The sequence below is a fragment of the Dasypus novemcinctus genome, chromosome 21 (genome assembly GCF_030445035.2).
Source record: "Dasypus novemcinctus isolate mDasNov1 chromosome 21, mDasNov1.1.hap2, whole genome shotgun sequence".
Lineage (NCBI taxonomy): Eukaryota > Metazoa > Chordata > Mammalia > Cingulata > Dasypodidae > Dasypus > Dasypus novemcinctus.
Window position 1 is genome coordinate 3,433,486 of NC_080693.1, and position 72,089 is coordinate 3,505,574.

General features: G+C 41.0%; 1 long non-coding RNA gene across 3 annotated transcripts; it reads left to right on the plus strand.

Moving 5' to 3' along the window:
* The first annotated feature begins 24,856 nt into the window (after positions 1-24,856).
* On the plus strand, positions 24,857-34,336 carry LOC111761807 (uncharacterized). 3 transcript variants are annotated; one of them, XR_002795065.3, is made up of 4 exons: positions 24,857-25,109; positions 26,959-27,056; positions 27,530-27,617; positions 33,817-34,336. It is a non-coding gene; the product is annotated as an uncharacterized lncRNA (long non-coding RNA). The 3 variants fall into 3 exon arrangements; XR_002795063.3 differs by lacking the exon at positions 33,817-34,336 and adding an exon at positions 33,202-33,250; XR_002795064.3 differs by lacking the exon at positions 33,817-34,336 and adding an exon at positions 27,867-28,271.
* The last annotated feature ends 37,753 nt before the right edge of the window (positions 34,337-72,089 follow it).

The window sequence follows — 72,089 nt, forward strand, 5'->3', positions numbered from 1 at the left end:
GGACTTTTATACACCATTATCACCATTAGACAGAACATATTAACAGAGAATCAATCAAGAAACAAAGACTTTGAATAATATATTAGAGGATCTGGACCTAATAGATATATACAGAACACTATACCCAAGTACATTCTTCTCAAGAACACATGGATCATTCTCCAACTCAGACAACTTGTTGGCCACAGAGAATGTCTCAATGAATTCAGACAACCTGAAATCATACAAAACAACTTCTCTGACCACAATGGAATGAACCTGGAAATCTGCAAGGACCAGAGAGCCAGATCATGCACAAAGATATGGAAGTTAAGCAACACACTCTTAGATATACAGTGAGCCAAGGAGGAAATCTCTAAAGAAATCAGTAACTACCTTACAAATAATGAAAATGACAACATAACATATCAAAATTTATGGGATGCAGTAAAAGATGTACCTAGTGGGAAATTCTAGCCATAAATTCATATATCAAAAAAGGAGAAAGAGTTAAATGAAAGACCTAAATTCACAGTTGGAGGAATTAGTGGAAAAAAAAACATAACAAACTAACCCGAAAGGAAGAAGAAAGAAAGAAATAACAAAGATCAGAGCAGAACTAAATGAACTAAAAAAGAAAGCTCTAGAAAAAATAAAACAAAGAGGTAGTTCTTTGAGAAGATCAATAAATTTGACAAATCTTTAGCTAGACTAACAAAGGAAAAAAGAGAGAAGATGTAAACACAGAAAATAAGAAATGAGAAAGGGGATATCACCACTGACCTCACAGAAATAAAGAGTATCCTAAGAGGATACTTTGAAAAACTATATGCCAACAAGGACAATTTGGAGGAAGTAGACAAATTCCTAGAAACATATAAGCAGCCTACATTGACCAAAGAAGAAATTGATGATCTCAACTAACCAATCACAAATAAAGAGATAGAATCAGTCATTAAAAACCTCCCACCAAGAAGACCCCAGGGCGAGATGACTTCACAGGTGAATTCTACCAAACAGTCTGGAAAGAATTAACCCAAACTTGCTTAAACTCTTCCAAAAAATTGAAGTAGAAGGAACATTGCCTAACTGATTCTATGATGCCAACATTACCCTGATACCAAAGCCAAACAAAGACACCACAAGAAAAGAACATTACAGTCTAATCTCTCTAATGACCCTAGATGCTAAATCCTCAACAAAATATTTGCTAATTGTATTCAACAACACATAAAATGACATATAGATACACCATGACCAAGTGGGTTTCATCCCTGGTATGCAAGGATGGTTCAACATAAGAAAACAAATCAATATAATACACTACATACACAGATCGAAAGAAAAAAAAAATCACATGATCATATCTATACATGCAGAAAAAGCATTTGAGAAAATACAGCACCCTTTCCTGATAAAAACTCTTCAAAAGGTAGGAATACAAGGAAACTTTCTGAACGTGATAAAGGGCATATATGAAAAACCCACTGCTAGCATCACATACAATGGTGAAATCCTAAAACTTTCCCTCTAAGATCAGGAACAAGACAAGGAGGCCCACTATCACCCCTTCTGTTTAACATTGTGTTAGAAGTACTTGCTCGAGCACTGAGGCAAGAAACAGATATAAAAGGCATCCAATTTGGAAAGAAAGAAGTCAAAATTTCATTATTTGCAGATGACATGATCCTATACATAGAAAGCCCTGAGAAATTTACAACAAAGCTTTTAGAACTTATAAATGTGTTCAGTAAAGTCGCAGGTTATAAGATCAATGCACAAAAATTGGGAGCACTTCTGTACACCAATAATGTCCACAAGCTGAGGAGGAATTCAAGGAGAAAAAAACATTTACAATAGTAAATAAAAAACCAAACACCTAGGAATAAATTTAACTAAAGATGTAAAAGACTTATACACAGAAAACTACACCAAACTGTTAAAGGAAATTAAAGAAGGCTTAAGTAAATGGAAGAATACTCCCTATTCATGGATAGGAAGACTAAATATCATTAAGATGTCTATCCTACACAAACTGACCTACATATTTTAATGCTATCCCAATAAAATCACAGCATTTTTTAAATGAACTGGAAAGAGTAAGTATGAAATTTCTTTGAAGGGAAAGGTTCCCCAAATAGCCAAAGACATATTGAAAGGGAAAATGAAATCATAGGAATCACACTACCTGATGTTAAAACATACTGCATGCTTGATGAATGTGATTCTCCTGTTTGGAGTTGTAGGCACTCTTGGTTCCCTGTGGTGGTGGTTGAGCATCTTCACCTCCCTGTTAGCTGACCTGGGTAAGCCCAGCAAACCAAAGAGTAGGAGTTTCAACACTGCTGAGGCTCAGAGCCCAGCTGGAACATGGCCAGTCCAGAGATTCAAGTTCTCCAGGACATGCATATAGGTATATAGACATGTTCGGATGTTTGTTGGGTATTGACGTAATGGGTAGTTTCACACAACAACTGAGGGAGTGCTGAGTTTCCATCCTGGGGAGCTCTGTTGCATTCCCCAATGGCACAGGAACAATCCTCCAAGTGGAAGGGCAAAGATCAGTGAAGAAGGATGATCCAAAGATGGGCTTTCGATACTAATAAGTATGCTTATGTGTCTGTGCACTTGAAATTTCAACTTGGCCTAGAGCTGCAGGGTGCCTAAGAGTTACCTTCTGAGAACCTCCATGTTGCTCAAATGTGGCCACTCTCTAAGCCAAACTCAGCATACAAATGCATTACCTTCCCCCCAGCATGGGACATGACTCCAGGAGATGAGCCTCCCTAGGGATTACTACCAAGCACCAGCTGATGATGCAACTGGAAAAAAGACCTTGAATAAAAGGGGGAATGGTAAAGACAGATGAATTTATGTGGCTAAGAGTCAGGAGGTCATCAGAGGGCTTACCCTTATGCACATCTCACAGGATCTCAGAGAAAGCCAAAGTAGATATAACTCCAAATAGTGGTGCTCCTAAAGGCTTTGGAGACACCCACATCCTACAGTCATGGCTGATGGCTCTGGAGTTCAGTGCCTTGCCAGTGTGCCCTACTTTGGAATTTGTGCTCCTGCGTGTGATGGAGTTGGACTCAGACGTGACTTCTCTATACATGCGTCTTCTGTTACTTTTACTGAACCTGTGGTTGGCACTGGAGATGGTATATGCCCAGGAGACTTGAATCTCTGGATTTCCCTTTGCCACCTGGGCCCTAAGCCTCAGCAGAGTTGCAAAACAGTTTGTTGGATATACCCAGGTCAGCTAACAAGGAGGTGAGGATGGTCAACCACCATACCAAGTGCAAGCAGGAAAATCCCATCCACCGGCCATGTGGGATTAAGTCCCCTCTCAATTTAGAGATGGAGTGGGCATTGCCATCCCTAGGTTCTCAGGATGGAAGAATTAAATTTGGATTAGAGTGGACTTACTGGTATTCAACTATAGAATTATTGTGACTCTAGCAATGCAAGAAATTAAATCACTGATGTGGAGACAGTGACCATGGGAGTTGCTGAAGGCAGGGAGATGGAAATAGAGTGTGGTATGGGGTTAGTTCTGGGACTGGAGTTGTTCTGAATGATAATGCAGGAACAGATGCAGGACATTACTTATTGCCTGAATGGACTGGGCGAGACGGTACAGTACAATGTAAATCTATGCTGTGTAGCAGTGCTCTAAAATGTATTCATCAAATGTAATCAATGTACCACACTAATGAAAGAAGTTGCTGATGTGGGAGGAGTGGGGAATGTGGGGATTGGGATATATGGAAACCTCATATTTTTCTGGCAACATATTGTGTGATTTATGTATCTTTAAAAAAAGATAATTTTTAAAATTGATCCTCTTAAGAAAAGGAAAAAGCAGAAGCTGAAGATAATATATTTAAACTGGTACAGAAGTTTGATTTTAATTAGCCATGTTCTGAATTTTAGATTGTAGAAGTTTTGCAGACATTTTCCTTCACTTTGCAATTGAGACCAGAAACACTTGAAGATCTGGGCCTGCAGAGGCAGTGGGAAATTTACTCCTTGATCAGAAGTGCTTGCCTCTGAGTAGAAGTCTTTCTTTGAGATGAGTCACAGAGGGGCAATGTTTTACTCAACATTTCCACTTATAGGGAAACAGCATGTCTTTGTTTTTAAACTTTGTTTCCCATATTGTTTTCAATATTTTCTTTATAACTTAGAAATTGTGAGAAGCTGTATTTCATTTTTAAAAATAAGTGAAGATAAATCTGATTTAACATGTATGTAATGTCAGTTCTCTAAGAGGTTAAGTGTCATCCTCTTATTTTTTTCAGTGTAACATTGTGTGTGATCTATGTATCTTTTTAAAAAAGAAAGATAATAGAAAATATACTTAAAAATAATATGATAGAGATAAGCACATTTTATTTTCAGTATCTTTCCCCCACTGGCCACTCACTGATGAGCAGTTGGGCTGTCAGTTGCTTGTGGGTTCCAGGCAGAATGTTGGGGAGTTCTCTGGGGTTAGTTGTGGATACAGGGTTACTGGGCAGAGTCCTGTGGTGGCATCAGTGCCACGGAGGGCCTGTAGGCTCTGTGGAGCTTGTCTTTTGGATGATCCTAGGGAAGCTTTGAGAGGTGGTGATGGAGCACAATGGCACTACTCCATACCTCACATTCCACAGCCTCCTGGAGGACTCGGGGGCATTTCAATCCTTCTTCAGCCTTCTGGTGTGTCTCCTCCTGTTCAGACTTGAGCAGTCTGTTAGAAGCCGACTTTTTATAAAACATGAAAAACAGCTTGCGGACACACTAGCTACACTGATGGTCAAGAAATGTCAACTTCTTGATAAGATGAGTGCTGCTAACAGGAGGTATGCAGAGACTACGTCATATTTAGAGGAAGCTAAGCTACAGAAAGTGATTTTAAAAATGCCCAGCCTCATTCACACCTACAGAAAGGCTAAGGGAACAACAGCGATGTTGATAGAGGAATTAACTTCAGTAGTCCAAGAACTACAGGAAGAGAGATTCAGATGTTCCAAACAAGAAGAAGAGATGAAGAAGTTGCTGAAAACACTGAAGGCACAAGAAGATGTCCTGAGGACCACCAGAGCACCAGGAGCTTTTCCATACTCAGTGTGTTTGGGATCCCTTCCCTTCCCTGATGCTCCCTCCTCCAGCAGTGGGCCTGGGTCGGTCTTCAAGCAGCACTGAGCTTCTGCCCCCCTCAGGCCTGCAGAGCCACCAGGCAGGAATGACGCTCTCCAATTCTTCCATCGGAGAGTTTTTGAGGGCAGTGGATCAATGGAACTTCCTCCATGGACTGGAGTTTCTCTATTTACCTCCTAGACACACAAGTGATTTCTTCCACAGTCAATTCCTCCTTCAGTCATGCAGAGTTTGGGCTTGAGGGGTACAGGAAATATGGGACTTTCTCTTGACAGAAACTCAACATGAGAGAAGCTACTCTACTGATGAGATTGTTAATATACAAGAGACTGCTTAAGAGACTTCTGTATATGTTATGTATGTTCATTTATTTCTTTATTAATCTGTTCATATATTTACATTATAATTTTTGTGTTGATCTTATGAGTAAAAAAACTTTATTTTTCTCATCTACATAATATCTACTACATACATAAGTTGAACATATATGTAGTTCAGTAATGACTCTTTTAACAATATAAACTTACAAGAGTATTTAACAAAAAATCTAAGTTATAAGTAAATGTAAATTTTACTTAATTTTTTAATAGATGTAAAATAAAAATAAAAGCATTTTCTTCTTTGGGAAGAAGATATACAATATACTTACAAAGAACATTATATAATAGTATATTTGAAAAGAATAAAGAATAAAAATTTAAAAGTGATATCTTCACTTGGAGAGGTTTTTATTCCCATGTGAGAGTGCTGCAGTATGAGTCTCTGAGCAGGAAGAAAGCCCTCTTGGACAATATCAAAAAATCTCCACTCCCCATCCCAAACTATCTCTCACTCCTGCTTTCCATTTAAATGACACACCTCAAAGGAACGCTGAGGGAGCAGCATGGATCTCCTTTCCCAGAGAAACAGCTGGCATCCCTAAGGTGATAATTCTAGTCATGTATAGCCATGCTATGGGAGACAGTGAGCAAAAACTGGAGGCTTATAATGACTACTGAAGAAAGCAGCAAGTGACACTCAGCATTTGAGGCATCCACATGACATAAATGAACCAATAGTTTTCTCTATTTCTCCCCAAAATAGAGAAACCTGGGGTTGTTGTGGGGCTGGATCAGTGATGATAGGAAAATCCTTGTCACTGTGGAGCTCATAATTTAGGAAACCTTAAGGGTGATAGAGAAGCATAAGTAGGGAAGCTGGGGAGTGAATTTTTGGGAGAAAAGGGGGCTCATGAAGTGGATGACAGGCAAGCTCTGAGAAGCGGGTATCTGAGTAGTGAGGGAAACTGGCAGAAGCATTGAAGGATGAGGGGCATAATGAATAATGCTGCTATGAACATTGGTGTGTCTCTCTGTTTCACTGCTCTAAGGGCTTTTCAGCATATACTCAGTAGTTGTAGTGCAGGCTCACATGGCAAATCTATATTCCACTTCTTTAGGAATTGCCAAACAGTCCACCACAGGGGCTGGGCCACTCTGCATTCCCACCAACAGTGAATAAGTGTCCCTACCTCTCACACCCTCTCCAATTCATGTAGTTGTCTGTCTTTTTAGTACTGGCCAATCCAATAGGTGTGAACTGATATCTCATTATAGCTTTGATTGGCAGTTTCCTAATCATTAATAATATTGAACTTTTTTCTTTTTCTTTGTTTTGTCATTTGTGTTTCTTCTTTGGGCAAATGTCTATTCAGATCTTTTGCCCATCTTTTAATCATTTGTCTTTTTATTGTTGAGTTGTGACATCACTTTAAATATCATGGCTATTGAACCTGTATTAGACATGTAATTTCCAAATATTTCCTCCCACTGAGTCAGCTGCCTTTTCACTCTTTTGACAAAGTCTCGTAAGGTGCAAAAGTGTTTAATTTTGAGGAGGCCTCATTTATCTGTTTTTCTTCTGTTGCTTGCGTTTTGGGTGTAAGGTCCAAGAAACCGCAACCTACCACAAGATCTTTAAGGTGTTTCCCTGCATTTTCTTCTAGTAGTTTTATGGTCCTGGCTTATCTATTTGGGTCTTTGACCAATTTTGAGTTGATTCTTGCATAGTGAGTGAGATAGGGGCCCTTTTTCATTTTTTTGGTTATATATATCCAGTTCTCTCAGCACCATTTGTTGGAAAAATTGTTTTACCCCATGAACATGAACTTGGTAGGTTTGTCAAGAATCATTTGACCATGGGAAGAACATGTGGCTCAAGTGATAAGGCCTCTGCCTACCATATGGGAGGACCTGGGTTTGATTCCTGGGCCTTCTGGTGAAAAAGAAAAGAACGCATGTGTTCATGGCAAGCCAGTGGCCACGTGGTGAGCCGAGTGCCCACATGGTGAGCCAAGTGCCCTCCTGGTGAGCTGAGTGCCTCACAGTGAGTGTCTATGTGAGTACCTGCACAGTGAGCTGAGTGCCCACATTGTGAGCTGAGTGCCCACACAAGTGCCTGAATAGTGAGCCAAGTGCCCACGTGGTGAGCTGAGTGCCCCCATGGTGAGCCAAGTGCCCATGTGAGTGCCCATGTGGTGAGCCAGTGCCCATGCAGTGACCATTGCCCACACAGTGAGCCAAGTGTCTGTGTGAGTGCCTGCATGAGTGCCCGTGTACTGAGCCAGTCCCTGTGTGGTGAGCTGAGCGCCCATGTGGTGAACCAGTGCCCACACAAGTGAGTCACACAGCAAGGTGACAACACAGCAGAAGAGAGGAAGGGGAGAGTCAATGTGAAGTGCAGCAAAGACCAGGAAGTGAGGTGGCGCAATTGACAGGGAACCTCTCTCCACATCAGGGGTCCCCAGAATCGAATCCTAGTGAATCATAGAAGAGAAAGATGAGAAGAGAAGACAAAAGGAGACACAGATACAGAAGATCACACAGCAAATGGACACAGACAGCAAAAACAGCAGGGGGGAGGGGGAGGAGAAAAGAAAAAAAAAAAAAGAACCAGTTGACCATAGAGATGAGGTTTATTTCTGTACCCTCAATTCTATTCCACTGATATATATTTCTATCTTTATGCCAGTACCATGGTGTTTTGACCACTCTACCTTTCTAATATGTTTCAGACTCAGCAGTGAAATGCCTCCCATGTTGCTCTTCTTTTTCAGGATGCTTTCGGCTATCCGGGTGCACTTCCCCTATGAAATGAATTTGAGTAATTGCCTTTTCTTTCTGTAACATAGGCAGTTGGAATTTTGATTGGTGTTTCACTGAATCTATAAATCATTTTGGGTAGGATTGACATCTTCATGATATTTTCTTCCTATCCATGATCACAAAATGTCTCTCCATTCCTTTAGGTCTTCACTGATTTCTTTTAGCATTGTTTTGTAGTTTCCTGTATATAGGCCCTGTACTTTCTCAAAATGTCCCTTTAGTAGGGGGAAAGCCAGGAGAACATAATTTTAAAAGATGAAAATTTTGACTTGCTCAAATCTTTTAGTCAATACAGTGGCACCATGGTCCCTGTGGAACAAGATCAAGATAACGTGATCATTGTTCTCTTCCCACATGAAGCAAGATGTGTTAGTGATGCCATAGGCCCTTCTTTTGGAGTCCAATAAGTAATCTAGGGCTATGCATCATCGAACACCCTGACCTCCAAACGGCAATGGGATTCAGGCAAGACATCCAGTCCCTGGGTATTCTGTTTAATCTATTGGGATAATTCTTAGACATGACCACCTCTTTTTCTTTTAATTTCAATGTAATATTTTGTACATCTATTACTCATTCTGTCCCAAAATCAGTAATGCTAGGGTCTTAGTATCAGAGGAACTATTCTGACAGCTCATTTGTGGCACTGGAGAGCTGTGGCCAGTGTGGATTGTGGGGGCAAGTGCTTGAGGGTTCTGCATCTGAGTAAATACCTATTGTAATTTTCAGCAAACCCAAGTATAGGAAATATTGTCCAGAGTAGGGGTTGGGTAAGACATTCATGGGGGAAGCCTTTTCATCCCCTTATAAGCCAGCCTGGCTCTCTCTGCTGCCCATATTCTCTCTGTACCTATAAAATTCAGTTTGGATGGTTTAGTGTTAAGGGATGATGTAAACTTATAATTGTGAAATTGGAAAGATAAATGATTTTACTAACCATCTAGATTTGCTTGAGCTTCCATTTTATCCAGGGAGTTATAAAGAAGAAACAGATTAACTCAAGTGAGCAGACCTACCAATAATCCTTTCAGTGCTGACAAAACCCCCAGCCCCAGCATGAGGAGAAGAAATGTAACAGTCAAGTTGACACCAGCAAGGCCTGCTAATCTTCACCAGAGAGCCTCGACCTTACTTCAGTATCCTGCTGGGTGATTATCAAACTGGGCCCCAAGGACACCCTGTTCAAAGAGCCCCACAGCCTTGTAATGGACGGAAAGCATGGAAAGCATGGACAGCACATAGTAAGAGCAAATCATGTCCCCTTATCTCTCCCCATTCCCCCACACCTTCCCTTTTTCTTGAGCAGCCACGTAAGCTGCTCCCACAACTCAAACTTTTGAGTAGAGAGTTTAATGCTTTTCTGCATTAATACAACTTTAGCTCAATAACTAGCTCTGCACTCACTGTATAAATCTTTCATTTTTAGCACAATATAAGCAAGCTTATATATCATGTCTTATATTGGGCATCAAATAAATTTCTTAAGGGATAATCCCACAAACTGCCTAAAAGCCATGGTCTTTTTTCATGAAGTTACTGCTGAATGAGATGGAACATTGCAATAACGGGTGTAAAAATGGAATGGTAAATGATTTTACTAACTATCTTGATTTGCTTGCACTTTCATTTTATCCCAGGACATATAAAGAAGAAATGGAGGCTAACTGAGGTAAACTGACATACCAACAATCCTTGGCAGGGGTGATAAAGCCCCTTGGCACAGCGTGAGAGGAGAAACCATGACAAAGGATTCAAGCTGACACCTGCAAGGCTGACTTCCCCAGATGGCTACAATCCTACATCCACATCCTGCTTGCTGATGAACAAACTGGCCTCAAGGACACCCTGCCCAAACAGCCCCCGTGTCCACGTATCTCACAGAACACAGGTACTAACCACAAATAGTGTCCCCTTTATCTCTTACCATTCCCCTACAACTCTCCTTTGTCTCAGGCAGCCATATAAACTGCTCCCCCTGCTCAACCCTTTGAGCAGAAACCTCTTTTTTGGTGCTGCCCCTGCATTAATGCAACTTTAGCTCAATAAACTTCCCCTGCACTCCCTTTTTAAGTCTCTGTGTTTTATTTTACCATAACATGGGAAAAAGATACCCTTGGGAGGAACAACCAAGAGAGAAACATCTTTTCACAAAAATTGGTACATTGTAAGACATTTGTGGCTATCTGGGCCCCCTCCCCTACACTTCCAAATAAATTTGATTATGGATTTTTTTATTTCTGCAAAAAATGCTGTTGGGGTTTTTATTGGGATTGTGGTGAATCTGTAAATCAGTTTGGGTAGAATTGATATCTTAATGATAGTCTTCCAATCCATGAACATGGAATGCCCTGTCATTTATTTACGTCCTCTTCGGTTTCTTTTAGTAATGTTTTGTAGTTTTCTGAGTACATGTCCTTTATGTACTTGGTTAAATTTTTTCCTAAATATTTGGATGTTTTAGTTGCTTTTATAAATGAAATTTTTTTCCTGATTTTCTCCTCAGATTGCACATTGGTAGTGTATAGAAATGCTCTTGACTCTCACATATTAACATTGTATCCCACCACTTTGCTGAACTCATCCAATAATTCTAGTAGTTTTGTTGCAGATTTTCATCCCTCTCTTTGTGCATACAAGGCACACAAAAATATGTGAATATTTATTTATATACAATACAAACACCTATATACATACACCCATAATATAAATATATATGTAATTTCCCTACATAGTTGTTCAGTGCCAGTTCCACTGTAAAATGGGTTTTAAAGTGTAATTTTCAAGAACAGTCCTGTTCAAGAACAGTCCTGAGCCTGTTGAGGAGGACCACAGAGTTGGTCACTGGGTCCACCTCACAAGTGGCTCAGCTCTGAGAGGAGCAGGGGCATTTTAATGTTAATTCATGTACATTCACTGTATCCTGTACATTATGGTGTAGGCAGCTCCTCCTGTTGTGGAAAACACAAGTATTTTTGGAATAACCTGCCCCCCTTCATCGTTGTCCCATTCTAAGCACTCCTGACATTTGCGGGCCTAGAATCCTAGCTGGCATCCTGCTCTCCCTTTCCTCTGACCTAGGGACCTGCAGACACCATGGTTTTCTACCGTCTCTCTGGCTTCTTTCTGGGGCCTGCAGGCTCCCAGGGATCAGAATACATTCTCCACACCTCTCAAATCCCCACCTCCTTCCTCAGCCTCATATCTCAAAGTCAGAGTGGAAAGATACAGAGTAAAAGAATACACATGCAGAAAATGCATTTGCAGTAGTACACAGAGTAAAGTGGAGACAAGAGAGAAAAGCAGACACAAAGAAATATAGCGGTAGGATGTCTGGGAATATGGTGGACCAGAAAGACATGGGACTCTCTTCTCTCCCAGAAGGATAGCTAGAGGACTGGCTGAAATGGCCTGGAAAAATCTTCTAGAGTTTAGGACACCAGGCAAAGGCTAGACACCACCCAGAGGAGACAGGGACAAGGAAAAGAATCGGGATGGCAAAACTGGGAGTTAAAACCAGCAGCTGCTCCTGCGGGCACCCTGCCCTCACTAAAGACACTTTAGAATTCTCACACCTCAGGGGCTGCTCCAGACAAAGGAGGCTCCAGGGGTCCACCTCCCCAGGAAAGGGGAGAGAGAGGGACACAGCCTAAGGCTGACTCAGCTTTTGACCCGCAAATTTGGACTGTTGGGCCCAAAAAACTTACCAGACTGGGTGCGGCTGCACCATTCTTTGCCTTGGGAGCCAACTAGGGACTAAAGAGATCTGGGACTAAAGAGATGTGACCTTCTCAATCTCCCTCTCTACTAAACGGGTCTGGCTGTGGAGGACTCACCACCCCTTAAAGGGCAGAGAGAGGGACACAGCCTAAGATGAACAACCTTGGACCCACAAATCTGGTCTGCTCTGTCCCACAAGCCCTTGCAGGCCAGGTGTGGCTGTGCCATTGTTTGCCTTGAGAGCAAGCTCAGGACAAAAGAGATCCTGGACTAAAGGAGCCGACCCTCCCAATCTCCTCTACTAACTGGGAATGGTGTTGAGGACACAGAGGGGAGTGGAAATATTTCCTGCCCTGGAAAAGTAAGGGGGCTTCCAGCAAAGGCTGGAGAGATGTCTCTGAGAAAGTTTGAGTTACAAGGCTCTTAGCCATCAGGCAGGAACCTCTAAACACAGTGGTCCAAGTGAACAGCAAACACTCTTTGACCTGGCTTTGAACTGCCAGGACTGCAAAGATTGCCATCTCCTGGTAGATAAAGTAAGTGCATGTGAAAATCATTGCCAAAGTCAATATTCCCTCAAATAAAGAGCAGGGCTCCTGAGGGCTCTGGAGACATCCAGACACTGCAGGCAGGGCAGACAGCTCAGGAGCTTGGTGTCCTGCACTGGGCACTACTTTGGAATTTATGCTCCCCAGTGTGACAGTTGGAATCCATTGTGGTTTCCTACACATGGCTCTTCTGCCCCTTCTATTTGAACCTATAATTAGTACTTGAATTGATAGGTGTGTGTCCAAGTGTTACTGGATTTTATCTAGGTTCTTGGCTATGCTGCAGAAATAAATTTCAAGAGCACGCCAGATGAGTTAGGTCAATAATTTATTCAGGTAGGGAGGGAAGAAAAATGGAGAAAATAACAGAGCTGTGGTCCCAGGTAGAGCAGAAAGGAGTGAAAAGGGATAAAGGGGGCCGATTTACAAGCTACAATTACCCATTACAGATTATAACCCCCAGGTTTACTTGCATGGCCACATGGCAGAGGAAAAATGGCGAGATCACCTTGCAGAGGGCAGGAACGTGCCCAGAGGCAAGAGAGCAGAGCGCAAGCTCTCAGGCTTCCTGGTCTGCTTTATGAACTATTAACTAACCCACCCCTTTGCTAATGGCAGGGGAGGGGTTTCAGCTGTTTGCTGTTTGATCACCCCACCCATCAACCCCTTAGTGAGGACCCAATGATAAAGTCCCTAGGGAACATCAAGGGCTTTTCCTTGCATCCAGAAGAAGTCTTTGTTCTGGAGAGCAGAATCCTGGGGGTGGGGGCCTTCCAGCAACCACAGTGGGGGTTATTATGTCCATGTGGACTCTCTGCAAGATTCCAGATCTGTCTATTAATTCCCTATCTTACTAGCCTGCTTCACAAGAGACTTAAAACTCTGGGCTCTCCATTTTCCAGTTGTACCCTGAAACTCAACAGCATTACAACGCCTACACTCCAGTTCATTGGACTCAACCAGGACAACTAACAAGATGATGACTGACAACAACCATCTCAAGGAACAGAGAAAGCCTGCAACTGTAAGCAAGATAGCCCCATGGGATCTAAGCCCCCTCTCAACTAGAGGCAGAGTGGGCATTACCTTCCCAGAATCGTCGGGATTTGGAAATGAAAGATGGACTAGAGTAGACTTACTTTTATTCTACTGTAGTCTTATTTTCATCCTAATAATGGAAGAATTCTTGTCATTGACGTGGAGGCAGTGATCACTGGAGGTTCTGAGGGGAGGGAAAGGGAAAAATAGGTGTAATATGGGGGCATTATCAGACCTGGGGAATTGTCCTGAATGACATTGTAATGACAGTTACAGGCCATGGTATGGCCATTTGGAACAACTTCCAAAACTGTGTGGGAGAGAGGGTGAATTACAATGTAAACTATAATCCATGCTTAACGGCAATGCTCCAAGATGTGTTCATCAATTTTGGCAAATGTACCACACTAATGAAAAATGTTGATGTGGGAAAATATGGGTGGGCTAGGGAGTGGGGCATATGAGAATCCCCTGTATTTTTTATGTAAAATTTATGTAATCTAAGTTTCTTTTAAAAAAGTAAAAAAGTACAATTTTTAAAAAGTAAATAAATAAGAAAGGCTTTTTCTGACTTTTATATCCTTTCTCCCCAAGTCCCTAGGAAGGGAGTCCGCAACCCATTACTGGGTCCAGCGACCAGTTTTGAGCAGTTAACATTAGGGACAATCCTAATGATCCAGGTTGAACTGAGAATCACAGAGCAGCAGTAACACACAACCTCTAGCCACTAAATCTCTATGAAAGACAAAGAAATTAAGCATCTGTGTAAACTACCATCAAAACCAGAAGTTGTATTAGTTGGGATTCTCTATGAAAATAGAATAAATAAGAGGTATCTGTCAATAGTAAGAGATTTTATCAGTCTCTCACGCAACTGTGGGGATGCACAAGTCCAGGTTCCACAGGCAGGCTGTAACCAGGGGCTCCAACGAAAGTCCAATGAAGGTCCTTGATGAGTTCTGGGAGATGCTGTCTGCCCAAAGATGAGCTGGGAAATTCTCTCTCAATGTTGGAATCACTTCACCTTTTGAGGCATTCAACTGGTTGGATAAAGCATCACTCATTGCTGATGGCAGTCTCCCTGATTGATGTAATTGTAATCAGCTATCTATGATTTACCACTGTAGTAAAGTCAGTGGTAACTAAAGTCCATAAATGCCCTTGTATTACAGTTACCCAGTGCTTGCTTGACCAAACAACTGGGCACAATTACCTGGCCCAGTTAACACATTAGTCTAACCATCACAAATGTCTAGACATCAGCAATAAATTATGAGCAATACTAAGAAAATGGAACTCTCATGAAAGAATGAACTTGTATGTCCAAGAAGCACACTGTGCCTCAATCAAAATAAACCTGCATAGACCTGCTCCAAGAAACATACTACTCAGAATGTAAAACATTAAACATAAAAAGAAAATTCTGAGAGCAGCAAGGGAGAAGCAAACCTTCACAGACAAGGGATGCCCAATAAAACTTAACTGTGGATATCTCAGCAGAAAGCATAGAGGTTAGAAGACAGTGGTATGATACAATTAGGATATTGAAAGAGAATACCTGCCAGCTGACAATGCTTTATCCAGCAAAATTGTCTCTAGCAGTTTGATACAGTTTTGAATTCAAAAAACAGATAATGGATTATGTTTGTACACTGGTCTGCACCTGGGCATGATTACATTATGATTAGGGCTTTGATTGTGCCATATCAGTAGGGTTTTGAGTCCCTGCCCTTGGTAGGTGTAGAACTACAGATAAAAGGCATGGCAAAGGACAGAGTTGGAGCTTTTTGATGCTGGAAGTTTTTGACGTTGAAGTTCTGAAGTTGGAGTTTGCTGCTGAAGTCTTAAGCTGGAGTCCGGGGAAGTAAGCACACAGAGGAAAGGGAAGCAAGCCTTGGGAAGAGAGGAACCCTGAGCCCAGAGAGAAGCAAGCCATGGGAAGAGAAAAACCCTATGCCTGGAGAGAAGCAAGACCCAGGAAGAGAGGAACCCAGAAAGCCTGAACCCTCACAGACATCACCAGTCATCTTGCACCAACACATGAAGATAGACTCTGGTGAGGGAATTAACTTAACCTTTATGACCTGACATCTGTAAGTTCCTACCCCAAATATATACCCCTTAGGAGAGCCAAAAGACTTCTGGTATTTTGCATCAGCACCTCTTTGGCTGACTAATACATTGTCCTTCAAATATTGAAGTGAGTATAAAATATTCACAAACAAACAGAAACTAAGAAAGTTGGTAAAAAAGAATCCACTTTGCAGCAAATATTAAAGGAAGCCCTAGAGACTGAAAGAAAAAGACAGGAGAGAGGGGCATGGAGGAGACTATAGAAGAAAGAATAGTAGAAAGGATATCCAAAAGATTAAAAAGTTAGATGAAAATATAATGTGACATATGAAAACCAAAGAATAAAATGGTGGAAATAAATAATGCATTTACAGTAATATCATTGAATGTGAATGGATTAAATTCCCCAATCAAAATATACAGGCTGACTGAATAAATAAAAATACATGAGCCATCCATATTCTGCTTACAAGAGACTCACCTTAGACCCATGGATACAAACTGGCTGAAAGTAAAAGGTTGGAAGAAGATAGGCTTTGCAAACTGTAACCAAAAAAGAGCAGGTGCAGGTACACTAATGTCAGATAAAACAGACTTTAAATGCAAAAATGTTATGAGATACAGAAGTCCAGTATATATTACTAAAAGGGACAATCCATCAGGAAGATAGAGCAGTCACAAATATCCATGCACCAAACCAGGGTGACCAAAAATACATGAGAATCTGGAAAAGAGAAATAGAAATCTTTATAGTAATCTTTGGAGACTTCAACACACCACTCACATCATTAGATAGAAAAACTAGACAGAAGATGAGTAAGGAAACAGAGACCTTGAACAATAAGATAAACATGTTAGACCTAACAGACATATACAGAATGTTGCATCCAAACTCTGGGTTTTGCATTCTTCTCAAGGGTCCATAGATCATTTTCCAGGATAGACCACATGTTAGGGCCAATGCAGCTCTCAGTAAGTGTAAAAAGATTGAATTTATACAAAGCAACTTCTCCTATCATAATGGAATGAAACTAGAAATCAATGATAGGCAGGAAATTGATAAATTCAGAAATGTGTGGAGGTTAAACACCACACCACCAAATAATCAGTGGGTCAAAGAAGAAATGGCAAGTGAAATCAGCAAATATTTTGAGACAAATGAAAACATGAACACAGATACAAAACTTATGGAATGCAGCAAAGGGAATCTTGAGAGGGAAATTTATAGCACTGACATCCATAGTAAAAAAGAGGAAAGAACTAAACTCAAAGATTTAACTGAATGACCAGATGAGGCTCAAGCAGTTGAGCTCCAGGCTCCCACATGGGAAGTCTTGGATTCAGTTCTCAGTGCCTCCTGAAAAAACATAATGAAACAAAACAAAACAACAAGCAAAACCAATAAAAAACCAACTATAGGAAACTGATATGGCTCAGTGATTGTGCATCAGCTTCCCTCATACAAGGTCATGGATTCACTCCCTGGCCCTCTGTAATTCAAAAAGAAAAAAAGATTTAACTGAAAAACTGGGAAGCAAGGAAAAGAACAGCAAACCCATCCCAAAGCAAGCAGAGGGAAAGAAATAATAAAGATTAGAGGAGAAATAAATGAAATTGAGGACAAAAAAAAATGAATAAAATCAAAATCAAAACTTTGGGGGAGCAGATGTGGCTCAAGAAGTTGACTGCCTGCTTTGCACATGGGGGGGTCCAAGTTTCGGTTCCCAGTACCTCCTAAAAACAAACAAAATACAACAAGCAAACAAACAAAAAAACCAACTCAGGGGAGCTGATGTGGCTCAATGGTTTAGCTCCAGCTTCCCACATATGAGGTACTGTGTTCAATCCTTGGTCCCAGTACCTAAAAAAAAAAACAAAAAAAAAACACAAAACAACAACAACATAAAAAAAAAAAACACCAAAAGGCGGTTCTTAGAGAAAATCAATATAATTGGCAAAACCCCATTTAGAAAAAAAGACAGGAGATGCAAATAAATACAATGTGAAATGAAAGGGAAGGTTATGACTGACCCCACAGAAATATAAAGGATCATAAGAGGCTATTATGAGGAACTGTATGCCAACAAACTAGGCAACTTAGATGAAATGGACACATTCCAGGAAATGCACAACCTACACTGATGCTACAAGAAATACAAAAAATTAAACCAATCACATTTATGTATATATGTATGTATGTATTTAAATTTATCCCCCTTCCCTGATGTTTCTCTTTGTCTGCTCATTGTTTGCTCACCTTCTTCAGGAGGCACCGGGAACCAAACCAGGGATTTCCCACATGGGAGATGAATGCCCACACGCTTCCCATGGGCTGTGGTATCTGCTGACCTGTGTCATCTGCTGGTTTAGAAGCCTGCTCATTGCAGCAAGGTGCAACATCTAGTTCTTGTAACTGCAGGTGTGGGGTCCAGCTCTCATTGCAGCAGGTGTGGGCATCTAGCTCTTGTTCAGTGGGTGAGGGCATCTGATTGTCTTTTTTAAGAGGCACCAGGACCCAAACCCAGGACCTCCCATGTGGTAGGGGGATGCTCAACTGGTTCAGCCACATCTGCTTCCCACCAATCACATTTAAAGAGATTGAATCAGTCATCAATAATATCCCAACAAGGAAAACTCTAGGGCCAGATGGCTTCACATGTGAATTCTACCAAGTATTTCAAAAAGAATCAACACCAATCCTGTTTAAGGTTTTCCAAAACACTGCAGAGGAGAGAAAATTACCCAACACATCTTATGACACCATCACCCTAATAGCAAAGCCACATAAACACACTATAAGAAAGGAAAACTACAGAACAATCACTCTAATGATCATAGTTGCAAAAATTATCAAGAAAATAGCTGTAAATCAAATCCAACAGTATATCAAAAGACATACAGCACGACCAAGTGGGATTTATTCCTGGAATGAGAGACTGGTTCAACATAAGAAAATCAATCAACATAATACACCATGTTAATGAATGGAAGGAAAACCCCACAAGAACATCTCAATCAATGCAGATAGGGCATTTGACAAAATCCAGTATCCTTTCTTGATAAAAAGACTTCAAAAGATAGGAATAGGAGGAAAATGCCTCAATATGGTAAAAGACATATATGACAACCCACAGCCATCATTGTACTCAATGGGAAAAGTTTGAAAGCTTTCCCTCTAAGATCAGGAACAAGACAAGGATGCCCACTGTTGCCATTGTTATTGAACACTGTATTAGAAGTTCAGGTAAAGCAAAGAGACAAGAAAAAAATTAAAGGCATCTGTATTATTTTTGGAATTCATAACCATATCAAACCACTACACTCCACACTCTGAATTCCAAAAACACATTACAATATTCAAATAAACCTTAAATCAACAACAATGCCAGTACTAAATCATATCACAATCAATTTTAAGAAATACAGTTTGTCTTGGGGCAAAGTCCTGTCTGCTATAGACCCCTGAAACTTACAAAAATATTTATCAATTTCCAATACACAAATGGACAGACAATGGATAAACATTTTCCTTATAAGAAGGAGAAATTGGGGGTGAAACATGCCTCACGGGTCCTCTACAGTTCAGTAAACCTGCAGGGCATCCTCCATTCCATTTCAGCCTGAGAGTCATTCTTAAGATGATGGTCTCTACTCCTTGGTGCCTTATGGGAACCCACCCTTTCCACAGGCTTGCCCAAAGGCCATTTTCTTGATTCCACCATCATCAAGCATCTGGGTGTCAACCAAGCTCCAGAGCTCTCCCTCCCAGAGTGTTGGGGTGATTGCCACATCTTATCCAATCTTTGGGTTAGAGTCTTAACCCCCCTAGTACAGTGATGTGAAGACAACATTCTCCCTAACATTTGACATACAGGCTCAACCCTCTGAGAGCAATGAGTTGACCACCTCATCTTCCCTAACCTTTGGGAGACAGGTACACCCTTCATAGATCTATGGGGTGCCGACCTTAACCATCCTAATTCTTGGGGAATGTGCTCCACCCTCTTTGTACCCTGGGGCTGCAAAACTCTCCCACAATATCAGGCAGAAACATCCACCCTCTTCAATGCTGGGGCAAACTCACCCTCTCTGTATACACGGGTGGGGTTCCTCTCTTGGCCCAAGGTGATGTCTTAATTCCAGATCTCAGCTTCCATGGTTTTCCTCTTAAAGGTGTTTCTCCTTCATTCTCTCATTTCTATGTCCCTTTTAGTCCAAACTGACAGTGGTTTTGTTCATACAGTTCTCTCAAAAACCTTGTTGCTTTAGCATGCAAGAAGCAGGGGTCCAAGTCATCAGACAGTAAGACTTTTGAGATAACTGCATCTTCAATCCTGATTTACAAGTTCTAAGTTTAGTTAAGTCCTCCAATGGGGCATTTTCATCTGGGAGCTTGTTTTTCAGAGGATTGGAATTTCCAGAATCACTTTCTGTTTTCTTTGTGCCCAAAAGTTTGGTCCTCAGCATATCTCTGTCATCTAGCATTTTGCTATAAGCGGCAAGCAGAAGCCAAGATGCATTCTCTGGGTTTGCTTTGAAAATTTCTTCAGCTAAATGCCCAGGCTCATCATTTTCAAATTCTTCCTTCCATGAAACACAAGGAGTTAATCTTGCTAAGTTCCCTGCAACTTTAAAACATGGATTGCCTTTCCTCCAGTTTCCAGTAATAGTTTCATCATTTACTTTGAAGGCATCATAAAAAGTTTCTTTAGCAGCCACATTCCTATCAACACTCTCTTCAAAGCACTGTAGGCCTTTTCTTCCAAGCCATCTCACAATTCCTCCAAGAAATGCCCCTTACTTATTTATAAAACTGTTCCAGCATTTCAGTAATTACAAAAGCACTTCCTTACTCCTTGGTACAAATTATATTTAGTCAGCCAAAGGAGTGCTGAAGCAAAATACCAGAAATTGGTTGGCTTTCATAAAGGACATTTATTTGGGGTAGGAGCTTACAGGTACCAAGCCATAAGGCATAAGTTACTTCCCTCACCAAAATCTATTTCCATGCATTGGAGCAAGATGGCTGCTGATGTCTGCAAGGGTTCAGGCTCCCTGGGTTCCTCTGGGCTCAGTTCCCCTGTTTTCTCCACAAGGTCAGCTGTAGCTATCAGGTGAATGGCTCTGTCTCTCTCCCTGGGGTTTCTTCCATGTCTAAGGAGCCATCCCTATTCCTTTGTGTTCCTCTCCTGGCTCAAGGTTCCTCTCTTCCTGGGGCTTACTTCTCTTTCCTGTGTACTTACTTCTGTGTATTTGACTTCAGCATCAAACCCCAACATCAAATTTCCAACATCAGAAACCCCCAACTCTGTCCTTTGCCATGCCTTCTATCTCTCAGTCCCCACCCACCAAGGGGTGGGGACTAATGCTCTAACGATGTGGCCCAATCAAAGCCCTTATCATAACTTAATCATGCCCAGGTATAGATCAAATTACAAACATAATCTAATATCAATTTTGGGGATTCATAACCATATCAAACTGCTACAGCACCCAAATAGGAAAAGAGCAAGTAAAACTCTCACTCTCTGCAGATTTCACAATCCTATATTTAGAAAATTCTGAAAGGTCTAGGAAAAGCTACTTGAGCAAATAAATGAGTTCAGCAAAGTGGCAGGATACAAGATCACTGTAAAAATTCTGTAAGGTTTTTGTACTCTAGCATTGAAAAATCTGAGAAGGAAATTAGGGAAAAAATTCCATTTATGAAAGTAACAAAATGACTCAAATATCTAGGAATCAATTTGCCCAAAGAAGTACAGAACCTATTTGGACACAACTACAAAACAATGCTAAAAAAAATCAATGAAGACCTCAACAAATGGAAAGACATTCTGTGTTCATGGATTGGAGGACTAAATATCTGATGATGTCAACCCTACCCAAACAGATTTATAGATTCAGTGCAATGCCAATCAAAATTCTAACAGTCTACTTTTCTAAAATAGAAAAGGCAATTGCCAAACTCATTTGAAAAGGAAAGTGCACCATGCTAAAGTGCACCATGCTAAAGTGTATGGTTTGCTAAAGCAAAACCATGCTAAAAAAGAAGAACAACATGGGAGGAATTTCACTGCCCGACCTTGAAACATATTACAAAGCTACAGTGGTCAAAACAGCACAGTACTGACTACAGACATTAAGATAGACCAGTTGATCAGTAGAATAGAATTGAGTCCCAAAATAAACCTTCACCTCTACAGTCAACTGATTTTTTTAAAGATTTATTTTATTTCTCTCCCATTCCCCTCCCCCCCCATTGTCTGCTCTCTTGTGTCCATTCACTGTGTGTTCTTCTGCGTCCACTTGCATTCTCAGCATCACCGCCAATCTGTGTCTTTTTCTGTTGCCTCATCTTGCTGCATCAGCTCTCCGTGTGTGCGGCAGCACTCCTGGGTGGGTTGCACCTTTTTTGCAAGGGGAGCCCCACACACAAGGAGTACACCCCACATGGACAGCTGCTCCATGCAAAAAAAGTGTAGCCTACCCAGGAGTGGCATCACACACACAAAGAGCTGACACAGCAAGATGGTGCAACAAAAAGAGACACAGACTCCCAGTGCTGCTGACAAGAATACAAGCAGACACAGAAGCACACACAGCACATGGATACGAAGAGCATACAACGGGATGGGGAAGGAGAGAGGAATAAATTTTAAAAAAAAAACTGAAATAAATAAATAAATAGGAAAGGCAAGACCATAAAATTTCTAGGAGAAAATATACAAAAACATCTTAAAGACATTGTGGTATGTGGTGGTTTCTTGGACCTTACACTGAAAACATATACAACAACAAGAACAAAAATAAATAAATGAGACCTCCCCATAACTAAACACTTTTGCATCAAATAGGACTTTGTCAAAAGGTTGAAATAGCAGCCAACTCAATGGGAGAAATTATTTTGAAATCACTATCTGAGAAGTGTTTAATATCCATGATATACGAAGAGAAGTTACAACTCAATAAAAAAAGCCAAACGACCCAATTTAAAAACAGGCAAAAGATTTGAATAGACATTTGTGCAAAGAAGAAATAAAAATGGCAAAAAAACATGTAAAAAATATTCAACATAACAAATGATTAGGGAATTGCAAATTAAAACTACAATGAGGAAGTGGTTTTGGCCCAACGGATAGGGCGTCGACATACCACATGGGAGGTCTAAAGTTCAAATCTAGGGCCTCCTGACCCATGTGATGAGCTGGCACACTAGCAGCACTGATGCACACAAGGAGTGCCGTGCCACGCAGGGGTGTTCCCCATGTAGGGAAGCCCCATGCCCAAGGAGTGCACCCATAAGAAGAGCCGCCCAGTGCATAAAAAGTGCAGCCTGCCCAGGAACGGCACCGCACACATGGAGAGCTGATGCAGCAAGATGATGCAACAAAAAGAGACACAGTTTCTGGGTGCCCCTGACAAGAATCCGCACAGACACAGAAGAACTCACAGTAAATGGACACAGAGAGCAGACAATTGGGGGGTGCGGGAGTGGTTGGGGAAGGGAAGAGAAATTAAAAAAAAAAAACTACAATGAGATATCATTTCACACTTATGAGAATTGCCACTATTAAAAAGACAGACAAATATAAGTGTTGGAGAGGATGTGAACAGATGGAAACAGTTATTCACTGTTGGTGGGAATGCAGAATATACAGCCACTGTGGAGGACTGTTTGGCAATTCCTAAAAGAATTTGCATAAAGATTTGCCACATGACCCTGCAATATCACCACTGAGTATATACCTGTAGAAGGACTGAAAGTAGCGATGCAAACAAACATCTGCACACCATGTTCCAAGCAGCATTATTCAGGATTGCAAAAAGATGGAAACGACCCAGGTGTACATCAACCAATGAATGGATAAACAAACTGTGGTGGATGCACATGATGGAATATCACGCAGCTGTAAGAAGAAGAAGTGTAGTCATATAGCATATGACAACATGGGTGAACATCAAGGACATTATGCTGAGTGAAGCAAGCCAGACACAAAAGGACAAATACTGTACAATTTCATTACTATGAACTACATATATTGTGGAACATATTTTAAGATTCCTCTTAAATAGACTAATAGAAAGAAACTCAAAGATGCAATTAGGTTAGTGGTTAATTGGGGCTAGGGAAGGCATACTAAGGTGTGAGGAGTTTTTCTCCTTGGAGTAATGAAATAAATCTAAAATTTTTTATGATGATGATTGCACAATATTGTGATTCTACTAAAAGTCATTGATTATACACTTTAGATAGATCATATGGTTCGTGAATATATCTCAATAAAACTGCTTAATAAATAAATAATTGTTGAAGAACAGCCAGAAATTGCAGCTAGGTACAGGAAAAGAAAAAGAAACTGAGAAGTGAAGAATTTTCTTGTTTGCTTTTTTATTATTATTGAAATAATGAAAAAGCTCTAATAATGATTGGAGTGATGAATGCAGAAGGAAAAAATAATATGAAAGGATTTTTACTTCAACATATGGCGACTTACCTGCTGAGACAGGTTTTATGTTGGATATTCCCCAGGAAACTTCTGAGTTCAGAAGGAAGGTAGTAAACCCCGGGCAGGCCCAGCTGGGCTTCTGTGCACCCACATCTCCCTGCACCCTGGGCTGGTTGCACTGTTCTGGGCCTGCCAAGCCTCCAGGTGGCAGTGAGCTCCTGGACCAGCAAACTGTGGCCATCTCCTGACTGGACAGGCCAGGGGTTGGTGCCATGGAGGCAGGAGGACTCTGCTAAGCGGAGTGATGTGGGAAGTCACATGCAGGCTTTGTGCTGCACCGGGAGCTTTCTCCTGCGATCCCTCACGGGTCGGGGATAAAGCCTGGGTCCAGGACTGCTGTGGACCCGGGTGCCTGGGCTTGGGCTGGAGGCTCCTGGATCCTGCTCCTTCTGCGGGCCCTTCCCCCTGAAGCTTCAGGGTCACTGCGCTGAGGAGTCCACTTCACCAGGCTCCGCAGACTGGCCCTGAACGCTCCCAACACCGTCTTAGAGATGAAGGCGCGGGGCAGGCAGGTGAGGGCCACGTTTCCACCACCCAGCTGGGCCGGCGCTTCCTGTGCTGTGGCCCGCCGGCCTGCAGGGGGCGCGCTGCCGCCTTTCCTGAGGAAACCCCGGAAACGCCCCCACGTTCCTGCGGGAGGAACACCCGCGCCGGGAGGTGGAAGGCCTAGTTCCTGCGCGGCCGCGGGGAGCTGCCAGGACGGGGCTACTCGGCGGTGGGCGTGGCGGTGCTTCCAGCGCTTTCTTCCCTAACGTGAGCGGAGGACTTGGGTTCCTGCGCCACCCCCGTTAGTTCATCGTCTCCTCAGGGGACGCGCAGGAGGCGTGTTCGCCCAGAGCCCCCGCTCACTGAGGCCGCCAGCTCGAGCCGGGCGTGCTGTCGGGCGTGTGCGGGTTCAGGACGCTTGCTGGAGACAATCCTGACGGAGCTTCAGAGAGGAAGGACGTCTACAGCCTGAAAGGGTAGGAGAGTACTGCAGCTTCCAGTGGAGAGGTCGGGGGCGGGCGTAGCCCAGCCCTGGGCTGAGGGAAGGGGCGCTCCTCGTGCGCGGCGCCCTCGGTGGTCACAGAGGGGCGGCTGTTCCTGCACCCCTGACAAGAGTTGAAGGAAATGTTGACAGACTTACAAGTAGGGGCAGTGCAGCTCCCAGCATTACCTTTAAGCGTTAGTAACCCACATACCAACATTTATAATAATTTTATATTTCTGACTTTAATCAAAGCAAACTTTTGAGTAAATTTTTTATTTAAGGTACCAAGGCTGGGGAGTGAATTCGGGACCTTGTGTGTGGGAAGCTGGCAGTACACCACCGAGCCACTCTGGTTCCTCAATGGTGGTTTTTTGTTTGGTTTTAAGGAGGCACCGGAACCGAACTGGGACCTCACATGTAGGAGGCGAAGCGGGCGCTCAACCCCTGGGCCCATATGAGCTCCCTAAGTTCATTAATGTTACTTTTAATTTATCTTGTTTTCAAGGACAAAACTGCCATATTGCACAATTTCTCATGAAAACGTCAGAATTTTCTATTACTTCAAGTTTAGCTTGCTGACATGTCCTTTTTTGCAGTGTGACTGTTACTGTTTAAAAAATACCTAGAGGTGATACCTGCACACCATGAGAATGTAGTCAATGTCCCGGGATTATACCCTTTAAATTGGTTAGTTGTTTGTTATGAAGATTTTACAAGATACTTCGCCTTCCAGTTGTAGTAAGTTGCACTAAGTAAAATTTATGCATCAACAGAATTCAGTTTTTGAAGTTCAAGACCCAATTGTGGTTTTCAATACCTACTATTGCATACTGCTGAAAAGTACCTAAATTGAAATATGTCCAGGACTTAAATTATCACTTTATTTAAGAGCTGCGTCAGAAACTGTTGTTTTGTAAGTCATATGTATTCAGCGAAGGTAAATTTCTCCTGTAGAAAATACAAAATCTGACTTTAATTTTGTATATTTCCATGGTAAGGTGAAATCAGTATGCCTACAATCTCATTTTGTACATGCGTATCTTTTGTAGGCATGTAACTGTAACAATATCTGTGTTTTTTAAATTGCCAAACAGTGTATTCATGTGGTAGAACAAGATACAGACAACTAATAGAAATTTGAAAATCTCAATATACTCCATTTAAGAAATTACTGTTGTTGCTTTGAAAAGGTACTTCACTTTTCTTCTCAAATTTACTTGAAATGCACACAGATAATTACTTCTTGAATAGACAGGTTTCACACCACAGTTTGCAATTAATGTTGAAAAAAATACTTGATAATTTAAATCACAATGAATGAGTGACTTTATTTTATTTATTCAGTCATTCAGTAATATAGGTGACATACAGACCTATGCAATGATTTTATAATTATTGCTGTGTAATTCTACCCTGTGGTAAAACTGAAGCCAGGAATCTGATATATGACTTGTTCAGTTGTGGTACATTTCCATATGATTTGACCAACACTAAAATATTATAATGCCAAGAGCCTAAGGAGAAAAGTACAAAATGGCCCTTAACACCAATGCCAGTATATGGTTACAACTAAGGATATTACTAATTCTTGTGCTCCTTAATCACTTTTGTTTAGAACATAAATCAAAGCCATTAACTTGAACTTGAGATATATACGCAATACATATACAACCTTATGAAAAATACTTTTCGTAAGAAACATCACACTTTTAAAATATTGGAAACTGAGTGTGCTGATTTGTATCTTGACTTAGAACAAGAGAACATGCAATTAGGGAGGTTTTTACTGATAGTAAAGTTCTTCAAGTTAGTGGCCTTCCTTTCTCTTATACTTACCACAGGCTACCCAGTGTCCTGAGAGGATTCATTATGAGAAAAGTGTCAGTCACAGTTTTAAGTCCTTACTTTGAAAGGAATTAAGGAGAAAACAAATTGGAAGGTAAGATTTCATCTTTGTTTTTGTATTGAAAAAGTTTCAATGAGTTTATTATAAATGTATCTAAGCCATTAATTTTTGCAGCCTTCTAGTAAAGTCTATGAAAAGAGGTTGGTAGAGATCATCTAATCTTAAATTTTGACATCATACATTCAGGTCCGTGGCACAATACCTAGCCAGTAACAGCACAGCATGCTTAGATATGTCATTAGTGACCCTTAATAGAAGTTAGTTTCAAAAACTGGGAGATTTCTGCTTTAGTCATACATTCTTTAACATCTTGTTTATTAGTAAAAATCAGCAAACAAGCCTTTTTTTAGGTCCTAATGCACTATGTCTTCTATATTGCTTCCTACACTTCCTCTTGTAGGGGAAGTATGCCCAGTTTCATTCATAGAAAATTGATAAAGGATGGTAGTTTTCTCTGCATTATCCAGTCCAGCAATGATAACTTTGTGCTTCTGGTCATTGAACAGCCTCCATATCCTGGTGTAGAGAATTACCATTCTGGGGCAGCATACTCCCCTCCAGCCACCTGGGTCATCTGGCCTTCCCCAGTCCAAGGTAAGGGAGAGGAGAGTGACGCAGCAGAGCCTCTGCCTCTGCTGCTGCTTCTCCCACACTTGGCAACCAGCTTGATTTCTGAGAACTGCAAGGAGACCTAAACCCAAGCTGACCAGCCTCGCAAGCCACCATCCTCTCCCAGTTTCTTACTGGTGGCTGCCATGGCACCTACCAAGTGGGTGGGGTGTAATAATATTTGAAATCATGATGAGTCTTTTTCAAATTCCTTAATTTTCTCTTTGCTTTCAGGTTGAAAGGGACCATCCTTTTTCAGTGGTCGTTGGCCCTGTATTTGGGGAATTGTTGCTGTTCCATTAGAGAATGTGGTGGAAATCCCCAGGATGGGAGTTCAGTATTCTTTCGTGTGCATCTCTACCCACTGTGGTAATTCCCCATGAACATTTGAACATATTAATACACCTTATATGTAAGCCCAGGTGAACTTCCTGTCATTTATCTTGCATCACTGAGCAGCCCACACCAGTGCTCCTCCCTTGCCATAGTTGTAACCCTTCTGTGATCCAAAACTTCTTAAAAAATGAAACCAAGTATATTGCCAATTAGATTAATAGGAAAATGAGGTAGTAATGATAGGTTTAAACATAAATAAAATGTGTAATCATTTAGCAAAACTAAAACTAAATGTAAAAAAAATTGGGGTATTAAAATGAAAAATATTAAAAATAATTTATTTGTAATGTTTTCCCTTTCATCACTGTAATAACTTGTCCTGTATGTACAGTGGTAATTTCTTACATTTCTTCCTCAGCGTCTTTTTGTTCATTATGTCTTCAAAGAAGGTTTAGGTCATGATCCACATATCCAACATCCTCCCTTAAGAATGTTGCGAAATGGCCAGATGGAAAGAAAAAGGGTAACATAAAAATAGGGGAGGGAAACGGACTTTGGCCCAGTGGTTAGGGCGTCCGTCTACCATATGGGAGGCCCGCGGTTCAAACCCCGGGCCTCCTTGACCCGTGTGGAGCTGGCCATGCGCAGTGCTGATGCGCGCAAGGAGTGCCTTGCCACGCAAGGGTGACCCCCGCGTGGGGGAGCCCCACGCGCAAGGAGTGCGCCCGTGAGGAGAGCCGCCCAGCGTGAAAAGAAAGAGCAGCCTGCCCAGGAATGGCGCCGCCCACACTTCCCGTGCCGCTGACGACAACAGAAGCGGACAAAGAAACAAGACGCAGCAAAAAGACACCAAGAACAGACAACCAGGGGAGGGGGGGCAATTAAATAAATAAATAAATCTTTAAAAAAAAAAAAAAAAAAAAAAAAAAAAAATAGGGGTTATTTAAAAACTACAATACATGATTACCTAAAGTATGTTTTAAAACATATGCCCCAAAAGTATTTTTTTCAGAGCAGTGAATTTTTAAGAGCAAATATTACAAAGAAGGTAAGATGCATTTCTAGGAATTGGTCCATGTTGTCAAAGATATCTGTTCAGGCACAATTGCTTGTAGTGTACTCTTAAAACCCATTTTAGAAATGTCACCACTCTGATTACTCATTTTAGTGAATAGATTGTTCTTTTCTTTTATTCTCAACCCATCTACCTAAAGGATTTTCTTATTTGTTGATCTTTTCACAGAACTAACTTTTAGTTGTGTTGATTCTATTGTTTTTCTATTGTTTCATTCATCTCCGCTCTAATCTTTATTTCCAGCTTTGGATTTAGTTTGCTCTTCTTTGTGTATTTCCTTAAGATATAAAATTATGTTATTGATTTGAGATGGTTATTCTTTCTAAATAAAGTTGCTTTTTGCTATAAATTTCTCTGTTAATGTTTTCAGTGCATCTTTTAAGATTTGATATGTTGTGTATTCATTTCTGTTTCTCTCAAGGTGTTGTCTAATTCCTCTCATGATTTCATTTGTGAACCATAGATTCATGTGTGCTATTGAGTTTCCACATACTTGTGAAACTTTCTAATTTACCTTCTATTTTTGATTTCTAGTTTCATTCTACTTTGGTGAAAGAAGATACTTCATGTTTCAGTGTTTTTATATATGTTGTGGGGTAACATATGGTCTATTCTAGAAATATTCCATGTGAACTTGAGAAGAATATATTCTGTGGGATCTAGTTGGCTTATAGAGTTGTTCAAGTCCTCTCTATCCTTAATGATTGTCTGTCTAGTTTTTCTATCCATTTGTGAAAGTGGAAAATTAAATTCTCCAACTATTATGATAGATCTATTTCTCACTTAAAATACGTCATTTTTTCCTCTCTATATTTAAGTGCTCTGTTGTTCCATGTATGTATGTTTTTAGTTATTGTATGTTCTTGATATTGACCCTTTTATGAATATATAAATACTTTGTCTTTTGTAGACATGGTTGCTTTAATTTTGTTTGCTATTACTCAAGTGAGCCTAACTTTTCATAATTATCTGCCTGCCGTATTTCAGTACTGTTGCCAACTTTCTCACTTTCAACCTCTCTGGGCCTTTGGTTCTAAAGTGGCTCTGGGAATCTTATGTTGAGTGAAGCAACCCAGGCATTGAAGGACAAATACTATATGACCTCAATGATATGAAATAAGTTAACTGCCTCAGAGAGCTAGAGTCTGGAAAAGTGGCTTACTGGAAATTGGGGGGTGGAGGAAGGATGTGAGTTAATGTCTGCAGGGGTGGAATCTGTGATGAGCTGGCAGTAAGTATGAGCACAAAGAAGGGACAAAATGGGGGCAAGGGGTTACCTTCGGGTGGGGTTTTCTGGGTTTGAGGGGGGCTGGGGATGGGAAGAGGGGTAATATTGTCCAAGAAATAGGTGGGAGGGAGGGGCAACATACAAACATGGGAGAGTGTCAGAAGTTCGTTGAGAACTAAATGTTGAGTAAAACGTATCAAAGTATAAGTAGGAGGGTTACCTGGTTAGGACACTCAGGGGGTATGGTCTGATGCGGGACGGACTCCGGAGGGAATAGCTGAAGGCTCATTTTGCCAAGGTGGGTTCTACCATTGGGTGGGGTGGACCCATATCCTGGGGAAGACTAATGCCGTCAAATAGAGAGAACTGTATCTCTCGTGAGAAAGGACGGCTCCCAGGGCATTAGATTAGCAGGCATTGTGGGCCCTAAGGGGAGGGGAAAATGGATGTGCAATGGATGGAACAAAGGTAAATAAGGGGGCAAAAGAGGAGTTATGTGAGTGTACACAAGGATGAATATAAAACAGGTAATATTACACCAAAAACATATAGGGGATGACAGACTAATAATGAAATCCATAAGACAAAACAGGATTACTAAAAAATTTAGAAAACTGTACAACCTAAAGTATGGACCACATAGCACAAATGTTACCTTGTTTGAAAACTATAGTTTTGGAATCTGTACATCAGTTTCAGGAAATATGATATGAATAAGTTAAAAGATTATTGCTGTGGAAGGGAAAAGGTTTTATGGTGGATCTGGGGAAATACTGTATATTGTATATGAATTTTGGTGATCTAAGACTCTTCTGAAGCTGACATTATGTTGGGATTCACTTTACGGGAAGTTTTGGATCACAGAGTGGTTCAACAATGGCAGCGGAGGAATACTGATATGGGATGTTATTGACAAGATATATATGGTTGACAGGGAGTTATACAGGGCATATGCCCAGGGTATATGGTAATGTCTATATATACTCATAGTGGAAACAATTAAAAACAACAGCTGGGGGGGTACTGGGCTCCTGGCCGGAGGGTCACTGTTGTCGGCCCTGGGAGAGCAGCGGCAATCCTCCAGGTGCAATGGCAAGAACCAGGAAGGAAGGAGGGCCCAACAGTGGGCTCTTGATACTAATGGCTACACTTTTGAGCCTATACACCTGCAGTAAGAACAAGGCCTAGAGTAGCATTGTGCCTGGGGGTTTCCTCCTGACAGCCTTCATGTTACTCAAATGTGGCCACTCTCACAGCCAAACTCAGCTTGTAGATGTGATGCATTCCCCCCAGCGTGGGACACGACACCCGGGGATGAGCCTCCCTGGCACTGAGGGATCACTACCACATACCAGCTGAAGAAGCAACTAGAAAATGACCTTGAATTAAAGATTCAATGCGGAACAGCAGAATATACCTGTCTACATATAATAACATGACTTCGGGAAGCGGTTTGACCTAATGTAAGGGGGAAATGGAAAGGAGAAATGAGATTATAAGGCTGTGAGTCTGTAAAAAAGAGTCTGGAGGTTGTCACAAGGAATACCCCTATGTACAACTGAACAGAGTCTAAGAGACAGATAAGGTAGATACAACCCCAGGTATTGGTTCTTTTGAGGGATAAAGAGACCCACGGGTTCTGTGGTCATGGCAGAAGGGGTTCACTGCCATGATAGATGGCCCTTCTTTGGAGCTGGTGTTTCTGCGTGATGGAATTGGACTCAGAGGGGATCTCTTTTCACAAGACTTGCATGCTACTTTATTGGAATTGTAGTTGGTGCTGGGTTTAAGATATATGTAGGGGATTTGAATCTCTGGACTGATAATATGACACCCAGGCCCAGAGCCTCAACAGACTTCAGCTCCTACACTTTGATTTATTGGACTTACTCCACTCAGCTAACATGGAGTTGAAGAAGGTCAACCACCACAACATGGAGCCTAGAGTGTCTACAACTAGAAGCGGGAGGAGTGCATCCATTACCCATGTGGAATCTAAGCCCTCACTTGACATAGGTGTGCAATGGACACAACCAATCCAATGTCCACAGAGAAAATGTGGAATGGGTGTGGGAACGGTAGCCATGGGGGCTGCTGGGTGTGGGGAACGGGAGGAAGAGATGAGATGTGGAGGCGTTTTCGGGACGTGGAGTTGTCCTGGATAGTGCTTCACGGACAATTACGGGACACTGTAGATCCCCCCAAGGCCCACTGGATGGAACGTGAGAGAGTCTGGGCTATGATGTGGACCATTGACTATGGGATGCAGTGATGCTCAGAGATGAACTTACCAGGTGCAATGGATGTGTCATGATGATGGGAGAGAGTGTTGCTGTGGGGGGAGTGGGGGGTGGGGGCGGTGGGGTTGAATGGGACCTCATTTTTTTTTAATGTAAATTTAAAAATAAATAAATAAATAATTTTAAAAAAAAATGAAGTGGCTCTGGGGACCAGGTGTACTTCAGTGGTTTTTTACTTTAGTTTTTATAAATTATGTATTTTATTTCTAATATTTAAACCTATCATTACTACCTCATTTTTCTGTTATTGAATTTGGCAATATATTAGGCTTAATGTTTTAAAAAGTTTTGGATCACAACAGGATTCAACTATGGCAGGGGAGGAGCATTGTTGTGGGGTGTCATTGATGGGTGATGCATGGAAAGGAGTTCACCTGGGCATGTGTATAGGGTATATAGATATGTTTGGATATTCATTGGGTATTGACACAGTGGGTTGAGATTCACACAACTGAGGGAGTGTAGGGTTCCCTTCCTGGGGAACTCTATCACGTTCCCCAATGGGAAAGCAACCAAGTGTGAGGGCAATGACCAGTGCAGAAGGATGGCCCAATGATGAGCCCTCAATACTGATGACTATGCTTAATGAGCCTATTGTGCTTGTAATTTCAACTTGGCCTGGTTTTGCAGGGTGCCTAAGAGCTACCTCCTGAGAGCCTCCATGTTGCTCAAATGTGGCCACTCTCTAAGTCAAACTCAGCCAAACTCATGTCCCAGCGTGGGACATGACTCATGGGGATGAGCCTCCCTGGCACTGAGGGATTACTGCCAAGCATGGCTTGTGAATCTACTAGAAAAAGACCTTGAATAAAAGGGGGAAATGATAAAGACAAATGAGTTCATAATCTTAAGAGACTTAAATGTGCTGGGAGGTCATCAGAGGGGTCGTGCTTACGCATGTCTCAGCAGGGTCTCAGAGACAGCCAAAGTAGATACAAACCCAGGTGGTGGTGCTTTGAGGACTATGGAACACCCAGGTCCTATGGTCATGGCAGGTGGCTCCGGAGTTCAGTTCCTTGCCTATGGGCCCATCTTTGGAATTTGTGCTCCTGAATGTTATGAAGTTGGATTCAGATGCGACTTCTCTACATGTGCCTCTTCTGTCCCTTATATTGAACCTCTGGTTGGTGCTGGGGTTGGTGTATGCCCAGAAGACTTGAATCTTTGGGCTGTCCATGTGCAAGCTGGGTCCTGAGCCTCAGAGGTGTTGCAATACCTCCTCTCCAATTCATTGGATTTACCCAGGTCAGCTGACAGGGAAGTGAGGATGGACAACCACCACACCAGGGAACCAAGAGAATCTACAGCTGTGGGCACAAGAGTCCTATCCAGCAGCCATATGGGATCGAAGCCCCTTCTCAATTGAGAGGTGGAATGGGCATCACCTTCCCAAGGTCCTCAGGATGGAGGAGTAAAATATGGATTAGAGTAGACTTACTGTATTTTACTATAAAATTATTGAGACTCTAAAAATGGACTAAATTGTATCATTGATGTGGCGACAATGGCCACTGGAGTTGCTGAACGCAGAGCGAGGTTCAAGGAGTTGTGATATGGGGGCATTTTTGGGATTTGGAGTTGTCTTGAATGATATTACTGGGACAAAGAGGGACATTATCCTGACATAACCCACTGAATGGACTGGGAGAGAGTGTAAACTACAATGTAAACTATAATCCATGCTGCGTAGCAGTGCTCCAAAATGTATTCATCAAATGAAATGAACGTGCTACACTAATGAAAGAAGTTGTTGATGTGGGAGGAGTGGGGGTTGTGGGGAGTGGGGCATGTAGGAAGCTCCTGTATTTTTTAATGTAACATTTTGTGTGACCTACATATCTTTTAAAAATAAAAATATGTTAAAAAAAAATGAGTCTTGGGGAGTGGGCGTGGCTTAGTGTTTGAGCACCTGCTTCCCGTGTATGAAGTCCCAGGTTCAATCCCCAGTACCTCCTAAAAAAAGTCAAGTGGGTCTCTTATAGGCAATAAATGGTTGTATCATTGTTTATATATGCCTAACTTTGCTTCATTGAAGTAATTACAGAAAAAGTATTAACTAAATACAGCAGAGACTGCCACAATATATCAAATTACTTACAGCAAAAGAATTAAAATTGACACTTGTATTTTACATGTATTTTTGGTCAATGTTTTTAATTGAAACTTTGTAGTGGACCATTTTAATTCCCTTCTCATTTCTGTTTTTCTCTATTTTAAACATTATCAAAATAATTTCTAACTTATAGGATGATTACAGAAATAAAGAATACTGACATACATTCCTGCTTCTCATACCTAGAGCCACCGTTTTTAATATTTTGCCATATTTGCAGTTCCTTTCTTTCCTTCCTTCTCCCTCCCTCCCACACATTTAAGGGTAGGTAGATACACCTTGCTCCTTGAACACAATATTCCATGTACATTTCCTCAGAACTAGAATCTTCACTAATGTAACTGCCTTATGTACTGTTAAATTTAAAATGTTTAATATTGCTATAAGGCAATATTGCTATAAGTCTCTATTCCAATTTTTAATATGTCCCAGTAATGTCTCTGTGTCTTTTTTCCTCCATTATTAGATCTCGTCTAGGATCATATATTGCTCCGAATTGTCCATGACTTTAGTTGCTCTTTTCTTATATTGTGGAAACATATACAATGTATACTTAACTATCTCAACCAATCCCACGCATACCATTCAGTGGGATTAATTACACTGACCCTGTGCTAAGGTCACCACCATCCATTACCAGAACTTTCCTATCACCCTAAACAGAAACCCTGTATCCATTCTGTGTTAACTCTTCTTGCCCCTCTGCACTGCACCAGGTAAGCTGTAATCTACTTTGTCTCTGAACTTTGCCCATTCCATTTGTTTCAAATGAGTGAGCTTATGCAGTATGTCTCTGTCTGACATTTCACTCAGTGTGATGTCTTCTAGTTCATTCATGTTGTAGCATGTATCAGGACTACATTCTTTTTACAACTGAATAATATTCCATTGTATGTATGTATCAGATTTTTTATCCACTTACCTGTGAATGGATACTTGGGTTCCATCCATCTTTTGGCTATTATGAAAATGCTGCTGTGAGCAGTGGTGTAAAACTATCTGTTCGAGTTCCTGCTCTTCCATTCTTTCGGGTATATGCAAGGTCATGTGACAATTCTGTTTCCTCCAAACTGTTTTCCACGGTGTATGTAGCATCATTTTTTATTCCCTTTAGCAATGTACAGGGCTCTCTGATTTTCTCCATCTTTGCCGTTATTTATTTTTAATATCCATTCTCATGAGTGTAAGCTACTAATATTTTTTTTTAAACTTGTACTTGTGGTTCCATATATATTACTCGTAATTTCCCATTTCAGCACTTTCAAGGGGACAATTCAGTGAGCTGAATTATGTTCATGATGTTGTGCTAACCACCAGTATCCAGTACCCCAAATGTTCATTACCTAAAACAGAAACTCTGTACCCATTAAACAGTACCACCTCTCTCTCCTCCCCTCCAGCCTTTGATAACATAAAATCTACCTGCCTCTATGAAATGTCCTTCTTCCATTATTTCATATAAACAAAGATTAGACAATATTTGTCATTTTGTGTCTGGGTTATTTTCCAAAACATTATGTCTTCAAGGTTCGTGCATGTTGTAGTATGCATTGTGACATCCTCCACTTTTATGACTGAATATTATTCCAATGTGTGCATACCACTTTTTGTTTATTGATTCACCTACTAATGGACACTTGTGTTGCTTCTACCATTTGTCTACTTTGAACAATGCTGCTGTAAATATTGGTGTCCCAATAACTATCTGAGTCTCTGCAATCCCAAGAAGTGGGATTGCTGGGTCATCTGTAATTCTGTTTACCTTTTTGTGGAACTGCCAAGCTGGTTTCCACAGTGTCTGCACCATTTTACAATGTCTCTAGTAATATTAGGATTCCTATTTCTGTGTATCTTCACCAACATTTACTTTTTTTTTAGCTAACAAAATCAGTGGATGTTAATTGGTATCTCATTGTGGTTTTGATGTGCATTTCTCGGATAACGAGTGATGATGTGTATCTTTTCATGTGCTGTTGGCTATGTGTATATCTTCTTGAGAAATTCCACTTAAATCATGAGTGAAGCCTTACTGTCTTAGACTTTACTGCATTGGGAAGTGTTTTGTTTTTTTCTCTAAGCAAGTTTATTAAGATAAATTCACATACTATCCAGTCCAACTAAAGTGTACATAAATGACTTTTTGTATAATCCCAGCATTGTGCATTTATCTCTGTAGTCAATTTTAGAGCATTTTCATTACTCAAAAAAAAACCAAACCCTACCCCTTAGCAGTCACCACTCAATTCCTCTGCATTCCCCACCATATGTAACTATTAATCTAATTCATCTCTATAAACCTATTTATATTCACTTTTTTAAAAAGGTTTATTTTTTATTTATTTATCTCCCTTTCCCCACCCCCATCCCAGTTGTCTGTTCTCTGCGTCCATTTGCTGCGTGTTCTTCTTTTGTCTGCTTCTGCTGTTGTCAGGGGCATGAGAATCTGTGTCTCTTTTTGTTGCATCATCTTGCTGTGTCAGCTCTCTGTGTTTGCAGTGCCATTCCTGGGCAGGCTGAACTTTCTTTTGCACTGGGCGGCTCTCCTTATGGGGGGCACTCCTTGCGCATGGGACTCCCCTATGTGGGGGACACCCTTGTGTGGCAGGGCACCCCTTGCACGCATCAGCACTGCGCATGGGCCAGCTCCACACAGGTCAAGGAGGCCCGGGGTTTGAACCATGGACTTCCCATGTGGTAGATGGATGCCCTATGCATTGGGCCAAGTCCACTTCCCTGTATTCACATTTTATATGAGTGGAGTCTAACTATATAAAGTACTTTGTGTCTGATTTCTTTCATTTAGCTTAATTTATTTTTAGCCATTGATGGGAAAATATTAATGTATTACTATTCTCTACAGTTCAGGTTTGCTTTAGGTATATTTCCATCCAATTACCACCCTATTTTTTAACATCTTTTGATATTAACATGCATTTGTTTTGATTCAGGGAAGAACACTCTTATATTTATACTATTGATCACACACATTATCTACACACAGGATTCACTTTGCTTATACAGTCTCATACTTCACCTCTCCATTTTCAAACATTAACAATCAGCCATATTATAAATCCTGCACATTTAAACCTCAGTTTATCTTCTGGTGACCTATATTCTAGCCATTAACTTCATGAGTTTGCTCATCATATTTAATTCCTATTAGTGAGATTATATATTTGTCCTTGTACATCTGTCTTTGTTTCATTCAACATAATGTCTTCAATGATCATCATGTCACATGAATCGAGAATTTCTTACAGCTGAATAATGTGGTAGGCGGACGCCCTAACCATTGGGCCAAGTCCACTTCCTCTACACTGATTTTCATATGCTCTTATAATCCTTTTTATTTCTGTAAGTTCAGCAGTAATATTCCCCCTTTTCAATGCAAATGATTTTTATTATTTGTATCCTCTCCTTTTTTGTCACCTTATCTAATATTTGTCATAAGTTTGGACATTTTGTGTTTTCATTTTCATTCAACTCTAGATATTTCCAATTTCCTCATGACTTCTTTGACCCATTGGGTCTTGAAGAGTGTATTGCTTAACTCCCCCATATTTGTGAATTTTCTAGTTCTCTAGTTACTGAAGTTTAATGGCATTTCACTGTGGTTAGATACAATATTTTATATGATTTTGATCTTTCAAAATTTATTGAGACTTGTTTTGTGAAATAACATATAACCTAATCTGGGATATAATCCTTGTGCACTTGAGAAGAATTTGTACTCTATTGCTTTCAAATAGATGTATTACATATTTCTCGCACATACATCCTCTCTCTTTCTGTTATAAACATCTATATAGGACTGCTAGGGCTAGTTGGTACATAGATTCATTCCAGTCCTCCATTTCCTTTTTCACCTTCAGTTTGAAAATGCTAGCCAATATTGAAAGTGGTATATTGAAATCTACTACTATTAATACAGCCCTACCTATTTCTCACATCAAATCTGTGAATGTTTGCTTCATATATTTTGTACCTCAAGATTATATACATATATTTTTATAATTGACTCTTTTTTCAATATATAGGGTCTTCCATTGTTCCTTCTAAATGTATTTCACTTTGTTTTGTTTGATGATAATTTAACCATTCTCACTCTGTTTTGCTTAATATATTCATGGAATAGTTTCCATTTTTTCACATTTAACCTCCTCATGTCTTTGAATTTAAGATGTGTCTCTTGTAAGCAGAATATAGTTGTCATGCTTTTTTATATATTGTTCTGATTTCTGCCTTTTGACTGGGATATTTAAGCCATTTACTTTATTTTTTTCTCTCTGTTTTTTTCAATGTTACAATAAAAAAGTATAAGAGATCCCCATATACCCCCACCCCCCTCACCCTACTCCTCCCACATCAACAACCTCTTTCATCATCATGGGACATTCATTGCATTTGATGAATACATTTTGAAGCACTGCTGCACCACATGGTAATGGTTTACATTGTAGTTTACACTCTTTCCCAGTCCACCCAGTGGGCCATGGCAGGACATACCATGTCCAGCATCTGTCCCTACAGTATCACGCAGGACAACTCCAAAACCTGAAAATGCCCCCACATCATATCTCTTCTGCCCTCAGCAGCTACTGTGGCCACTTTCTCCACATCAGTGCTACAATTTCTTCCATTACTAAACACAATAGTTCCATAGTAGAATATCAGTAAGTCCACTCTAATCCATACTCTATTCCTCCATCCTGTGGACCCTGGGATGGTTATGTCCACTCCACCTCTATATCAAGAGGGGAGCTTAGATTCCACATGGACGATAGATGCAGTTCTCCTGCTTGCAGTTGTAGGCACTCTTGGCTCCGTGGTGTGGTGGTTGACCTTCTTCACCTCCCTGTTAGCTGGTCTGGTTAACTCCAATAAACCAGAGTGTAGGAGTTCCAAGTCTGCTGAGGCTCAGGGCCTGGCTGTCACATGGACAGTCCAGAGATTCAGGTCTCCTTAGCATACACCAACCCCAGCACCAACCACAGGTTCAGTAACAGTGGCAGAAGAGGCATGTGTAGAAACATCACATCTAAGTCCAACTCCATCACACTCAGAAACACAAACTCCAAAGTAGGGCCAACTGACATGACACTGAATTCTGGAGCCATCTACCATGACAATAGAACCTGTAGGTCTCCGTAGCCCTTGAGAACCAGTACTTGGGGTTGTATCTACTTTGGCTGTCTCTGGGACCCTGCTGAGGCATGCCTTAGTGCAACCCTTCTGATGATCTCCTGACTATTTTTTGGAGACTCATAGCCATATAAACTCATTTGTCCTTTCCATTTCACCCTTTTATTCAAGTTCAAAAAGCAGATTTTAACACCTGATATTACATGTAGGCTGAGATATTCTGCTGGTCTGAGTTGATCCTTTTATTCAAGGTCTTTTTCTAGTTACATCATCAGTTGGTGCTTGGTAGTAATCCCTCTGTGCCAGGGAGGCTCATCCCTGGGAGTCATGTCCCATGCTGGTGGGAAGTTAATGCGTTTACCTGCTGAGTTTATAAGCCATTTACTTTAAATGAAACTGCTGGCAATGCAGGATTTCTGCCATTTTGCCATTTGGTATTTTGGTCATACTTTTTTTGTACTTCAATTTATTTTTCTTTTAATTTTTTTTTTTATTTTTAAAAATTCTTTCAATACATAAATGTTATATGAAAAAATAAGTGATTTCCATATGCCCTCCTCCCATCCCCTCCCACTTCCCCACATTAACAACATACTTCATTAGTGTGGTACATTTGTTTCAATTGATGAACATATATTGGAGCATTGCTACTAACCATGGACTACAGTTTACACTTTGTTCCACACAATTTTATAAGTTTTGACAAAATACACAATGGCCTATACCCATCATTGCAGTGTGAGGCAAGACAAATCCAATATCCCAACAATGTCCGCATATTACACCTAATCTTCCCTCTCCCATCCTTGAGAACCTCTGGTGGCCACTGCCTTTACATTACTGATAGGATTTCTTCCATTGCTAGAAGAATAATATGATGATAGTTATTCTACTTTAGTCCATTGTTGATTCCCCAGGCTTGAGGATTTTGAGATGGTGATGCCCATTCTGCTTATAATTTAGTTTAGATCCTATGGGGCAGATGGATGAAACTACCTTGCTTGCAGCTGTAGACATTCTCTGTTCCTTGGGATGGACATTGTCCATCATCATCTCCTTGTTAGTTGTCCTGGGTGAGTCCAATGAACTGGAGAGTAGGCATTGCAATTCTGAGATTCAGGGCTTACCTGGCACATGGATGAACCCAAGATTCAAGTCTCTTGACATACACCTGTGAAGTATAATACTAACTATAATACTAAGTAAAGGAAGGGGCAAAAGAGCCATGTGTAGGGAAACCACAAATGAGTCTAATTCCATGACACTGGGAGCTTAAATTCCAAAGTAATAGCTACTGACAGGGTTCTGAATTCCTGAGCTGTCTTATAGTTTATGGATGTCTCTAGAGCCTCAGAAGTCCCACTATTTGAAGCATTTGTCTACTGTGGCAGTCAGTGAAATCCTGCTGTGACTCTGGAATGAACTCCAAACTCACTTTGAAATCTCTTAGCCCAGAAAACTCATTTGCATGTACTGTTTCCCCTTTTTGGTCATGCTTTTTTTCCATCTGCATTGCTAGTTGGCACTTAGTAATAATCCCTCAGTGTGAGGGAACCCATCCTTGGGTTTCAAGTCCCACACTGGGGGCAAGTATTGCATTTTTGGATTAGAGAGAGGCCACATGAGAGTAACAAGGAGGCTTTCAGGAGGTAATTCTTGGGCAATCTCTAATATTAGGCTAAGTTTCAATTTCAAAAGAAAAGGTTCATAAGTAGAGTCATCAATATCAAGGACCTGGCATGATGGTCTGTCTTCATTCACCAGGCGCTGCCCTTGTACTTGGATATTAGAGAATGTAGCAGAACTCTACAGGATGGGAATTCAATATTCTCTCAGTTATTGTGTGTATCTCCACCCACCGAGACAATGCCACATTATCACTTGAGCATATATGCCTTAGAGGCATGCCACAGTTGAACCCCTTCCCATGCATACCCATTACTGACACCCCACACCACTGATCCTCCCCACCACTGTTGAGACCCTTCTGTGAACCAAAACCTACCTCTCCAAAAATGAAACCAAGAAAACAACCACATGAAATTAATAAGAAAATGAAATAATAATTAGAAGTTTAAAAATAACCAATAAAATACAAAAAAAATTTAAATAATAAAAAAAATTTTAGATATTTTTCTTTCGTCAGTGTAAGATATGTTGTCTTGTGTGTAAAGTGATATTTTCTTCTATATATTCCCCCAGTGTTTAATTTTTTTTCATTTTTTCTTCAAAGAAGCTTTAGGATACTGAAAAGTCTCATAGAGAATACAGGTGATTCCCATATACCCATCACCCTTCCCCTTTTCTCCTCTCCCCTATTAATAACTTTTTATATGCAGATGGTACATTTGTTGCAATTGATGTACAAACATTGAAGCATTGCTCTTAATAATTGTCGATTGTTTACATTATGGTTTGCATTTTGGATTGTACACTTTTATAGGTTTTGATGAAAGGGTGTAGAGGATTGTGAACCGATGCCCACACAGGCAAAATCTGTGATAAGTTGGAAAGGTGTAGCTGTGCAGTGGGTGATGGTGACAGTGGTACAGTGATTTGATTGGGTTCAGCGGTGCTGGTCTGAGGAGTAGTGAGTGGGAGGGTTTGGTTGGACTGTCTGTGGAAATGGGACGGTCAGGGGAAGGAGCATGTGGATTCTGGGGATTTGCAGGTCTGTGGTTAAAACTGCATTGTTGGCAATGATTTTTTGGCAAATATGGCAGGGAAGGGTTACTGGTGTAGGGTGTTCGGTATGAGGGTACATGGGACAGGAGACACCTGGGGCAGGCGTCTATGGAATATGTAAGTGTTCATTTTGTCATAGTGTGTAATAGTGTGCGGAGAACTACACAATAATTTAAAAAATGGAAACTCCCATCCTGGGGCATCCGGCTGTGTTCTCAGTTAGAGGGACAAGAATTCCTTGAGAACATAGGCAGTACCTAATGAAACAGACAGTATGCCAAGCCTTAATATTATTGCAGGAACTTCGAATGTTATTCTTCAAAAATTGAAACTTAGTGGTTACCATAGGTGCTGAGGGGAAGGGGAGGAAAGAATAGAATGGATGGAATGTCGGGCATTTTTAGGGCATTGGAATTGTTCAGCATGATCTTCAATAACGGATACAGGCCACTTCAAATTTTGTCATTTTATTCTTTACTGCCTTCTTTTGTGTTTATTTGCTTTTGATTGTAAACCAATTTGAATCACTTCTCATTTCCTTTTTTGCATAGTTTTTTTATATTTTCTTTGTGATTGCCATGGGGGTTAATTGAACATCTAAATCTGTAGCAGTGTCTTTAGATTTGATACCTACCTAACTTGAATATCATCCACCAACTGTGTTCAGGTACTCCTCCATCCTCCCCTCTTTATGAAGTTGTTGTCACAGATTACATCCAGATTTGTTTTGAGTTCCAAACCATACATTTATCATTATTAAGTCATTTGCGTGGTATATTCTATATGTCGAGTTATGTACCAAAAAGTACAATAAAATAGTACTGGCATTTATAATTTCTCAGGTAATTACCTTTACTGGAGATCTTCATTTTTTAATGCTGCTTTGATCTTTTTTTTCCATATGATGAACACCCTTTCTTTTTTCTTGTGGGTCAGGTCAAGGGGTTGAACCAGACTGGTAAGATAGAAAATCAGTAGCTGGATCTGGAACCTGGTAAGAAGTCCATGTGGACATCAGCAACCCCAAGATGCTCCTGGAAGACTCTTCCCAAGATTCTGCCACTCAGAAGAAGACTTCCTCCAGAAGCCAGGAGAGGCCCCGGATATTCCCCAAGGACTTTATCATTTGGCCCTCTTGGGAGATGGATGGAGGAAATAAGCAATCAAAACAGTCAACAGCTGGAAACTCCTTCCTTTCCATTAACAAGGGGTGGGATAATTAATAGGTCAAAAGGCAGGCAGGCATGGGGCCTAAGCATGCTCTAGTCTGCTCTCTTGCCTCTGGACCTGGAATGCAGCTGCCTACCTCTCTGCTTGAATCACAGTGCAAGTAAAACCTGGGCATTTATAACGTATAATGAGAAATTGTATCCCATAAATCAGCCCTCTTTATCACTTTTCAGCCCCTTCCTCTCTACCTGGGGCCCCTGCTGTTATTTCCTCCCATTTCTCTTCCCTCCCTGCCTGAATAAATTACTGGCATAACTCACCCAGCCTGCTCTTGAAATGCACTTCTGCAGCATAGCCAAGAACCTAAATAAAATCTGGTAATAGAGTGAGGAACACTCAGCTTTTGTTTATCTGAGAATGCCTTAATCTCCCCCTCAATTTTGAAGGAGAGCTTCTCTGGATATAAAAAATTTTTGTTCTAATGATTTTCTTTTAGTACTCCATAAATATATCTTCCCACTGCCTTCTTGCCCCAACATTTCTGATGAGAAACTGGCACTTAATGTTATTGGGGCTCCCTTGTGCATGACACGGTACTTGTCTCTTCCAAATTTCAGTATTCTCTTGTTATCTTTGGTGTGTGACTCATTCTTTTAAGTAAAATTGGACCTTGTTCCTCTCAATTTCATGAACCCACTGGCTTCTTCACTAGAATTCTGGAATCTTGACTCAGCCCACTGGTGTTTTCTCCAAAGTGATTTAAGCAATGTCCTTAGAAAGCTGTGCCCCAGAGTACCTGGCATATTCCTTTCCATGGGTTTTTGTTTAATGTGATGCACTGTGGCCTGTAGCTGATTGCATGTGTTTTCTGTGAAGCTTCAGAATTGAAATTGTCCATTGATGACAAAACACTGAAAACTGCCCAGTTAACTTATTACTGATTTATAAAAGTGAAAGTTCTGGTGAAAGTTCATTACAATGATAATGCAATTGAGAAGATTTGGTTGCTTCTGTGAAATTGTGACCAATAACACTATACTGTTGTCTATGTTAGAGAAAAAATGGTGCTCACTGGGACATGGAGACTGAGGATTGCAGGCAGGCAGGAGTTTACTGGGAAGCTTTCCCAGCAGAGGGGTCTGAAGATGAGGCTTAAGCTCACTCATGGAAGGTGCAGATGTGAATTTATACAGTACATCAGTAGGCAGGAAAGCATTAGTTCGAGGAGAGAGTGTTAGACTCTGAGTATAGCCTCTGGTTAATAAGGGGCTGTAAAAGTGAATTATTCTCATGCAGGGCTTGGGGGTAGTGGGCTAGGAGGCAGGGTATTCTTGAAATGCAGGGCCCTGGAAGGGATGGGTCTTTATTGGCTCCATTTCCATTGTGCTGTCCTCTGCAGTAAGCAGCTTTGCTCAATGAATAGGAGTGGAGTCACAGCCTTATGATCTGTTAATCAGTGCAAACTTGTAGCTCTAACATTCCTCTTAGATTACATGTATATGATGAAGGACCTAAGTAATGGGAATACTGGGCAGAAAGAAAGGGTGATTGCAGGCAAAGATGTATTGAGAAGCTTTCACAGCAGAGGGGCTCTGAAGAATAAACTTCAGCCCACCTCTGGCAGAGGCAGTCATGAGTAGAGGAAAGGGGGTATCAACTCATTCTGGCTCCTTTCTGCTCTTAGGGGATGTTAGGGGTTCTCTTCTCATGCAGCTGGTAGGTTTTGCATTGTGGGGTGGTTATTGACTGTTCTTGTAATAGGAAGGTTTCATTTACATATTCTTGGGTGGTTTGAACAACTTGGTGGATGAATCAGGCGAGAAGCTGTAGGAGATAAGAACCACACATGAAAAGGAGAATAATTATTAGTGAGGTTATTCGGGGTATTAGTATAGCATTAAAGATGAAGAAAAATATGAGAGCCATGTAAAAGCAAAAATGTTTTGAGAGTTTCCATCTAGGGGGATTGTGAAAAAGGCATCTTTGAGGTCTGTTACTGTGTAATGTGTGGTTTGGGGAGGGATATGTGATAGGCTATAGGGGTTGGGGACTAAGGGGACTATAGGCTGGGTGGCTTGATTGACAGCTCTCATGTCTTGGACTAGACAATAACTGCCATTAGGTTTTTAAACAACTAGGATAGGTGTATTGAGTGGAGAGTTGGTGGGCATAACAACACTGTGACACAGTTTGTCAATGGTGGGTTTAAGTCCACACTTGGCACTGCAGGAGAGAGGATATTGGGGAATGTTGATGAAAGGAGGGCTGTCTTTTAGGGTGATTCTTACAGGGGAGAGGTGTGAGGCTATTGAGGGAGAGTCAGTGTTCCAGACTTGGGAGTTACTTCCTGTTGTAAGATAAAGGGATGTCAGTAAGAGGGGAAGGAGGAGTTAAGGCTGGGGCTGGGGACAAAAGGAGAAGGAAGCTAGCTTGGGGGGAAGGTAGTGAAAAGGAGCTAGAGGAGTGCAGTTTAGATAGAATATCTCCTCCTAAAAGCGGGGACGGGCATGATGGTATAACTAGGAATTGGTGTGAGAATGTGAGATTTTCTGTAGTGCAAGGAGGGGCATGTAATCAAGGGACAGGAAGGAATACCCTCAACTCCCACAGTAGACATTGAGGAAGATGTTAAATATCCTGAATGTTCTGAAACGACCAAGTACGTGGCCCCTGTGTCAGTTAAAAAGGAGCTCAGCTTACCTCCAACCTTGATGATAACCCTCGGTTCCCACTTACTGATGGAGATGAGGGGCCTCTCCAAACCCAGACCTGTCAGTCTTCTGCTGTTATTCTGAGTAGGTCAGGAAGGGAAGATGATCTAGGCCAGTAAGGCGTGTTGGAGGGGCTTTCCCAGAAACTGGGTTTTTGGGACAATCTGACTTCCAGTGGTCTCTAAGTCAGCACACTAGACAAGCCCCGGCGGGGTCCTAGATTGGGGCATGCACGAGCCCAGTGTCCTTCCTTCCCACACCTAAAGCACATCCATGTGGCGGCCACAGGGAAGAAGAGGGATGGGGTTTTTGGAAATTGACTCTTTGAGGGCAGCAGCAAGGAGGGAGGCTTCAGCTTCATCTCGTTTATGGTTTTCTAATTTGGCTCCCTCCTCTCTATTGTTAAAGACCTTGAAGGCTGCTTTAATTAGGTCTTTCTGAGGGGTTTGAGGGGCCTCCTGTAATTTCTGCCATTTTGTTTTTTGTTTTTTGTTTTGTTTTTTTCTGATATCTGGGTATGTCTTAGTGATAAAGTGCTATGGGGGTGTACTCATCTGGATTCAGAATCCGGGTCAAAATTAGTGTACTTGAGGAGTGATTCATTTAATCTATTCATAAAGGGTTTTCATCTGATTTGGGGGAAATTTCTTTGATTTTGTCATAATTTAGTGCTTTGAGGGCTGCCTTTTTCATGCCTTCTATTATGCAGGTTAGGAAGTGAGCCTCACTATCTAAGTCTCTGGAGGCTGCCTGATATTCCCATGGAGGGAGGCTGCGGGAACTGCATCAGCACCAGGGGTGCATCAGGGAGGGCCCTGTGTGTGTAGGGAATCGGCAAAGGCAGTGGCTACAGCCCAAATGCAGCTTCTTTCCATTCTTTCCATGGGGCTGGTAGAAGAAGTTGTTATGACATAATATATAGAGAGTGAAAAGGGAATGTGTGTTTTAACTTTGTTTTTCTGAGAGGAGTGTTGGTATCTGTGTAGAATTAAGAGGTGGAGAAGGGTTAACCTTTGTGCTTACAGACGTGGAGGTGGACAGTGGGGAGCGGGGAGGTTGTAGTCCTCATGAACTAGTATGAGGAGGGGAGAACGGAGGGGCAGAAGAGGGCGAAGCAGAGGGCTGAGGGGCAGAAGGTGGTGGCAAGGATGAGGATGGAGGCAAAGTTGGAGGCGCACAAGGAGGGATATGGGAAGAACTTGGCTTGCTGGGTCAACGTTGAGATTTTCAGGAGATTTGGGAGGTGGGTGAGAGGGAGATGGAAGTTTCTGATGTGTGGGAGTTGATGGACCCGAGGGTATCGGGAATGAAAGATAAAGAAAGATTGGGTTCAGGGTATCTGCAAGCATTAAAGCCTCAAGCTCTTCAGAAGTTGCAGGAGACCCCATCTCTTCATTCCAGGGTTTAATCCTCTTCGCAGTTAACCAAATTTGTTCTCCATTTTCTGAAATGATAAGAGCATAGCCTCGCCCCCTTACTTTAATCCTGCCTTTTTTCCATTCATTGCTTAAAATATCTTTCCAGAATATTGGTTGATCTTCATTTCCTGCATCCACTGTAGATATTTGACATTTTACAAAGTGACATTCCACAGATGTCAATGAATTATAAACATTAAGAAAATTTAAAGTAAATAAAGCTTTTGCCAGTTGATCTTTTGGTGTTATAATACCATCATCTCCCTCTTTTTGTTTTAAAAACATAGTTTTTAGGGTATGATGGCTGCATTCAACTATGGCTTGACCTGTAGGATTATAAGGAATGCTGGTATCATGTTCAATACCATATTTTAAACAGAAAGATTCAAAGGATTTACTAATGTAAGAAGGTTTATTATCAGTTTTAATTTTCAGAGGGCATCCCATTACAGCAAAAGCAGACCAGAGGTGTGAGTGAACATGATGAAACCGTTCCTCTCTTTGAGCAGTAGCCCACATAAAATGAGAATAAGTGTCAATATAAACATGAACATGTTGTAGTTTACCAAAGGATGGTATGTGAGTAACATCCATCTGCCATAATTGATTAGGAGTCAGGCCTCTGGGATTAGTTCCAGCCTGAAAAGGCACTGCTGTTAGTGGTCCACAAGTAGGACAAGTGCCAATAATTTTTTGTGCCTGTAGTCTTGTTAACTTTTGATATTTATTTTGCAGGCCTTTAACATTAATGTGACTTAAAGCATGGTAATCACAAGCACTTTGTAAACACCCTACTAATAAATCAGCTCGAGCATTATTTGCTGTCATAGGACTAGGCAAAGTGGTATGAGAGCATATATGAGTAATATAAATAGGTCTTAACCTAATGAGATGTTACAAGTCAGCAAAAAGTTGAGATAACTCATTAGTAGCAAAGATATGAGCTGTTGCAATATGCTTGACAGTAAGACATACATATTCAGAGTCAGAGACAATGTTCAAGGGTTCTCAAAACATTTGTAAAACTTTAATGATGGCTGAAAGCTCTGTGCATTGAGCAGATGAATAAGGAGTTTGCCAAACCTGTTCTTTTTGAGAAATAACGTATGCTGCTTTTTTATTACTATTACTAGCAGTAAATACTGTACAAGATGGTTAGGCTATGCACATAGCCCTGAAAAGCACTGCAAAAGTTTACTGTTGGGTTTTTTACACATAGAGGAATGCAGCTGGCTTGATTTGTCTAAGAAGACACTAAAGAAAGTCTTAGCAAGTTTTAAAACAAAGTGATAACAATACAGCTGGACTTTAACTTTTTGCAACAAACTAGCAGTGTTTGGGATTGCTGCATACTACAGAGTTGTTACTTTAATCTATGATAAGAGGTTGTTTCTGTGACACATACTCTTTTATAATAATTAAAACTATAATTAACCACATTGTACTTTTCTTTAATATTATGCTGAAATATTGGTAACTTTATACACTCTTAAGCATTTATAGAAACCTTTTACTCATACAACTTTAATTAACAGAGGGTTAAAGAAGAAGAAAAAAATTGTTAATTTTATAACACTTTAAAACACCTTTTATTCAACTTATAACATATTAAATGAATTCAACTATTACTTTAATTTTTCTTTCAAGGAAAAAGAACAAATCTCTTACAATAGTTTGGAATAAAGGGCTACTTTTCAGGATTTGATTTTGAGAAAGCAATTTTGAACATTATGTTCCTTTAAAAGAGATAAAACTTTTCCTTCTTGGAACACTGAGGAAATGATAAGGTTAAAGCACAAGAAGCTATTTTGATAAAACAGACTTTCTTCGTATACTGATTATTGAGGATAAAAACTTTTACCAAAACAGATTAATAATTTGAGAGGCTTTGAGAAAGAACAAAATTTTAACTTTGCATTAGTATACTACTTGATATTAAAGCTTTTATTGATGAAAGGGTTAATATCAGGATGAGGGGAAAAAACCTGATGGTTCCCCATTCTCCTCAAGCTCCTGTTTTTGTTCCAATTTACTTTCTTTCATTTTAAATTTACTTATGGGCTTAGAAAATATAGTAATTTCAACTTTCCCTCCTTCTTTAGACTGTAAAGGATCTAAGGCAGCAGCACTTTCCTAGCATAAAGCCCACACAGATAAAGGAATGGATTCCCCTCTTTGATATACTCTTCCTAAAGCTTTCATTACACATTTCCACTGTTTCAAATTTAAAACATTACGCCCCTGAGGCTGAAACCAGTAACAGTGTTTCTGAACTAAGGCAAAAAGCTCAAGTAAATCTGCTGTTTTTATTGTGACACCAACCATATGTAAAAGCATTTTTAAAACTTGTGAATATTCTTCCAAGCATCCTGGCTGATTAACCATACCCTGATGCTAGCGGAAACAATATTAAAATATATTTATACGTGGCAATGCCAAACCCGGGTTACTGCTGATTGACGCTCTTACCTTGAAGAAGGCTTTTCTGTTTCCGCATTCCCGATACAGTCGTGGAAGAATCTCTGCTGAAGTTATTGCCTCGGGCCCCACGTTGGGCACCACTTGTGGGAGTCGATGGACCCAAGGGTATCGGGAATGAAAGATAAAGAAAGATTGGGTCCAGGGGATCTGCGAGCATTGAAGCCTCAAGCTCATCAGAAGTTGCAGGAGACCCCATCTCTTCATTCTGGGGTTTAATCCTCTTCACAGGTAACCAAATTTGTTCTCCATTTTCTGAAATGATAAGAGCATAGCCTCACCCCCTTACTTTAATCCTGCATTTTTTCCATTCATTGCTTAAAATATCTTTCCAGAATATTGGTTGATCTTCATTTCCTGCATCCACTGTAGATATTTGACATTTTCCAAAGTGACATTCTGCAGGTGTCAACGAATTATAAACATTAAGAAAATTTAAAGTAAATAAAGCTTTTGCTAATTGATCTTTTGGTGTTATAATACCGTCACTGATGGAGCAATAGGATTTGGTAAGAGGAACACGACTGACAGAGAGAAAGATGGTTTCAGAGAAATAGGGAAACCTGAATGTAAGAACCTCTAACCACTGGGCATTGCACTGTTTTCCAGATCTCTGAGGATCTGTGTGTCAAAGGTACTGTGTTCCAGCCATTGACTTTCATGTTCTAATTTGTACTGAGGCCAGATTGTAGTGGAGTAATAGGAGCTGAAGGAGTTTTCCCATTTTTGGAAGCTGGGATGAGGTCAGGGACTCTCCAGGGTTGACTGAGCACCTCAGGCATCCCCACGTTAGTCAGAGAACCTTAGCAGCAGGAAGTCCACACCCACAACCAGACTTCTCTGACTCCTGAGGAGCTTCTGGGAATGCAGGTCGGGCATCTGCCATGGTCCCCAGAAATGAAGAGGATCACTGACCTAGCCAGGATCTGTGGAGTTGTCTAACACAACAGGGGAAAGAACAGGATCCTCCAGAGGAGAATTCCCTTAACTCACCCAGCTGGTGATGGGAGTCCAGTATTGGATGAAGCTACAGCAGCAGCAAGGGTAGTTCTCACCAATCAGCTGGTCTCAACACAATCACAAGTGTCTCTGGGTCTTGCTCTGTCTCTGAGGTTCACTCTGAGGAGTTCCAGGAGAGGGTGAAAAGGGGGATAGCACTCAGAGTTACATGATCAGAATAAGGAGTAATCCTGGGTGAGCTGCCGCTGCCCACTGCTTCCCAGGTTGCAAGGTGTGGTGGTGGGGGTCTCCTTTTCTCAGATCCCAGGTTTCCAGCAACATATGTTAGATGTTGGGGTGAGAGAGTTGAGATGCAGAGACCAGTGATTGCAGGCAAGGATTTATTGGGAAACTCTCCCAATGGAGGGGGTCTGAAGAATAAACTTCAGCCCACCCCTGGCAGAGGTGGTCATGAATTTATCCAGTACATCTGTAGGCGGGAGCATGCTTAGACAGTGGGAGTGGGTTTGGGCTTAGGTAAGACCTGAGGGCCTATAGCTTGGCTACGGGTTGTGGGCTAGGGGCAGTGAATTCTAGGGATGTGGGGAAGGTTGGTGGGGTCACATGGCTTCTTTGTATTCTTGTGAGGAAATGAATTGTATCAGGACACGTCAGCTCAGGATGGGGGTCTGTTCTATTTCATGAGACATGGCTCCTTCTGAGGAAACTTCCCACTTCCACGGTTGGGCAGGTTAATAATAAACTTGCAGCTTCTACAAGTCGTAGCTGTTATGGTGGCTAGGGATGGGGCCTAGTGCTGTCATCAGAGACTTTAGATTACTAACTGTGGTTTCAAAATCGTTTTTGAGTGAATTTTTATTTTCATGGATTTAAGATTCCCAGCCAGCAGAGCTGCATAGACCAGGACAGTGATCAAAATGACCACATTTTCCCAGTTTAGAGAGTTTGAAGCATAGGCATCAACAATGTATTATTACTTGCCCTTTTGGGCTTGGGGCAGCTGGCACTTTAACTTGTAATTTAGACTTAGTCCTTTGCTGTAAGGATCCGGGTACAAAGTTACAAGAGTCCCGTGGCAATGTCTGCAGCACTGATAGCATACCTTGCCCCTTCTGAGAGAGGGAGGGGCCGATGTAATCCACTTGCCATTGTGCTCCTGAGTCTCTGCTCGGCCAGTGTGTCTCATCCAGTGAGGTAATGGTCACAGTCATTGGGTGACCACAATGGACACTTGAGGGTGATGTTGGTGAGCTGCTGGTGAGTGACAGGCAGTTGGAACTGCTGGCCTTGGCACCACCAGGTCTGGTATCCAAGGTGTTTGCTTTTTTGGTGGAGCTTTCTTTGGTGGATGGCTCTGGATCTTCTCGAGGGAGAGATGTTAGAGGAGGGTACAGGGACGTGATAGACTGTTACCTGTCACTGCTGGCAGTTGTTCCAGATGTTCTTCTACAGACTTCTCTTCCCCACAGGGGGCAGCCCACAGCAGTGCATTGTTCCTGTCTCACGCTTTGGTTTCTGCTAGGAATTGTGACTAAAACTCAAGTGGTATTTGTTTAGAAAGTTGCCTCTACCACACAACCCACCCAAAGCCAATATTGGTACTGGCTACATCCAATACACAGGACAAGTTAAACCTACCCCCTTACCGCTTGAGCCTGTGTTATTGTTTTAAAAGCAGCCTGCTGGGAGCTCTGGGGGATGGGTTCTCATTTCCCAGCACAACCTTTTCTGATTAACACATAAGATAGCTTTTAATATCTGAGCTAAGTGAGGGATGAAGGGTTTTCAGGATCCCAAAAATATTATAAACCTTAACAATATAAGAAAATGTACTTTATCAGTTGCAACAGAGGGTACAGTTTTTTGTTTTACTTAACTAAACACCATTTAAGATAAAATTGTCTTTGATGTTTCTTTTAATTCTGAAAAAAAAATTACTGGTTGGCATAATATCATCAAGAAGGTTACAGCCACTGGTTTTTGGTTTTTTTTTCACACAGCCAGAATTTTGCCACCAGGACAAATGGTTTGGGTATGCACATAGCCTTGGGGAAGCACTATAAAACCACAGTTGGCCTTCTCACATGAAGGTGAATGCAGGCTGGATTGATTTGCCTAAGGAGATACTAAAGGAAGCTTTAACAAGTCTTAAACATAGTGATAGTGACATAACTGGATATTAATTTTTGTAACACACTTGGAATATTTAGGACTGCTACAGACAGCAGTGGTGTTACTTTAATTCATGATAATCTACTGTTATGTACCAACCCTGACAGCCCCTCGAGGTCATTCTTTTTCTGCGGCCATAGAGCTGCTTCTTTAGTGGAGGTGGGGCAAATCAGTTGAACACGAGCTAAAGCATGTCTCTTGATTTCTAGATGGAGAGGTTGTTTCTGTGATACAACCAATTTAAAAAATAATTAGGGAAGTGGACTTGGCTCAATGGATAGAGCGTCCACCTACCACATGTGAGGTCCATGGTTCAAACCCAGGGTCTCCTTGATCCATGTGGAGCTGGCCCATGCACAGTGCTGATGCACACAAGGAGTGCTGTGCCATGCAGGGGTTTCCCCCATGTAGGGGAGCCCCATGCACAAGGAGTGGGCCCCATAAGGATAGCCACCCAGTGTCAAAGAAAGTTCAGCCTGCCTAGGAGTGGCACCGCACACATGGAGAGCTGATGCAGCAAGATGACGCAACAAAAACAGACAGATTCCCAGTGCTACTGAAAAGAATAGAGGCAGACAGGGAACACACAGTGAAGGACAGAGAGCAGACAACTGGGGTGGGGGGGAAGGGGAAAGAAATAAAAACATAAATCTTCAAAAATATAATAATAATTAAAGCCATGATTAACAACATTGTATTTTAATATTATGCTGAAACATCTTTTAGATTTTCAGGAATTTTATGCACTCTTTTGAAGTGAACATTTTACTGATACTACGTTGATTAACAGAGGTTTAAAGAATTCCTTTTAATTTGATAACACTTTTATTTTTATTTTTAGATTTATTTATTTATTTCTCTCCCTTTCTCCCTTCCCCCCCCACCTCCCACCCCAGTTGTCTGTTCTCTGTGTCCATTCGCTGTGTGTTCTTCTATGTCTGCTTCTATTGTTGAATTGTCAGCGGCACCAGGAATCTGTGTCTATTCTTGTTGCGTCATCTTACTGTGTCAGCTCTCTGTGTATGTGGCACCACTCCTGGGCAGGCTGAACTTTCTTTCACACTGGATGGCTCTCCTTACTGGGAGCAGTCCTTGCACGTGGGGCTCCCCTACATGGGGGACACCCCTTTGTGGCATGGCACTCCTTGCATGCATCAGCACTGCACATGGGCCAACTCCACACGGGTCAAGGAGACCCTGGGTTTGAACCATGGACCTCCCATGTGGTAGACGGGCGCCCTGTCCTTTGGCCAAGTCCGCTTCCTCATAACACTTTTAAACACTTTCCATTCAACTTATATCAATTGAACTCAAGTATTCTATTATTTTACTTTTTCCCAAGGTGAAAGATATTTTTCAGGACTTGACTCTGGGAAGACAGGTTTGAACATTATGTTCTTTGAAAAGTGATAAGATTTATTATTATTTTTTTAACAGCCAAGGAAATGATAGGATTAAACTATATGAAGCTATTTTGATAAAAAGAGATTTTTCTTTTATATACTGATTAGTCAGGAGAAAAACTTTTTGCAAACTTTTAGCTAAAACAGACCACTAGTATACTCTTTCATATTACAGCTTTTAAAACTTCATAGATAGACATAATAAATTTTTCTCAGCTTTAACTAAAAAAATTTCTTTTTCATGAATCTTCTGCACTTTCTGTATTCATTCAGGTTTTGTTTTATATTTTAACTTTTCTTGATAACCAGTTCTTTTATCTTAGGACAAAATTACTGTTTTTTCCTTAACAATATGGTGTAACACATTCTATACACCCTACATACATAAGTCAATAAAATGATTTTGGGAACTGTCTCAAAACAAATTTCTTACAGCATGCAATGATCATGATTACATTAATTAAGAGGTATTTTATTTTAGTAGCGCAGGATAACTACTTTCCCTATTATTTTATGAAAACTTATGATTCACAATGGAATCAAACTTATTTTTTTTTCTATCACAGCTTTAATATGCGGATTGAGATGACTTGACAGGTTTTTCTGTTATGAGGTTAATCATGAATTCAGTTTCTGTTTAATAATGACTTTCTAGAACTCCTGTATCTCAAAAATAAAAAGACAACCCATTTAAAAAATGGGCAAGAGATTTGAACAAACACTTCTCCAAAGAAGAAATAGAAATATCTAAAAAGCACATGAAAAAATGCTCCAAATTACTAGCTATTAGGGAAATGCAAATCAAAACTACAATGAGATACCGTCTTACTCCCATGAGACTGGTGACTTTCAAAAAAACCCAGAAAACTACAAATGCTGGAGAGGAATGTAAGCACTCATCCACGGCTGGTGGGAATGGAGAAGGATCCAGCCATTCTGGAGGACAGTTTGGCGGTTTCTCAAAAAAGTAGCTCTAGATTTGCCATATGACCCAGCAGTTCTACTGCTGGGAATATACACAGAAGAACTGAAAACAAGGACACAAACTGATATATGCACATCAGTGTTCATAGCATCATTATTCACTATTGCCAAAAGTTGGAATGAGCCCAAATGCCCATCGACAGGTGAATGTATAAATAAACTGTGGTATATACATACAATGGAATACTACTCAGCTATAAGAAGGAAGAGAAATACATGGGATAACATGGGTGAATCTTGAGGACCTTATGTTGAATGAAGCAAGCCAGGCATTGAAGAACAAATACTACCTGACCTCTCTGGTATGAAATAAGTAACCAAGCTGTCTCAGAGAGCTAGAGACTGGATGATAGGCTTAAAGGAAGTTGGGGGGAGGGGTGGGAACTGATGCCTACCTACATGGGTGAAATCTCTGATAAGCTGGAGGTAAGTATTTGTACATGGAAGGGATAAGATGGGGGCATAGGGATACCTTTGGGTTGGGTTTTGTGGGCTTGAGGGGGACTAGGGTTGGGAGGAGGGTCAGATGGCCCAAGGAACTGGGGGAAATGCTTGGGGGAACATTTGAACATGGAAGATTGTCAAGTATGTGGTTGAAACTATAATGGTGGGAAAACTCTTTAGAAAATATAATGAAGGATTGCCTGTTTAAGATTCTTAAGGGGGAGTGTCTGGCACAGGGACAGGCTTCTATGGAATGTGTGAGTGTTCATGTTGTCATAGTGTATTATATCATTGGGTGGAGACCCATGCAATGAGTGTGAAGGTATACCCACATCCTGGGAAGAACTGATGTTCTCAAACAGAGAGAATTGTGTCTCTCGAGAGAATTGATGGCTCCCAGTGGGTTAGGGCAGTATAAAATGTCAAGCCCTCAGCATTGTTGCAAGTATCTGTGAACCTGGTCCTACAAGTAATGAAGGTTGACTGTCACTGTGGGCTCTGAGGGAAGGAGGAGAGAGGTTTAGAATACGTGGGATCAGGGTAACTGGGAGGGAATGGAAGTGTTCCACAAGATCATGCAATGATGGATATAGGACATGTTAAATTATACCAAAAATGTATAAAAGTGTATAGGCTAAAATGTAAACCATAATGTAAAACTTAAGGTAACTAAAAATTAGAAAATTATATAGTCTAAAATAAAAATACTAATGTAAACCAAAATGGAACCATGTTTGAAAGCTATGTTTCAATATCTGTTCATCAACTGCAGCAAATATAACATGAACATTTGAAAAGAGCATTGCTGGAGAAGGGGGAAAAGGGTTTGATGTTGTATATATAGGAGTCCCCTATATTGTATATGTGAATTACTGTGATCTAAAGGTTTTGTGAAGACAAAATTAAAAATTAGAAAAAAAAGGATGTAGACACTGAGGAACAAATGAAAGAAAGTGCCTTGCCACTGTACATACAGGGCAACACCTATTGCAGTAATGAAAGGCAAAACATCAAAAACAAAGCTTTATAATATTTTTCATTTTTAATACCCCAATTTATTTTACTTTATTTTAGTTTCCCTAATTAGTATGTATTCTACTTCTAATATTTAAAACCATCACTATATTTCATTTTCCTGTTAATTGAACTTGGCAATGTATTAGGCTTCATTTTTTGAAGAAGTTTTGGACTGCAGAGAGGTACAAATATGGCAGGGGAGGAACACTGGTGTCGGGTGTTATTGATGGGAGCACATGGTTGGGATGGAGTTCTCCAGGACTTGTATATAGGGTACATAAAAATGTTTGGATAAATGTTGGGTATTTTCATAGTAGTTACAGTTACGAAGGACAACTGAGGGAGTGCTGAGTTCCTAGCCAGGGGAGCTCTATCACACTCTGCAATGGAACAGCAACAATCCCCCAAGTGCACTGGCAAAGACCAACAAAGGAGGATGATCCAACAATGAGCCCTTGATATTGATGACTATGCTTATGAGCCTGTGTGCCTGAACTATGAACTAGGGCTAGAGCTGGAGGGTGCCTAACAGTTTAACTCCTGAGAGCCTCCATATTGCTTGCATGTGGCCACTCTCTAAGCCAAACTCAGCACGTAAGTGCATTAACTTCCCCCGCCCCAGCATGGGACATGACTCCCAGGGATAAGCCTCCCTGGCACAGAGGGTTTGCTGCCAAGCACCAGCTGATGATGTAAATAGAAAAAGACCTTGAATAAAAGGGTCTACTCAGACCAGCAGAATAGCTCAGCCTACATGTAATAGGTGTTAAAAACTGCTTTTTGAACTTGAATAAAAGGGTGAAATGGAAAGGACAAATGAGTTTATATGGCTATAAGTCTCCAAAAGAGTCAGGAAGTCATCAGAGGGCTTGCGCTTTCTCACGCCTCAGCAGGGTCCCAGAAAGAGCCAAAGTCAATACATCCCCAGGTACTGGTTCTCCTGAGGCTTATGGAGACCCACAGGTTCTATGGTCATGGCAGATGGCTCTGGAATTCAGTGCTGTGTCAGTTGGCACTACTTTGGAATTTGTGTTCCTGAGTGTGATAGAGTCGGATTCAGATGTGACCTTTCTGCACTTGCCTCTTCTGTCACTTTTACTGAACCTGTGGTTGGCGCTAGGGTTGGTACATTCAGGAGACCTGAATCTCTGGACTGTCCATGTGACAGCCAGGCCCTGAGCCTCAGCAGACTTGCAACTCCTACCCTCAGGTTCATTGGATGTAACCCAGGCCAGATAACAAGGTCAATCACCACACCAGGGAGCCAAGAGTGCCTACAACTGCAAGCAGGAGAATTGCATCCATCATCTATGTGGAATCTAAGCCCCCTCTCAATATAGAATTGGAGTGGACATCACCATTACATGGTCCACAGGATGGAGGAATAAAATATGGATTACAGTGGACTTACTGATATTCTACTGTGGTACTATTGTGACTAGTAATGGAAGAAATTGCAGCATTGATATGGAGAAAGTGGCCACGGTAGTTGCTGAGAGCAGGGAGAGGGAAGAAGAGATGTGATGTGGGCATTTTCAGGTCTTGGAGTTGTCCTAACTGATATTGCAGGGACAGGTGCTAGACATTATATATCCTGCCATGACCCACTGAATGGACTGGGGGAGAGTGTAAACTACATTGTAAACTATTATCCATGTGGTGCAGCAGCGCTCCAAAATGTATTCACCAAATCAATGAATGTGCCACAATGATGAAAGAAATTGTTGATATGGGAGGATTGGGGTGGGGGGGGGTGGGAGATATATAGAAACCTCTTATATTTTTTGAATGTAACATTTAAAAAAATAGATTATAGGAAAAAATAATGATTTTCTGTAATTAACCATTTGAATATTTCAGCTTAAGCAATGTTTCTACAAACTTCTTATAGAATAACTATTCATAACCATGTAGAGCATCCTTACTTGAAGACAAATTCTGCCTTCACAGAACACATTCCCTTACTTAATGCTACCACAGTACCTTCCACAGCTTGCCATATGCATCCAAGTTTTGTCCTGCTTACTTCCATTCTGATTTATGAAAACTAGCCATCCCATCCTCGGACAAAACATACTTTTCTTGAACAAACGTATCAAATTTAAGTCAGCACTCCTACAGAAGTTTTACTTCTTCCAATATCCATTTAAGTTTCACATCCTACATTTCATTCTGTGAAGAAAAATAAACTATTCATTTCAGTTTAGGCAAGAACTGTCTTTTATTGTTATGAAGAGATTATAATTGCATTAGTCAAGACTTAGTTTTCCTCACTTTATGATCTTATTAGCATTCATACTTATTTATAGAAGCACTTGTTTAGTTTTTGGCCATTTGAATAGAGCTCTTTTAGGAGTTTTCATTTATCAATTTATCTTATCATCCAGAGGTATTAGAATATACACTGGCACTGAACAAACAGACAAAACCAAAAAGACTTACGATACACCTGAAGCAGGCTAGTAAGATAGGAAATCAATAGATGGATCTGGAACCTGGCAAGAAGTCCACGTGGACATCAGTAACCCCAGATGGCTGCTGCAAGACCCTCTCCAAGTTTCTGCCACTCGGATGAAGACTTCCTCTGGAAGATAGGAAGCCCTGGATATTCCCCAAGGACTTTATCTTTGGGTCCTCTTGGGAGATTGATTGGAGAAATAAGCAATCAAAAGAGAAAACAGGGCGGCAGACTTGGCCCAGTGTTTAGGGTGTCCATCTACCACATGGGAGGTCTGCAGTTCAAACCCTAGGTCTCCTGGACCCGTGTGGAGCTGGCCAATGCGCCCAAGGAGTGCCATGCCATGCATGGACATCCCCTGTGTAGGGGAGCCCATGTGCAAGGAGTGCACCCTGTAAGGAGAGCTGTCCAGCACGAAAGAAAGTGCGGCCTGCCCAGGAATGGCGCCACACACACGGAGAGCTGACACAACAAGATGATGCAACAAAAAGAAATGCAGATTCCTGTGCCGCTGACAACAGAAGCCGACAAAGAAGATGCAGCAAAATAGACACAGAGAACAGACAACTGGGGTGGCGGGGAGGGGAGAAAAATAAATAAATAAATATTTTTTTTTTAAAAAGAGTAAACAGCTGGAACTCCTCCCTGGCCATTACCAAAGGGATAAGCTAATCAACATTTCAAAAAAGCATCTCTCTCATGCACTTTCTCACCTTTGGGTGGGTTCCTGCCCTCTGTGTACAACTCTTGCCATTTTTCCTCTGCAGTGTGACCATGTAAGTAAACCTGGGATTTATAAGGTATAATGGGAAATTGTAGCCTGTAAATCAGCCTGCATTGTCACTTTTCAACCTCTTCCTCTCTACCTAGGAGCCCTGATCTGTTATTTTCTCCTATGCCTCATGCAGCATTTTATGACCAGTAATAATACATGAGATTCTACTCTTTTTAATAGGTACATCTGTAGAATTATGTAAGTCCTGAGTGTTGTTACTGAGAATTCTATTATGTCTTAGGTTTCATTGTGTCCTATATGTGTTTTTAAAATTTTACTATTTTATAGTAAAATAGTATCAAACTTTATAATTCTCATAGAGAAGGCAAGAGTGCTCAGTCCCTGGACTCAGAGCTTCTGGGCCTGATAACTAAATGACAACATATTATTATTATTATTATAAATAATCATACTAATTGAACACTGTTAAGTGTATTTCAGGGAAGCGGATTTGGCTCAACTAATAGAGCATCTGCCTACCACATAGGAGGCCCAGGATTCAAACCCAGGGCCTCCTGACCAGTGTGGTGAGCTGGCCCACGTGCAATGCTAATGCATGCAAGGAGTGCCGTGCCACATAGGGGCATCCCCGCATAGGGGAGCCCCACGCACAAGGAGTGCGCCTCCACAAGGAGAACTGCCCCATGTGAAAAAAGTGCAGCCTGCCCAGGAGTGGTGCCACACACACACACACAGAACTGATGCAGCAAATTGATGCAACAAAAAGAGACAGTGATCCCTGGTGCCACTGACAAGAATGCAAGTGGACAAGAACAGACAATGGGGGGTGGGGGAGAAAGAATAAATAAAAAATAAAATCTTAAAAAAGAAAGTATTTCAGAGCACTCTACACATAAGTTATTTTATCCTTCAGAATAAAAAGTTAGGTAAATACTACTCATATTTTACAAATGAGGAAATTAAGACAGAAGGAAGGTAGCCTTCCCTGAGATAAACACATCATATTTAATAGCACTTGAATTTATCCTGGAGCTCTGTAAACATCTGGAGCATTTGGCCATAGGGGTCATTCTGTTCAATCCTGGGCTCCAGGCACCTTCAGACTTAAAGTCCCTTTGGTGTCCAGAAAAAGGGTTAGATGTCTGCTACTCTCTGCAAAACCTACTTATTGTCAAGTCTTCCTAAGTGGGATGTTGAAGGTTTCCAAGCTGTGGCTCTTCATGTTAAGGCCTACAGAAACTATTTTGACCACAGCTATGGGCCCTTCCAGGTTAAAGTTCCTAGTTTGCAGGAGAGAACACTTTTCCTAAGGTACATAGTAAGTACTCCCCTGGATCAGGCATCTGGGCTATTTGGGGTATTTTTTCAAAAATTCTAGGTAATCCTCTTAGGTCTTGCAGGTCATTTTCATTTCCCATGCTTAATAAATACTATTTTAAACTTTTGCCATGATCTTCGACTCTGCACAGTCTTGTCTTGACACTCATATTCAGTAGCTTGCCTGACATTTATTACAAAAATGAAATAGGTACTTTTGGAGGTAGATATTTTGGACCATTTTTATTTGAAAGTGTTTCTCTACTGGCATCACCCCCATAATAGGTGAGGCATTATCTATTATCCCAGCTGTTTTTTGTTTTTGTTTTTTTATCTCTGTCTCATTCCTTCCTGTGGTATCATGAATTTTTATCATTGTAAATTATATACTTAAACTACTCCCTCTCCTGATTTGTCCTCATATTCTAAAATTGGCCATTCTGAAATTTGAAAAGAAACAAAACAAAGCAAAACATTTTCAACTTTAATTTCCAGCTGCTGACCTCTCATCTCTTCAATGCAAGTTGAAAGCAGAGCCCATTCATCAGCGTTTCTCCTCATCCCACCGAGTAGGGTAAGAATAGTTACCCTTTGCAATTAGGGTTTTTATTCCTTTTACTTCCTGGACATCAGTCTTGGTGACAATAACATTTTCATCAACCTAATAATTGCAGAAGCTTTTATCAGCCATCACCTTATTTCATCCTCAGCAGAATTTGATTAATTTCTTAACACTCAGAAACGAGCAAGAAGCTCTTCTCTTAAGGGCTATCTAGGTGAAGCATCTCCATGTCTATCCAGCCTATCCCTGTGCCACTTGGATCTCACTGTGTTCAGGGAGCAACTTCCTCAGGATTCCAGTTGGCTTTGCTTTCTGTAGGAATCTTGCAAGAGGAAGCTTATTGACACTCTAAAGCTACCACTACTGCAGGTGATCTTGGGGCCACAACTGACTCTCATTATCTCCCACTTTGTCCATTCTAGATTTCCCTCACCCCCATTTAGCACCTCTGCCAGTCTCAGGAGCTTCCCAGGTGCCAGATCATCATGTCTGATGGGTGTGTTCCTGGCCACAATGCCCTTCTCAGGCGGGTTTGCTGCCCTTGTCCATTTATTAACACTGGCAGGGGAGTATTGACATGTGCTAGGTAAATGATGTGCATGTGAAACACATTCTTCCTTGACTCTGTGAAATGACAGCCCACCTTCTTCCTCCTGATAGACCAGATCAATAATCCTTTCAAGACAAGGGCCCATATGCTTTCCTGTTAGGCCCTTAGCTTGAAGAGCAAGAAGTGCCCACCTGGTGATCACAGCAGAGAGGTCAATGGATTGGTATCAGGTCTTTGTCTTTTAAATACATAGTAGAGCCAGATTGTCAACTTTGTCAGGAAATTTGGTATGGCTTTTGAGGGGAATTTATTTATAAGGGATGTAGTAACAATATATTGAGTCATACTATGTTATGGGAAACTGGCTTACCTGTTTGTTATTGTAAATCTTACACCTGTTAACTAGCAGTTGTTAAATGTTGCAGTTGTTCCCTGTTATTGTAAATGATGTTGCAGTTCAGATAGCAAACAGCTGCTTGGTGGTTTCCAATAAATGCGATGGAAAAATGAGGGTTGAGGCTCTCAGTTACAGAGGCTGTGTGTCCCCTGGTCCCAGGTTTGTCTCCCCTCTTGTGTCTCTACCTTTGTTTCTGCATTGCCTTCCCTTTGAGCCAACCTATTGTGAGCTGAATGCAGCAAGTGGCACCCAACATGGGGCTCGAGGGGAAGAAGAATCTCTTCGAGGGAAACTAAAGATGTTCTTATGGTGCAGAACCCCGAGTGGTTTAGCAGGCCTTACAAGTCCTCAGTGAGTAAGGACACTCTCGGGTATTTTAGCAGGGTTATGATGGGAAACTGAGACATTTCAACAAAATATTGCCCATATGTCTGTCTCCTAAAAGAGCTCCTTTAAGCAGGAGGAGCCAAGGCCAGTGAGCCTTATATTTTAAAACTCCTACAGATCATAGAAACCACTTTGAATATTGTTAAATCTATTTTAGAACCCTTACAAACAGAAGATAAGAGAAAAATGAAAATAGAGAATGCGAGGAAGTTTCTCCTACTGAATTTTTTGATGATACCAAACCTGAAGTTGTTTTGCCTTCAGCTCCTTCATTAACTGACTTTAGAAAGTCATTTTCCTCCCCACCGACACCTCTTCCACCTCCAATACCCAGAGATGCTCAGCCAAAGTTGTCAGCTTTACAAGAGGGCATTTTACAGGCTAGAAGGAGGGTGACTTGGAGGCACTTCAAATGGCCTTTCCAGTTACATACAAGAAAAAGTAGCTCCCGGAATTGATCCTCAAAACCTGAAGGGAGTTTATGAGTTCACTCGTGAACCCTTCCCATTTAAAATTTTGAAAGAGTTAAAAGCAGCAGTGCAGCAATATGGTCTAAATTCTCCTTTTACCTGTGATGCAGTGCAAGGTCTTACTGAAGGCTCTAGGCTGATTCCAGGTGACTGGACCCTAGGGTCTGGAGAGTTTTTACAATTCAAAACCTGGTGGGCAGATCATGCCCAGAGACTCAGGCTGCTCATAATAGAGCCCATAATATCCCCATTTCCTTGGATCAGTTAGTGGGGGTGGGGAATTGGGCAGGAGTAGAACAGCGGTTAACCATGGATGATCAAGCTATCGCACAGGTTCGATGCTGTTGCTTAAGGGCATGGGAAAATTTGAGGGTAAAGGCCAGCCTCTGGTGTCATTTCAAAAAATATTACAAGGACCTAAAGAACCTTACCCTGACTTTATTGCTTGGTTACAAGAGGCTATCAAGAAATAGGTCAATAATTTAGAAGCTGCTGATTCTATTTTGCAGCTAATGGCTTACGAAAATGCCAGTCAGGATTGTCAGAAAGCTATTGGGATTATGAAAGGTAAAGTGGGTTTGGCTGGATATATTAAATTGTGCCAGAATGTAGGGACAGAGGACCACCACACTACAATGATGGCTCAGGCTGTGGCAGGGATGAAAATCAATAAGAGGTTCTCTGGAAAATGTTTTAATTGTGGAAAAATTGGTCACATGATAAAAGATTGTCGGAAAAGATGTGAGGGAAAAGCAATACTGCTTGGACAGAATATTTCTGCTCTGAAACAAACTGAGCTGTGTCTACACTGTGGTAAAGGAAATCATTGGTCTGGCCTTTGTCATTCTAATTATCATAAGAATGGCACCCCCTTGTCAGGAAACTTCCCACCTGCCCACTCCCAGCCCCACTCACAAAGGGGGCTTTCCTGCAGAGCAATCCCGGCACTCCCTGATTCTCCTCAGTGTCCTGGATTTATACCCCACTACAACAGGAAGTGCAGCCATAGATACTCCTATGGCAGAACCTGTTATTCTGCTTCCAAGAGACACCCCCATCCATGTAAAAATGGGAATAAAGGGACCTTTTCCATTTGGCATTGTTGGACTTCTCAAGAGCAGCAGTCTTATATCACAGGGAGTTAGAGTGCATACAGGAGTAATTGACTGTGACTATCAAGGAGAGTTTGTTTTGTTTTCATGGTAATTCTGATGGGGCCTATTTAGCCAAATTAATAAAATTAGTACAAAATTTTTATCAAGGTATTAAAAGGAATTTTCGGTTTTGAATCAATAGCCTACTCCTAAACTTCGAGTCTTAGTGCAGTCTTAAAGAGTAGTAATCCAAAAAATATGTGTTAACTGTCAGTCTAAACTGTTAAATAAGAGCTTAAGTGCATTTATGCTGCTCAGGTTATCCTAACTGGTTGCTGATTACTAATGTGTTTCCAAGAACAAGCTTGCTTGTTACAGGCAACATGATTCCAAAAGAAATCCTAAAAGCAGTAAAATGTAAGATGTGAAATGATGGAGAGCTTGAAAAAAAAAAAAAGCTATACCAGAAAAGTAAGAATTATGAGTCAAATTGTAAACTTTGTTTCTGTTGGTGTGTTGTAATTGTTTGTGTGTTTGTCTGTTTGTTCAATGTCAATGTATATTTTAATACCTCTGGAAGGTATAAATAAATACTTCTGAAAGAGTTCTTTTCAAATGGCTGAAAAATTAAATAAGCGCTTATAATATTACCTAAGTTTGAAATGTTAATGAGATCTCTATAGTTGTATACAACTATTATAATAGAATATGTATATAGTTGATTAATAGAATTAGTCTCTTCATAAAAAAAGTTCTTGCTTAAATTGAGATGAATAATTTATTTTTCTTCATAGGATAAAATGAAAGATGTAAAAGTTAAGCAAGTATTGAAAAAGGTAAAAAGTTTGTGGGAATGCTAACAGAAATTTAATAAGGTGTATTTTGTCCTAAAATAAAATGGTTAGTTTTATAAAATCAGAAAATGGAGATATGCAGCATAGGACTAGTATGCATATAGCAAGTTGTAAAAGTATTGTGGTAGCATTCAGTGAGATAATGTGTTTTGTAAAAGTAAAACAAACCTGAATGAATATAAAAAGTGCAAAAACTATGTGAAAGGTCAACAATGGACTTTTGCAATTCTTTAAGGCTTTCTGCCCTGGCCTAATGGCAGTGAATCCTGCTGCATAGAAGAAACCTGTGGCAGTGACCCTACTGAGAAACACCAGAGACAATGGTATTTTAAAAGCCTGGAAGAGGCAAACAATTGAGACAAGCTCTAAGGTTCCTGCTACTCTATCAAATTCTTAAATGTTGTTTGGTTGGGCAAGACAAAACTATACTCTGCTGTAATTGATAAAGTACAATTTTATCTCATGTTAAAAGAATTTGTAATATTGTTGGAATACTAGAAATCTTTTATCCTTCACTGAGATGTGGTAATTGGGAAAGGTCCTTCATGGGAGTAGGAGGACCTCCAGCAGGCTGCTTTTAAAAAAAAAAAAAGAAGGTAGCTTGTGAATTGGATGTGGCCAGTACCAATGTTGGCTTTGGGTGGGGTATGAGGCAACGGCAAGATTCTAATTGAGTACCCCTTGGGTTTCAGTCACACTTGTGGGAAAGGGCTTATAAGTACAATATAAAAAAGGAATTGTGTGCAGCATAGGAAGCCCCGCTGAAAGTGAAAGTCGTAACCCAATAGTGTCTGGTTACTCTGAAGACTGCCATCGCTATCCAGGGGTGGATGGCAAATACTAAAAACAATGGACTGTTGTGAATCACTCTCCATAGGGGAGAGATCTGTGGAAGAACATCTGGGACACCTGCCAGCAGTGACAGGTAACTGTCTGTCATGTCTCTGCCCACTCTTCTAACATCCCTCTCCGGACTGTTGAGGCAGATGCCTCATGAAGATCCAGAGCCACGGAATTGGGACCTGAGAGGAAGCAGAGTGGCTTCACCGGAAAAGTGAACATCGTGAGTACCAGACCTTGGGGTGCCTAGCGCAGCAGTTCCTGCTGCCTGCTATTCACCAACAGCTTGTGGCCTTAATGCTCATGTCAATGACTGACATCAGCACCCTCCTGCTCCTGGAAGGGGCAAAATATGCTTTCACTGCTACAGACACTGCATCAGGACCCCTAGAACAAGCCAGCTATTGTTTTCTGCCTGAAAAGTCACGGTGGACAATTCATATTAAGCACTGAGTTGTGGCCCCAGGTCCAGTGAAGATGCTAAGAGCAGGACCAAAGAAGACATTGAAATTATGTGATAAACTTCCAGCTGCTCCACAGCCCAAAATGGGGAAGTAAGAATTTGTCATTGCCTATGCCTCAAACTCTGCAAACTGGGGAAACTGAGGTCATTTTTGATCAAGTACTGGCCTATATAGCCTTGCTAATAGGAAATCTTAAGCCTATGAGAAATGAAAGTTTAGCCATTAAATGTCTGCTAGTTGGAAGTCTTATTGTTTGTTGTTGTATAATCTATGGTAGTTATGGATTATGTATAAAATGCTTGAATACTAATCAGAACTTTAATAATGAAACAGTATACTTAAGTGATTTCATGAACTGTATAGATGTGTCTTGATGTAAATCTCTTAAGTTTGAACAATCCTGGGACTGAATATACTGGGGAAAAAGGGGAAAAAAAAGTATTGTTCAAGCCTAAAAGTGAAAATATCATGCAGGAAGCTTTGCTGATCAGTGGAACATCATTTGTGTAGACTTCGCAAATCAAAAAGGGGGAAATGTGGGAAACTGGCTTACCTGTTTGTTGTAAATGTTACACCTGTTAACTGTAGCAGTTGTTAAATGTTGCAGTTGTTCCCTGTTATTGTAAATGATGTTGCAGTGCAGATAGCAAACAGCTGCTTGGTGGTTTCCAATAAATGTGATTGAAAAACTAGGGTTGATGCTCTCGGTTCCAGAAGCTGTGAGTCCCCTGGTCCCAGGTTTGTCTCCCCTCTTGTGTCTCTACTTTTATTTCTGCATTGTCTTCCCTTCCAGCCAACCTATTGTGAGCTGAATGCAGCAATACTATTTATACTATTAGAACTATAAAAATTTCTTAAATTATTGCTTTTTTTAATGGATTTGAGAAAAACAGGAAATGACATCTTTAGCTAATTCAGTAGGAAAGGTAAAGGGCAAAAGAAAAGAAAAATAACCTTTCTCTTCCTTGCTGCTACAGGGCATCTGGAGGACAAAGTTTGAATGTACCTTATTTTATAGCAGACACCTCAAGGGAAAAAAATTTTTTTTTTTTAGTGTCCTTAATTGTATTTATTTTTTGAGTAGACAAGTGTACTTTTTGATCCCCAGTCCCTGGCTCTGCTGCCATCTTGTGTATCCTCCCACCAATGGGCCATACATTTCCAAACACACTTTTTTCCCTCACACACATTAGTTTATCTATAAATGGTAGTTTCAGGCTCTGGGCTTTCTCAAGAGACTATGTGTTTTGAAGACATGTCCAGTGACTATAAAATAAACTGTGGCTACTAAAAAAAAGGAAGGGAGTTTACATTGGCAGCCCCAAAGCCCAGATATATGAAGACCAGCCCTGAAGAGCAGCAGCTCTGACACCAGGAAAACTAGGCTTATGATACACAGTGCTTCACTGTAGGTTTTCAAGGGAAAAATTTGGACACAGTAGATTGTGAGATGAATTTGTATGTTATAGAGTCAGCAGTCACTTCAAGATTATTTTGGAAAATTTTTGTTAAATATCTGAGTCAAAGAAAGTGAAGCTAATGATAAAACAATGCAAAGAAGAAAATTACATAAACAAGAAATTTGTATAATGCTTAACTTAGCAATAAATAATATTGCATGATGATGCAAAAATGAATTATTTTAATTAAAATTGTTATAATTATTTTAGAAGTATTGGGGTTGACAGATATGTTCTGAGGGTGCCGGAAAGAAGTAAATCTACTTCTCATTCTATTAATTGGGAAATATAAAAATGAATGCATGTAATATAAACTTGGGCATGTATACAAGAAGAGTTAAAATATTTTGACACTGTTATATCTGGAAAGTGTGACTATGTAGAGAAACAGAAGAGACTCCTGTTTGTCATTCCAAGGAAAGCTGTATTCATTACATTAAATGAAGAGTACTTTATTTTCAGCCTATACCAAAAGCAAGGAAAAACTGTGGGAAACCAGGGGACTTAGCACTAAGATCAGGGTGACTGAATTATTACAGTATAGGTGAACGAGTTCCTGAGATAACCTCTCTCTTTTTTTTTTTATTGACTTTGTAATAATATTACATCAAAAATATATATGTGAGGTCCCATTCAACCCCGCTCCCCCACCCCCCCTCTCCCCCCCCAACAACACTCGTTCCCATCATCATGACACATCCATTGGATTTGGTAAGTACATCTTTGGGCACCTCTGCACCTCATAGTCAATGGTCCACATCATGGCCCATACTCTCCTCCATTCCATCCAGTGGGCCCTGTGAGGATTTACAATGTCCGGTGATTGCCTCTCTTGACAGTGTCTTTGTTTGGACGAGAATTGAATGAGGCACTATTCCTCCCAGGTTTTAAGCATGGTGAAATGGGACATTGGATTGAATTCTGAACCAGTGCTGCTGCTTTTTCAGTGTATCCCCTGGGATATGAATCCGCTGGGATCTTGTTAAAATGCAAATCCTGAATTGGTAGTTTGGGCTGGGGACTTTGAATCTGCTGTTCTGCCACTCTCTCAGACATGCTCATGCTGCAGGTTCAGTAACCGTACAGTGAGCCCTGACTCCCTGCCCAGAGTCTCAGCTCCTTAGAGAAGTGGTTCTCAACCTTGGTGCCTGTTGAAATCACCTGAGGATTTCTCATGCCAAACAAAGGAACAATTAAATTTGTATGTCCAGCCCAGACATGAGAATTATTTAAAACTCCCATTTGAATTCTGTATACAGAGACATTTGAGATCAACTTCCATAGCATATATGACATGATATGGTTAGTATATGGAAAACTCTTGTATTAATATCTATAAATAATCCCCAGCATAAAAAGTACATGTAGTTTCATAAAAAGAAAATGATTGTCATATAGATTAGCCTACACTTACATTTCTCAATGTTTTCATAGAGCAGTTCTTTGTATGGCTGCATTTCTAAGTTTTCCATCTCTACAAATGAAATAGTGCTAGATTATTTATTCAAGCATCTGTATTAGTCAGCCAAAGTGGTGCTGATGCAAAGTACTAGAAATCAGTTGGCTTTTTAAAATATTTTGGGGTAAAAGCATACAGATAAAAGGCCCTAAAGGGCCCACCTCAAGGTACCACAAGAGGTACTTTCACACCAAAGATGATCACCAGTCTTTGGGGGGGTTCAGCCTTCCTCTATCTCAGTTACAGGCTGGCATAGGGCTTGTTTCTCTCCAGGCCTTCTCCGCTCCTCTGGTTTCTTCAAAATGTTAGCTGTAAACTATCAGGCAAATGACTCATCTCTCCTCCTGGGGCCACAGATCAAAGCTGAGAAAGTGCTCTCCTCTGGTATCTACTATATGAGGCACACTCTCTCCCTGTGTGTCTTCTTGAGTAAGTGTCCACTTATAGGAACCGAGCAAGGAGGCTGGGGACTCAGGTTGAATCAAAGCCCTAATCTTCACAGGTAGTTTAATCAAAACATGCCAGTTGAATCTAATGCAAACAAAGGTGATCACACCCAGAGAAGTACAGTTTTAAATCATAATCCTTTTTTGGAATTCATAAATAATAAACTGCTACACTCTATCCTCTGAATTTCAGAAGACACATTACAATATTGAAAAGTACAGCTTCAATCAGTAACAGTGCTAAGTACAAAATCATATCACAATCAGTTATAGAAATAGTTTGTCTTGGGGGCAAAGTCCCCTCTGGCTGTATAACTGTGACACTTACAAAACAATTTGTCAGCTTCCAGTATACAAAGGGACAGACATAAGATAAACATTTGAATTACCACTAGAAGAATTTGGGAGGGAAACATGCATCACAGGTCCCCAACATATCCGAAATCCTGCGGGGCATACTCCATTAGATTTCAAAGTAAAATTATGGTTTCTTCTCCCCTGGGTGCCTCATGAGGCCACCCTTTCCCACAGACATGCCCAACAGTCATTTCCCTTCTTCCACACTCATCAAGCATATGGATGGTGACTGAGCTCCAGGCCTCACCCTCCAAAAATGTTGAGGTGATGGCCACACTTTCCCCAATCTCTAGGGTATAGTCTTCACCCCCTTAGTACAGTGAGGTAGTGGAAACATTCTCCCTCATCTCTGGTGTACATGCCCAGCCATCTCAGAACAGTGAGTTGGTGACCTGGCCTTCCCTAATCTATGAGAAACTGTCCAAACCCTCAGAGCAATGGGGTGTTGCCCTCACTTTCTGCAACCCTTGGGGAATGTGCATCACCCTCTCAGTAGCATGGGGTGGCAAAACTCTCCCTGAACAGCATGTTCGAACATACACCATCTTCAAATGCCAGGGCAAACTTACTCTCACCATACGTATGGGTGGGATTGCTCTCTCAGCCCAAGGAAATATCTTAATTCCAGACTTCAGCTTCCGTGGTTTTCCTCTTAAAGCCCTTTTCCCCTCCATCTCTCCTTTTTGTGTCCCTTTTAGTTCAGGCCAACAGTGGCTTTGTTTATACAGCTCTGTCAGGAAACTTGTTGGTTTAGCATGCAGGAAGCAGGAGTCCAAGCCTTCAGACAGTAATACTTTCCACAAGTATTTCCCTGATAATTGAATGTTCAATCCTGGCTTACAATTTTCAAGTTAATTGATCAAAATGTGGCTCTATTGTCTGGAGGCTTGGAATTTCTGGAATCAGTTTCTGGTTCCTTTGTGCTGAAGAATTTATCAGCTTATCTCTTTCATCCAGCATTTTGCTA